At 42.2% G+C, this 72,089-nt stretch overlaps 1 protein-coding gene across 2 annotated transcripts; it reads left to right on the top strand.

Moving 5' to 3' along the window:
• Positions 1-40,936: 40,936 nt before the first annotated feature.
• On the top strand, positions 40,937-45,263 carry LOC121996963. 2 transcript variants are annotated; one of them, XM_042551149.1, is made up of 6 exons: positions 40,937-41,174; positions 41,332-41,622; positions 41,706-41,782; positions 41,873-43,594; positions 44,068-44,194; positions 44,318-45,263. In XM_042551149.1, the coding sequence occupies exons 2-6, from the start codon at positions 41,481-41,483 to the stop codon at positions 45,010-45,012; spliced, it is 2,763 nt and encodes a 920-aa protein (XP_042407083.1). In that variant the 5' UTR covers positions 40,937-41,174; positions 41,332-41,480; the 3' UTR covers positions 45,013-45,263. The 2 variants fall into 2 exon arrangements, with proteins under 2 accessions (XP_042407083.1, XP_042407082.1); XM_042551148.1 differs by lacking the exon at positions 40,937-41,174 and having other exon boundaries at positions 41,183-41,622.
• Positions 45,264-72,089: the final 26,826 nt, after the last annotated feature.

The raw sequence follows: 72,089 nt of genomic DNA, 5'->3' as shown, positions 1-72,089 counted from the left end.
GTGACTCAGGTTGACGGCTTCGGGTCCGATGAAGGATGGCATTGAGGACAAGCCGCGGGCTTGAATGCATCTGAGGGATCGTGGACAAGGCAGCAAGGACAAGGGCCGAGGGAAGCGACTTCGAGGCATACGCGAAGGATGGCATTGGAGACAAGCCGCAGACTTGGATGCATCCGAGGGACGAGAGCCAAAGGAAGTAGGCTTGAAGGCAAGAGGTCAAGGCTGCAAAGAAGAGTCAAGAGAGTCGTGAGGGTCCGAGTGCGAGTGAAATGTACTCGGGATGGGAAACCCTAAGTTTAGGGTTGTACCAGTCGACTGGTACTGGGACCAGTCGACTGATAGATAGCCGTTGGAGTGCCGTTGGGCTGGCACCAGTCGACTGGTGCATGGACCAGTCGACTGGTAACGAGCAAATCAGCAAGGCTGATTTCCCCAAGCTCTATAAGAAGGAGCTTGGTATGGCCGGCCAAGGCGACGAAATTAGACTTGGTTAAGGTCTAATTAGTAGTCTACAAGTGCTCAAGTGTTTGTGGAATCCAAGAGGTCTTGGTGTGTTGTGGTGAGGTTTCTCCACCCACAAGGAGCGACTTGAGATAGCCGGAGTTTCCGGGGGCTAATCCACCTAAGGATCGGGATCGTCCACCTTACGGACAGCCGTGGAGTAGGAGCATCATCTCCGAACCACGTTAAACGAACGTGTATTGGTTTGCTAGTTCTTTTCTTTGTCTTTAGCTTTCGTATTCGTAATTAGTATTTGTATTTCCGCTTGCGCACTAACGAATACGTAGGAAGCGAGTTATTGGGGGTGCCGTCCATTCAACCCCCCTTCAAGCCGGCCACCGATCCCCTAACACCATCTACCTAGTTTCAGTCACTAGGACTTTCCATCTGCCTGCCTCCACTCACTAGGATCTTCACCTAGCTTCACTCACCAGGATTTTTCCACTGTCTGACTTCACTCACCGGGACTTTCAACTACCCGGCTTCACTCACCAGGACTTTTACCTAGTTTCACTCACTAGGATTTTCACACCACCCGGCTTCACTCACCGGGGCTTTCACCTGCTTGGCTTCATTTACCAGGACTTTTATCTAGCTTCACTTACTAGGATTTTCACACTGTCCGGCTTCACTCATAGGACTTTTACCTACTTGGCTTCACTCACCAGGTCTTTCACCTAGCTTCGCTTACTAGGATTTTCACACTGCCAGGCTTCACTCATCGAGTTTTTTATCTGCCTGGCTTCACTCACCAAGACTTTCACCTAGTTTCACTCACTAGGATTTTCACCTGGCTTCACTCACCAGGATTTTCCTTTCTGCCAACATTCCTATTGGACTTGCCTTTGCCTAACCTCCAGTTAGGACTTTCCCAATCAAGTAACTAGTCAACCTTGACTTACTTGACACTTATTCACATCAAACTGGTCAAACCTTGACCAAAGGGGAATTGCACCACCAATCTCTCCAATCGGACGATTGCACCTGCAATCTCCATATATTATCAAACATCAAAATCCAAATATCAAGACTCAAACTTGAGCCAACTCAAGCTTAGTCAACTTGGTTAACCTTGACCTAGGGGATATTGCATCAACAATCTCTCCCTTTTTGATGTTTGATAATACATTTAAGTTAGGCTAATCCCATAGCCTGAACTTCTTCTTCATGCCAAATCATGAATGAAGGTTTTCTTCATTCTCTCCCTTTCTTAGTGGGCAAACTCCCTCTTTGGATAATAAAGGCCTAACTTAAACCCTACATTCTTCCCCTTTGGCACACATAAAAAACTCTCCCCTTGAAGAGTTACTCGTATGTTATTCACAACCTCACATATTGTTCACAACACTACAATGAAGGTCTCTTACCCTTCATTGTATCCAATGCTCACCCTTGAGCATTAAACCACTTCACAATACTCATCCTAGAGCATTCACCCAAACGAACGTTTTTCCACCTTCCATGGTGTTTGAAAATAATTCTCATGTCTTTAAAAAGTGACACCCCTTAAAGGCATGCTCCAAACTTTTGTCATTGCACCAACAATGACTTGAAATTCCTAAACCTTTAGGAAACTCAAAACTTGAAGTTTTAAGGTTTAAGTATCAATATTTAAATGCAAACCTCAACCTAAACTTCAATTTAGTCTACTTTTAACCAAACCATTCTTGTTTCAACAAGAATATCACCCTTAAATGTATATAAATATATTTCAAAGGGTTAGGAATGGTTAACAAGACTAACAATAGCTTAAAGTGTTGAAATTAGACTTCTATAGCCAAAATCAACCTTTTCAATCGATTGGGGTTGGGACTCAATCGATTGGAGATGTTTCAATCAATCCACGGATCGATTCCGTGAGCTTCTATTCATGAAGAAACTGCTTGAATCAATCGATTGATTGATTCAGCAATGTTGAATTGATTGACTGATCGATTTCGTGAGCTTTTGTTCATGAGAAACCCCATCTCAATTGATCGGCTAATCGATTGAGACGCTCCGATCGATCGACTGATCGATTGAAGCTCTGATTTCCTGAAAATGAATTTCAGCCAAAATTTAGAAATGCCCAAAAAATTCTATAAAATTCTAAAAATTATAAAAATTTTTATAGACATTATTTAGGGTATATACTATCATGGAAAAATAGTTTTATAAGAAAATACACCTTATTTTCAAAGATTGACACAAACTTGAAAACTTCAATGTTTTCTTCTAGTTTGTATCTAACTTTTCAATGATGATTACTATCAAAAGATAGCCTTCACCAAGGTTTTCCAAAGTATATTTAAAATAATTTTCAAAATCAATTTCTAACCATGTTCTTTAGGCTCAATACACATGACTTGTGCATTAACTTTCCCAATGATTGGAGTACAGATAAATATGTGTTTTGATGAAATCAAAACTTAAATAGATGCACTAAATTAATATCTTGAGTTTTGTTCACATCCTAACATCTCACTTATATCTAATATGCACTAAAATACATACAAGTCACCTTATAGTTTTTGTGAGATGTATATTTTTATTTTGTCGTAAACTAGGGATCATGCATATCTATCTAGGTATTTTAATTTATGAACATCTACCTATGATGTCACTTGTTAGTAAATGTTATTTTCCTTAATTATAAGGAATTTAAAACTAATGCATGCTAATTTTATGGCATACATCAAAATAAGTAATTTTCAAAAAAAAAAAAAAATGCTATAGCAACATGATGTATATATGACATGACATGGTATTTTTATTTGTTTTTCATAATAAGCATGAATGCAAAATGTGATGTCATGACATATAATAGGCAAACAATCATGACACATTAGCATAAATAAAATGTACCTAGATAATCTATCTAATTATCCTTAATCCATAGTTAAACTAAATAAAATCATCCTAAGTTGCCTCTATTTCTATAAGAAAATGCTAAACTCCCAACTTGACATTTCTTTTGGTTTTCCTCATTTGTGGCAATTTAAATTAAATCCAATTCCTCAAATTTAGCACATTTTACTCTGCCAAAGAGTGAACAATTTATCCTCTACATTTTAAAAGTTAACAAAAACTAGAAAATGCCTCCAAGTGTTAACTTTATCAAGGTTGAGTTAACCACCCTACCCATTTAGAGTTGACACTCTCTAACCCATCTAGGGCATAGAGAATATGCTCCTAGGAATCCAAAGCCTATTGGTACTTCTTGGATGCTCTAGGTACTCACTAGGGATAGCTTCCCTAGATACCTTCATAATGATCTTTCTATGCTTCTTAGAAGCCTTGGTCACTTTCTCTAAGTCAACTCTAGGGACAACTTCCCTTGTGACCTTCTTGGTGACTTTCTTAAACTTCTTAGAGGCCTTAGTCATGTTGGTCTTGGCAAAAATACTTCTAGGGATAACTTCCCTTGTATCTTTGACTTGATCCCTAGACGTAGGGTTGGTTCCATAGCTATATGGAACCCTATGGTAAGAAGTCACATCCTTCTTGGTTTTAGGTTTGTATCCCAAACCTCTATGACCATTGGATGCCCCTTGTTATCCTAAACCTAGGTTATGATTCTTGGATTCTTGTGTTTCATTTGTGATTTTTCTAAGGGGCCTCTCTAATTTATCAAGTCTTGACATCAAGACTTGAGTTTCTTTCCATAACTCCTCAACCTTAGATTTTTCACTAAAGCCTTGATTTTTTTCCTTTTCTTAGGCATATACTTAAAACCCTTAGAATTATTGTCTAATTTGTTATCTACCTTTCTAACCTTAGGTTGAGTGGTTTTAGCATGATAAACTATATACTTTTCCTTAATTCTATTATACTTCCTATTTTCATGATAAATAGCATTAAAATAATATAAATTATTTTTAGTATGTTTTTTATCATGAATTAAAGGAATATGCTCAATAAATGATATCTTGGGTTTGCTCTTAAGAGCTCCCCCTTGACTTAAGCTTCTTCCTTTGAGTTTGGTCGATTTCTTCCCCTTAGGATATTGACTCCAGTAATGCCCTTTTTTATTGCAAGAGAAGCACACTATGTGCTCCTTGCTCTTCTTTGTCACAGGGGGGGTCTCCTTGGGCTTCTCCTTGCCTTTAGGTGTCACTTAGTCCTTCTTCTTAGCCAATTTAGGACACTTATTCTTGCAAGAAGCATATAATGTGATTTTTATTATTGGCCAATTGTAGTACTCTTTTTTCCTACACTCAAAACATATAATGTGATTTTTATTATTTAAAATTGAAATAGCTATACCTTCTTTACTTGTAGGGGTGGCACATGATCATCCATTTGATTTTGCTTGACTTGTGGAGGTGGCACCATCTTCTTCTTCATTTGACTCGAAGGTAGAAGCTTCTTCATGCTCCAATGTCAAGGAATAACACTCCCCCTCAATCCTAAAGGTGGAGGCCTCTTCATCTTCATCCTCTTGCACATGAAACAAAGAGTATGCTCTCTCTTTGCCCTTTTTGTTGTACTTCGTTGAGGATGAACCTTCTTGAACTTCCTCTTCTTGAGTTGAGCATCTCTCAACTTCGGAGTCCTCTTTCTCTTAGTCTTACTCCAATGAGTCGCCCTCTTTAGATTTCTCTTGGTTTGGTGTAGTGGAGGGTTCTTCATAAAGCTTGGCCAATTTGCTCCATAGTTCATTTGTATCCTTGTATTTTCTAATTTTGCAAATGATTGTGCTTGGCAATAGACTAACTAGTAATTTGGTTACCTTGTCATTCACCTCGCATCTTTGAATTTGCTCCTTTCTCCATTTGCTTTTTTTGAGAATTTTACCTTTTGAATCTCTTGGAGCTTCAAAGCCTTTCATTAGAGAAAACCATTGTCCGATCTCCATCATGAGGAAATTTTCGATTCTTGATTTATAAGAATCAAAGCTTGTCATTGTGAATAATGGAGGTACCCTTGTGTCGTATCCAAATCCATCTTGGAATTTCATTTAAAGTTGAGCTCTTTCGAAGTCTTTGACTTTGTTGAACTTGCTTCAATTTCTTCTCCCTCTAGCTTGTTGCCATTTCTAGCGATAATTTCGGTGAAGAGCGACCTCGCTCTGATACCACTTGTTAAGGTTGATTTGTAGCTAGAGGGGAGGGGGTGAATAGCTCATTGTGCTTCGTTTGCTTGCTTCGTGCACTTACAACGCTAACACAAGAATTTACTTTGTATCCACCTCAAGAAGAGGTGACTAATCCAAGGATCCACACACGACATGCTCTCCACTATGAAAAATACTCCTTCTCGATAACTACCAGAGGTGGAGAAATCTCGTACAACACTCACAAAACAAGATACAACACATGCAAAAAGAAAATACAAGAGTACATAGTAAAAACCTCTTCTTGCTTGACCTTATTGATGTAGATTGCCTCTTGAACCTTGAAAGTGTAACAACATTTGCCCCCAAAAGCTTCCAAGAACTGGAGGTGAGTAGTGAGGAGAATTGCGTGTGCTGGAAGAAATCTAGAACGAAGAACTACTGAGAAGAAAGCTCGCCATAGCTTTATACTCTACTCCTCTAGGACTCCCAATCGATTGGGCTTGCTTCCAATCGATTTCCATGTGAGATTTACGCCATCCCAACCATACAAAGCTTGCTACCTGCGCAACGGTCATATCCTAATCGATTGGTCAATCGATTGGGGAGGCTTGAATCGATTGGTTGATCGATTCAGAGCGCCTCTGTATTCTCGCTGGAAAAGGCTTGAATCGATCGTCCGATGGATTCAACCTTCCTCATGTCGCGTGAGAATTCTAGCCCCAATTGATTAACTGATCGATTAGTGGTGCCAATCGATTGACTGATCGATTGGCGGTACCAATTGATTGATTGATCGATTGGCGGTGCCAATCGATCGGCTAATCGATTGGGGATGCTTCCATGCTCGTGATTCAGGCACCCATTGATCGGCTGATCGATTGGGATGTTGTTTATCGCAACACTCTCTCAATCAATTACCTGATTGATTGGGCTTCAGTTCAATCGATCGGTTGATCGATTGGCCACCCTTAACATGCTTAACTCAAGCTCAAGGGTTCCCAAATCCAACATCCAGTCAATTATGACATGTTGGAACTCCTCATGCTTAGCATCTAGTCTACCTTAACCTGCTGAAACTTCTTCACCAAGTGTCCGATCAATCCTTTGACCCACTTGGACTTTTCTCCTCGTGCCAAGTGACTGGTCAACCTTGACCCACTTGGACTTATCATCTTATGCCAAGTATCTAGTTCTCCATGACCCACTTGGACTTCCTTCTACCAGATATTCTGTCATCCTTGACCCATCTAGATTTCCCTATGCCAAGTATCCAGTCACTACTTTGACCTACTTGGACTTCCAAACACCAAGTGTCTGGTTAACCTTGCCCCACCTGGATTTCCACGTGTCTGGCTTCACTCACCAAGTTTTTCCATCTGCCTAGCTTCACTCACTAGGACTTTCCATCTGCCTACCTTCATTCACCAGGACCTTCACCTAGCTTCACTTATCGGGACTTTTACCTACCTGGCTTCACTTACCAAGACTTTCACCTAGCTTCACTAGGATTTTCACACTGTCCAGCTTCACTCACTGAGACTTTCACCTGCCTGGCTTCACTCACCAGGACTTTCACCTAGTTTCACTCACTAGGATTTTCACACTGTCCGGCTTCACTCACGAGACTTTTACCTGCTTGGCTTCACTCACCAGGTTTTTCACTTAGCTTCACTCACTAGGATTTTCACACTATTCGGCTTCACTTACCGACACTTTTACCTACCTCGCTTCACTCACCAGGACTTTCACCTAGCTTCACTCACTAGGATTTTCACTTGGCTTCACTCACCAGATTTTTCCTTTCTACCAACATCCTATTGGACTTGCCTTTGTCTAACCTCCAGCTAGGACTTTCCCAGTCAAGTAATCGATCAACCTTAACCTACTTAACTCTTCTTCACATCATACTGGTCAAACCTTAACTAAAGGGCAATTACACCACCAATCTCTCTAATTGAACAATTGCACCTGCAATCTTCATATATTGTCAAACATCGAAACTCAAACATCAAGATTTAAGCTTGAATAAACTCAAGCTTAGTCAATCTGGTCAACTTTGACCTAGGGGATATTGCATCAACATAATAGACTTCTCTTGAATGATAAAGCATTCCTCCCATGGCCATGGATTTTGAGTCACTAATATCTCTATCAAGTAGCGAGGATGTTAACTCGTAATTCAAGAGAGCGATGAATCCTTTATTGATTCAACACTATTCTCTCTATGCTTTACCATACACCTAACAACTGTATTAATCACAATTCGATTAGAGATTGCTTTTAACGATGTTAAAGCACATAACTCTACACATAGAATAAATGAAGGTCTCAAGTCAAAAGATTAGCTATACTTGTTCATAAGATGAATGACCAATGATACTTAAAATATGGTCTCTTCTTAAGCAAGTTGTGTCCAGTGTACCTCTAAACTCAAGGCACCCCTAAGTATAATTTGGATATCCATCCCTTGGTCTATCTCAACCAAGTCATACTCAGAGTTGATCTAGATATCCATATCCCCTCTAGATATCTATCCGATCAAGAACTATTTTCATATTAATATACTCATTAATCTATGAAACTTTATTATTAATCATATATGTACAGAAAAGTAAATAATTAATGATAAATACTCGCCTTTATGAAATAATTATCCACAAATTTATAAGAGTATTTTGGCACATAAGTGCATGCACTAACAGCACCGACTTGAAAAGATTCCAATAACTCAATCTTTATAGCCCTCATTTTGTTAACAAAAACTTGCAATTCATGTACTTGAGGCAACAATGGTTTATCATCAAGAAATTTAAAATAAATGTGTAAGATATAATAATTAAATAATAAGTATTAATGAAGAAATAGCCTTATTGAATTTTTTTAGGAATTTTTAAAAAAGAATTCAGGATTTAAATGGAGTTCGTATAACTCGTTTAAGGGGATGAATCGAATGGGCTTAGTGAAAGCCTATTTAGATATTCCAATTAAGTGGGAGTTGATTGGTTTAATTAAATCTAATAAACCTAAGTATATAATATGAAAACCTAAGTTTTCATTCAGCCGAATTCTCCTCTGCTTTCCCCAATCCTTTCTTTTACTCCTCTCATTGCACCATCGCCAACCACCACAGCCCATCGTCGGATCGCCATCCCACTGCTGACCTTTCTCCCGGTCATAAGTGAGAGCTTCGACACCCTTCGACTGTGCCGAGCTCTATTTCCTGATTCCACCGCCGGTTGTTCGCTTCCCTTGCGTTGTTGTCGACCCTTAATCGCCGCTAGCACCATTGCCTCACCATCTCCACTGTTGGCTGTTACTCCATCGGATAAGAGTCGCCACTGACCACCGGGCCTCGATGCTGACAGCTGTGAGTCTCGATCCACTGCCATCTCCCGATCACAATCGTCGCTCTCTCCCGTGCCTTAGCTCCATCATCGAGCCTTTTCTGCCTGGCTCCCTACTGCCGACGTCAATTGGAACCAATTTCATCTACGTCAAAATGCTTCCCTCCCCCCTTTGATTAACGCCGCCACACACCCCACCTTTTGAATCATTGGTCACCTCCTCTCAGACCACCAGCTATTGTTGGGTGGAGCACGAAGGAGTCCTTCCTTTCTATTCTTCACTGTATAGAGGATCTATGGCGGTGGACCATCGTCAAAGACCTGAGACATGGCCGGAGGGCCGATCTGTCTTCGTCTCATGTCGACGGACCTTGGATAGCTGCTACTGTTGCTGCCACAATGTTGTTTTCAATGCCACTACCTGATTTTGCCGAGGAAGAAGGACTCTGATTAAAAACGAGCATCTCGACATGGGAGTTAGTTGATACGAGTTATATAAAGGCAGACATTTCCTCCTGAACTCTTTAGTAGATATTGACCTTGGTGCATGATATGTTTTCTTTGAAGTAGTAGCTCTATTTACCTTAACTCTATTCACATGTTACCTGATGCTTGATACTTGTTTACATGTACTTTGATTTAATCAGTTTATATCCAAGCAATCTCCTTTGTTTCCATATGATTGTAGATGTATACATGTGTGTGGCGTGTATGATTGGTATGTAGTTTTTCATATGATTTGTAGATGCATACACGTGTGTGACGTGTATGATTGGTATGTAGTTTTCATATGATTTATAGATGTATACACGTGTGTGTTAGGACCGATGGTCGCGGCTAGAGAGGGGGGGTGTGAATAGCCGACCCCAAATCCTCGCGTTTCTTTCTACAAATCAAGGTTAGCGCAGCGGAAATAAAAACAACGAAACAAAGACAAGAAATCAAACCTCAATACGCGTCGACGTAACGAGGTTCGGAGATGAAACTCCTACTCCTCGGCGTGTTCGTAAGGTGGACGAAGCCTATCAATCCGTCGGTGGATGAGTCCCCGGAAACCCGGCTAATAATCACTCCTTCTGGGTGGAGAAACCTCGCCACAATGTCTTGCAACAGCAAGATGAACAGGAGTACAAGAATACAGCAAGAAACTAAGTACAATACACAAATGTAATAACCCTAGCTTGCCTTCTTGTCGACTGGTTGAAGCAGCAACTTCACGAGACGCCTACAACAGCAGGAACCCAGTCGAAGAAGCTCACACGAAGCTTCGGAACTCAGCAAAGCTCAAGAGCACACCAGCAGCTCAATAGAAAGAAGAGGAAGAAGAGGAAGAACAGTAGCTCCTCAATCCCTTTTATAACCTGCGAAGAAGACACAAAAGAAACTAGCCGTTGCTACGCAACGGCTAGGATGTGGACCGATCAGGCTTCATCCTGATCGGTCCACAAGGGTCCTGATCGGTCACAAGACCGATCAGGCCCTTCCCTGATCGGTCATGGAGACCGATCAGGTCCTTTCCCTCCCGAAGGTGATCTCCTTCTGATCGTCTACTGATCGATCACTGATCGGTCTGCTGATCGATCAGATAAGCAATAGAATACTTCTGTTTGGTTACTGATCGGTCACCAGACCGATCAAATAACCCAGCGTATCACTGGATCGGTCACCAGATCGATCCAGGTTTAGAGCTTCCAGCCCTAAACCCTACTTGGTCCTGAGAACGAGCTACCGAGCCCTCTATGACTTCGTCCGGTCCAGAGAACGAGCTACCGAGCCCTCTCTGACCACAGTCCGGAGAACGAGCTACCGAGCCCTCTCCGACTTCGTCCGGTCCAGAGAACGAGCTACCGAGACCTCTCTGACCACAGTCCGGAGAACGAGCTACCGAGCCCTCTCCGACTTTCCATGCCAAGTCTCCATACTTGGACTTTTCCCGTGCCAAGCTCCCTGCTTGGACTTTTCACCAGATGTCTGGTCAACCTTGGCCCATTTGGATTTCCCTTGCCTGGCTTCACTCACCAGGACTTCCAAACTGCCTAGCTTCACTCACTAGGTCTTTCCCCTGCCTGGCTTCACTCACCAGGTCTTTCCCAACTGCCTAGCTTCACTCACCAGGACTTTCTCCAACTGCCTGGCTTCACTCACCAGGACTTTCACTTTCACCTAGCTTCACTCACTAGGATTTTCACCTGGCTTCACTCACCAGGATTTCCCATCTGCCTGGCTTCACTCACCAGGACTTTCTCCAACTGTCTGGCTTCACTCACCAGGACTTTCACTTTCACCTAGCTTCACTCACTAGGATTTTCACCTGGCTTCACTCACCAGGATTTCCCGAACTGCCTAACATCCCAGTTAGGACTTCCCAGTCAAGTATCCGGTCAACCTTGACCTACTTGACTTTTCTTCATCCAACCTGATCAGACCCTGATCAGTATCTCTCCGCATGGACAACTGCACCTGCATTGTCCATGTCTACATGTCTTTCTGTATTGTCAAACATCGAAACCATGACCAAGGTTCGCTTGGTCAACTAGGTCAACTTTGACCTAGTGGAAATTGCACCAACAATCTCCCCCTTTTTGATGTTTGACAATACCTTTAAGTTAGGCTAATCCAATAGCCTCAACTTTCCTCATGCCACTAGGTAATGAAACATAAGTTACAACCTTACATTTTCCTTCTAAGAAGGCAACCTCCTTCTTAGATAATGAAGGCCTAACTTAAAACCCTTCATTCTCCCCCTATTGGCACACATCAACAAACTCTCCCACTAACTCCAATGTTCTTCCTTGAACATTCTCTAGACATTCTTCCCCTTTTTGACACACGTCAAAAGGAGTGAATCAAGGTCAAGAGTTTCTTCCTAATGAAAGTCCCATACCTTTCATTGAAACCCTTAATTTCCCCCTTGATACTAAATTCAACAATCAACTTAGTGATAATCCCATATCACTCATCCTCAAAAATTTCGACGAGTAAAAACTCCCCCTAAAAGTCAACTCCTCCTTGACTAATAGGTAAAACTCCCCCTAAAGGTCAACTCCCCCTTGACCATTGCACCAACAATGTCTTGGAGAGTTTCAAACCTTTAGAACTCTAAAGCACCACTCCCATAGCTGCAATTTCAGACAAACAGTCGAAATTCAGCAGGTTGGCACGCCCTGATCGGTCACCAGACCGATCAGGCTCCCTCTGGATCGGTCCAGTGACTGATCCAGGCTCCCCTGGACTGATCAGAATCCCCTCTGATCGGTCCACAACTCTGATTTCTGATTTCTGATTTCTTCTCCCGAAATTCAGAAACCTCTAGAAAATCACAGAAAATTTCAAAAATTGTAAAATTTTGAGGATACATTCCTCATAACATATACTATCATGGAAAAATAGTTTTCTATGAAAATAGCTTCCATTTTTCAATCTTGATACAAAGTTCACAAGTCTTTGAAATAGATCAAAGTTAACTCATTTTGTATCACTTTGCTCAATGATGAATGCTATCACTAGAAAAGCTTCATCAAGGTTTTTAAAATCAATTTTGAAATGATTTTAAACCATTTAATTTAGGACCACAATTTTAGGGCTAAATGTACATGACTTGTACATAAGCTTTCCCTATGATCCCCAATTTTGAATTAGGCTCATCTAGGTACAAGAACTATGCACCTTGTTCCTAACTCATCATCCTAATATCTCACACACATCTAAGGTGTATCAAACACATCCAAGTCAATTTTGATGTGAGATATGGGTTTAGGTTATCTTAGGCTAAGGTCTCATGCATTTTCTAAGCATCAATTTGATCTCCATATCAAATTGTGTTTTTAACCTTAAATCAATTTCATTGATTATAAATGCAAGAAATGATGACATGGCATAAAATGATATCATACATAATAACATGTGACAATGTCATGATGTCATGGCATAAAGTATGAAACTTAAATAAAGCATGACATATAAATAACCTAAGCATTATCATGACATTTTAAATGATCATAAAATAAATATGATGTCATGACATGGCATATGACAAACAATATATGGCAGATAGCACATAAAGGTATAGAAAATACATAATTCTAGCCTTAGTTGCCATTTTTGATAATTTTGATCATTTTGCCATAAATTCTATATTCCTAAGTGTAATAGACCTAAAATCATATCCTCAAGACTTTTAGATCACTATGTGCCAACTAGATTGACTCTAGAGAACTCCTCAAATGTGATTGGCACATCCTAATCACCTTAGGAATAGCTTTCCATTTCATTTTCAAGGCTTGATTACACCTTGAAAATTCCTAAAGTGCCACCTTTTGCCATGATTAGGTTAACTACCTATTCAAGTAAGGTTGGCACACCCTAACTCATCTAGTGTGATGAAATCACGCTACTAGGAACCCAATACCTATTGGAGCTCATTGGGTTCACTAAGTATTCACTAGGGATGACTTCCCTAGCAACCCTTCTAATGACCCTCCTAGGCTTTGAAGCCTTGGTCATTTGGGACTCATCAAGATCAACTCTAGGGGTGACCCCCCTTGTGACCTTGGTGATGGTCTTTCTAGCCCTAGGTCTTGTTCCATAATTGAATGGAACATTGTGATAAGTGGGCTTGACCACTTGAGACTTAGGTTTGTGACCCAAACCTTTCATGTCCTTGGACTTGGGTTTTTGACCCTTAGACCCTAGAGTTGACTTCTCTAAATTTTTAAGGGTCTTTTCTAAAGTGTCAAGTCTTGACCTCAAGACTTGATTCTCCTTTTCTAATACCTCAAGTTTTAATTTGTCATTGTTCTTTGAGGTACTCCTAGGCATATGTCTAGTAGTTTTGGGATTCCTATCTAGGTTTCCCTTAACCTTAGACGAGTTGATCCTAGGGTTTGCTTTCCTAGTGTTATCCTTATCTAGGCTCACATGTTTGGCACCTAAGCATGTGTATCGATTTCTATAATTATCATGCTTATCATTATTGTCAATTGCAATCAAACTACTAGCATGCATCTTACTAGTATTGCAATAATGTGCCTTAGAGATTACCTTAGGGTTTGCCTTAGCTCCCCCTATCGATGTGCTCGGTCTCTTGTCCTTGTGAGATTGCCTCCCCCTCGGACATTGGCTCCTATAGTGTCCCCTTCGCTTGCATTGGAAGCACACCACGTGCTCCTTGCCCTTGCGTGTTGGGACTCCGGCTTCCTTGACCTTTGGCGCCGGTGGAGTCTTTCTAGCCCTCTTTGGACATTTACTCTTGTAATGTCCAAATTCCCTACACTCAAAGCACATTATGTGTAATTTGCTAGAAACTAAATGGCTTGAGTTACCTAGGGTTGAGGATGGATGTGAGCTCTCTTCTTCATCCCTTCCGGAGATAGAAGCTTCTTCTCCTTGCTCCGATCTTGAAGAGGAACTCTCCTCCTCTTCTTCTTTAGATGTTGAGTAGCCCTCAACTTCTAAATCCATCCCTCCATGATGTGAACTCCTTGGCTCACTTGACTCCTCTTCATGGCTTGAAGTGGAGTTCCCCTCATGGAACTTAGCCAAGTTGTTCCACAACTCCTTGGCATTGTTGTATCCACCTATCTTACATAGAATGTCATTAGGTAATGAGAATTCAAAAATTTTCATTACCTCGTCGTTGATTCCGGATCGGTGGATTTGATCCTTCGTCCACTTTTTCTTCTCGATAGGTTTTCCTTCTTCATCCATTGGAGGAGCGAAACCTACTTGGACACAACTCCAATTCTCAAGATTAGTCATAAGAAAATATTTCATTCTTACCTTCCAAAACGCGAAGTCGTCGCGATCGTAGAAGGGTGGAATCGTGATGTCTTCTCCAAGTAGATCCATTCTCTAGCTTGTGCTCCCTTGGGTGTTAATCCGTCAAAGAGCAACCTTGTTCTGATACCACTTGTTAGGACCGATGGTCGCGGCTAGAGAGGGGGGGTGTGAATAGCCGACCCCAAATCCTCGCGTTTCTTTCTACAAATCAAGGTTAGCGCAGCGGAAATAAAAACAACGAAACAAAGACAAGAAATCAAACCTCAATACGCGTCGATGTAACGAGGTTCGGAGATGAAACTCCTACTCCTCGGCGTGTCCGTAAGGTGGACGAAGCCTATCAATCCGTCGGTGGATGAGTCCCCGGAAACCCGGCTAATAATCACTCCTTCTGGGTGGAGAAACCTCGTCACAATGTCTTGCAACAGCAAGATGAACAGGAGTACAAGAATACAGCAAGAAACTAAGTACAATACACAAATGTAATAACCCTAGCTTGCCTTCTTGTCGACTGGTTGAAGCAGCAACTTCACGAGACGCCTACAACAGCAGGAACCCAGTCGAAGAAGCTCACACGAAGCTTCGGAACTCAGCAAAGCTCAAGAGCACACCAGCAGCTCAGTAGAAAGAAGAGGAAGAAGAGGAAGAACAGTAGCTCCTCAATCCCTTTTATAACCTGCGAAGAAGACACAGAAGAAACTAGCCGTTGCTACACAACGGCTAGGATGTGGACCGATCAGGCTTCATCCTGATCGGTCCACAAGGGTCCTGATCGGTCACAAGACCGATCAGGCCCTTCCCTGATCGGTCCCATGACCGATCAGGTCCTTTCCCTCCCGAAGGTGATCTCCTTCTGATCGTCTACTGATCGATCACTGATCGATCTACTGATCGATCACTGATCGGTCTGCTGACCGATCAGATAAGCAATAGAATACTTCTGTTTGGTTACTGATCGGTCATCAGACCGATCAGATAACCCAGCGTATCACTGGATCGGTCACTGGATCGGTCACCAGATCGATCCAGGTTTAGAGCTTCCAGCCCTAAACCCTACTTGGTCCTGAGAACGAGCTACCGAGCCCTCTATGACTTCGTTCGATCCAGAGAACGAGCTACCGAGCCCTCTCTGACCACAGTCCGGAGAACGAGCTACCGAGCCCTCTCCGACTTCGTCCGGTCCAGAGAACGAGCTACCGAGCCCTCTCTGACCACAGTCCGGAGAACGAGCTACCGAGCCCTCTCCGACTTTCCATGCCAAGTCTCCATACTTGGACTTTTCCCGTGCCAAGCTCCCTGCTTGGACTTTTCACCAGATGTCTGGTCAACCTTGGCCCATTTGGATTTCCCTTGCCTGGCTTCACTCACCAGGACTTCCAAACTGCCTAGCTTCACTCACTAGGTCTTTTACCTGGCTTCACTCACCAGGGTTTCCCATCTGCCTGGCTCCACTCACCAGGACTTTCTCCAACTGCCTGGCTTCACTCACCAGGACTTTCACTTTCACCTAGCTTCACTCACTAGGATTTTCACCTGGCTTCACTCACCAGGATTTCCCATCTGCCTGGCTTCACTCACCAAGACTTTCTCCAACTGCCTGGCTTCACTCACCAGGACTTTCACTTTCACCTAGCTTCACTCACTAGGATTTTCACCTGGCTTCACTCACCAGGATTTCCCGAACTGCCTAACATCCCAGTTAGGACTTCCCAGTCAAGTATCCGGTCAACCTTGACCTACTTGACTTTTCTTCATCCAACCTGATCAGACCCTGATCAGTATCTCTCCGCATGGACAACTGCACCTGCATTGTCCATGTCTACATGTCTTTCTGTATTGTCAAACATCGAAACCATGACCAAGGTTCGCTTGGTCAACTAGGTCAACCTTGACCTAGTGGAAATTGCATCAACAGTGTGTGGCGTGCTCCCTAGGAGATTCAACGTGGTTGTGTATACATGGTTTGTAGATGTGGACTCGTGTGTGACATGTTCTTTGGGTGATCTATCATGATTAGTCATATAGTACATTTTTTATTTGTAGTTGTAGACATGTGTGTGACGTGTACTACAATTGATATGTTTGGTTGGTTGTGATTGTGTACATTGTATATGTATACATATACGGTGATAGTATTATTTATATCCTACTCCTCAAGGTGATGCATGCATGTTATCGGCTACTTCTCCCTTCGAGTGTGAGAGTGTCGTAGTCATGTTATTTCTTATTACAGGCATGCTATCGACTACTGCTCTCTTCAGGTGTGAGAGCGTTGTAGTGATGCTATTGTTTGCTTATTGCTTGACTATATACATGTGGTCTGTGGATGAGTCATTCCTCTCCTAGATATGTGTTATTATACTATGGACTGCCCACGAGTTATTCGTGGTAGAGTATTCTCCCGCAGCCCGTAGCTAGATACTACATCCTGTCTGCCCACGAGTTATTTATGGTAGAATATTCTTCCGCAGACAGGGACCCTAACATTTTAGACTGCCTACGAGTTATTCATGGTAGAGCGTTCTTCCGTCATCCATAACCTGATCAGCTAGGTGTCTTGGTCATCTTTATATCTTGTGATGGAGCATTGCTCCTACATATGTTGATGTTCTACTATTACTTGCACTGGTACATGCCTATGAGATGTTGTACCCATGTTGATTATTACTTGTCATTACGCATGGTATTATGTGCAGCTGAGTAGGTTTGTTACGTAGTAGATGCACACATATGTTATTATCTGATGGTGAATTCCTACTTTTTCTTTGAAATTATATATCTTGTTGAACTCTTTACACTATATTGAGCATGCACCTTCTTTTTATATTCGCTGAGTATTCTTTTGTGCTCAGCACCCCTTGCTTTCTATTTATTTCCAGGTTAGTAGGTAGATGTTGAGTGAGTCGCTTGGAGGATCTTGTCCGCGCCATCCCATTCACATCAAGGGTTTTTTTCCGCTTTGGGTTTCACATTGTTATATTGCATATTTGGTTTCTACACTTATATTCTAATAAGTGAATTCTTGCGTGGATTTGGATTTCCATTTGGTATTTGTTTTGGTGGTTCGTTGTGTTATTAAGTCGTGCCGGCACACACATTATGCTTTATGCATTTGGATTATTTTTGTTATGTTTGGATTTTCATTTTTGTTGATATACTTACATGGTTGTGTTTTATATCAGCTATGTGGTAATGTATTAGGTTGTATCTTTGATTGTTACAAGGGAGGTTCTATCCAATTTTTCGTTGGATAGATAGACTTATGGGGTGTAATAATTTATTAGTATCATAGCCACAGGTTGCGAAGCCTAATTTTATGTATTGGATTTTTGTGATTTATTTTCTCGATGTGACTTTATGAGTTTTGGGACAAGACAGCTGCAAGACATCTCCAAGCTATAGGAAAATGGTATGTGTTTAGTCCTTTCTATACCTCCTAATATGATTAGGTACTCATTTGATTTTAGCATGCATGATTACATTTAGTGAGTTGCCCTATTCATAGTCATGGTTGGGTTCGACCACAAAAGTGATCAGTTGACACTTTATAATCCAAATCAGATGTAAAGGGTGTAGATTATTTTGTACCACCAACTGATATCGAGTTGGGAATCAGGGGTCCGATCTATCAACAACCTATTGAAGATCATGGATTATAATCTAGAGTGATAACCACTACACCATAGAACCAATTGTTATGGACACTCTTGATTGACAGGTTCATCTTCCCTAGTCTAAGACCAAAATGAGTAACTTTCCATGTTTAAAGTGTTCCCCAGAGGCTGAATCCAATGAAAAATTGACTCCAAGCACTAGTGTAAAGAGGTAGCCTTCTTTCATTTTCCTTCCTTGTTAACATTGTCTTTAGTTATTTTTTATATTCTTTGAAACTTTAATCTTTATGCAATTCCACTATATGCACCCTAGGAGATTCAACGTAGTTGTGTATACATGATTTGTAGATGTGGACTCGTGTGTGATATGTTCTTTAGGTGATCTATCATGATTAGTCATATAGTACATTTTTTATTTGTAGTTGTAGACACGTGTATGACGTGTACTACAATTGATCTATCTAGTTGGTTGTGATTGTGTACATTGTATATGTATGCATATACAGTGATAGGATTATTTGTATCCTACTCCTTAAGGTGATGCATGCATGTTATCGACTACTTCTCCCTTCGGGTGTGAGATCGTCGTAGTCATGTTATTTCTTGTTACATGCATGCTATCGACTACTTCTCCCTTCGGGTGTGAGAGCATCGTAGTGATGCTATTGTTTGCTCCTTGCTTGACTGTATACATGTGGTTTGTGGATGAGTCCTTCCTCCCCCAGATATGTGTTGTTATACCCTAGATTGCCCATGAGTTATTCGTGGTAAAGTGTTCTCCCGCAACCCATAGCTAGATGGATACATCTTGTCTACCCACGAGTTATTTGTGGTAAAGCATTCTCCCACAGACAGGGACCCTGATATTTTGGATTGCCTATGAGTTATTCCTGGTAGAGCGTTCTTCTGCCGTCCATAACCTAATCAACAGGTGTCTTAGTCATCTTTATATCTTGTGATGGAGCATTACTCCCACATATGTTGATGTTCTATTATTACTTGCACTGGTACATGCCTATGAGATGTTGTACTCATATTGATTATTACCTGTCATTACTCATGGTATTATTTGTAGCTGAGTAGGTTTGTTACGTAGTATATGCACAAATATGTTATCGTCTGATGGTGAGTTCCTACTTTTCCTTTGAAATTGTATATCTTGTTGAACTCTTTACACTATATTGATCATGCACCTTCTTTCTATATCCGCTGAGTATTCTTTTGTGCTCATTATCCCTTGCTTTCTATTTTATTTCCAGATTAGAAAGTAGATGTTGAGTGAGTCGCTTGGAGGATCTTGTCCGCTCCATCCCATTCACATCGAGGTTTTTTTTTCGCTTTGGGGTTCACTTTGTTATATTACATATTTTGGTTTCTACACTTATATTGTAATATGTGAATTCTTGCATGGATTTGGATTTCCATTTGGTATTTGTTTTGTTGGCTCGTTGCATTATTAAGCCATGCTGGCATGCACATTATGCTTTATGCATTTGGATTACTTTTTTTTATGTTTGGATTTTCATTTTTGTTGATATACTTGCATGGTTGTGTTTAATATCAGCTATGTGGTAATATATCAGGTTGTATCTTTGATTGTTACAAGGGAGGTTCTGTCCAATTTTTCGTTGGATAGATACACTTCTGGGCGTAACACAAAGTATTTGGAAATTAAACACTTCTTGGTACCTTCTTCCGCTTTATACTTATTTTCCAATGCTTGCCATATTTCCTTAACGGAGGCAGTGTTTGTGTAGAGATTCTAGAGACGATCGAACAAGGCATTTAAAATATGATCGCGACACATCAATTTATCTTCTTTCCTTTTCTCTCTTTTGGCCCTTAGATTTTCATCTTCTTCATCAATTAGTTCTGGAATGTCTTCCAAATTTGGATTAAGAATGTACAAGATCTCCATTGTAGTTAGAAGAAATTTCAGTTTGTCTTGCCATCACATAAAGTTCATACCATCAAACCTATCTAGTTTGACCATGTCTTGATTCATAAACTTTAGTGTCGCCATGGTTGTTTCACGCTCCATTATTTCTTCAGAGATCCAACAAAATATAGTTTTTAGATTGTTAGAAAAATGATACGAGGTAATCTTCCAAAATTAGCAAACAAATGGTTGAAGACTTAAAACATGTACGAGATATGTTTTTCTAAAAACTATATTTGCCCCCCTCTCAGTGTTATTTAAGGGAGCAATGACAAATAGTTTTTGATATGACAAGCCTTTGCAATATTTTCTATAAGCAATAATAGAAAATATTTTGGAACTTGGAGAATATATAAAAATTAGATATTATAGAGATGAAAGAAAAAAAACTTATTGTTCTTTGTCTTCATAATCTCTTCTCTATTTATAGATTTGAATATTCTCTTCCAAAAGTCACAATGAATGGATACATCTCTTGCCAAAAGACACAACTTATTTTTAGTTTTGAATATTAAAACTAAAAAAACTACCAAGGTTCAAATTGAAATGAACAACCATAATTTTTTCAATGTATCACAATTATTCATTCACACCCATTCCATTTCAACGACCATGCTTTTCTTGAATTTTTCAAATTTACTCTGACCCATTTTACTTCAAATATTCATTCATTTAGATTTATTATTTTATTAATTAATTTGAACAAATAAATTCTAACATATTATAGAGATTATGTAGATGCAATAGTGTTGCTTAAAGGGAGCAATTATGTGGATGCTAATAATCATGGGCAAAAGTTAATAGGACATTTTTTTTCAAATAGTCAAAATGACATCCTACTTTGATGTTTTATCAAAAACAACTTTATTCTTGTATAAGATGATACAATTATTATTCAGTACAATTCGTGTCTCGCATAAATCCTAAACTAATCAGGCATATTATAATAGTTATGAATCATAGCTGCTACAATTGATCGTAGCAACTTCATGATTGTAGCAACTATGATTTTATATCTATTACAATTGAACTATCATACAGTTGTAGTAGCTACGATTTCGTAGCTGCTAAATGTGAATATTAAATCTTAAATTTTGATAGGACATAATTTTTAATTTAGGTTGAACCATGGAACACATAATATATCAAATCAGAATTGTTTAAAGATCTACAACTAATTATAAGGTAGAACACGTAAGTTTAATTTCTAGCACAAAAAATATTATTTAAAATCCTTTCAGAAACTCAGAATAACTTTAGTCTAAAAAATTTTCATGTTAGAATAGCTATGTTTTCTTAGTTATTATAATACACTCAACCAGTTCAAGATATAGGTAGGATATAAATAGTATTGGATGACAATTATATTATTTTACTAGAGTTTTTTTATAAACAATTAAAATGGTTAAAAGATACATTTTTTATTTTTTTTCTAAATAATCTATGGATATATTATGAATTATGGATTTTCTTTATATTTATTATGATCTTGGGTAATCATACCATGACCATCTCCATAATCCAAGGGCACACATTAAGAATACAAGTTTAAGAAGTTTGGTTATGTCAGCTCCTAATTAGTCATTAAGAATACAAGTTTAAGAAGTTTGGTCATGCCGGTTCCTAATTAGTCATTATGATGTAGATCCTTAAATAGGCTATAGTTTTATTGTAGCAAAATATTATTATGCTCAGCTTAGACGTCTTTCATAATCTATCCTTAAATTATGTGAAGGAAGATAATTACAAGGTCAACTTATAGCCGACTAACATATAATGAAATTTGATAAGGTGATTATAGATCCCAAAATCCATTAATACACCCTTGAAAGTTCTAAAGGAGATGTTTGGGCGCCTTTGAGATTACGGTAAGATGGTAAAAAATAAGATGGATTCCTAGACAACGAAGATTCAAATCAAATTTAGGACATATTATATTCGAGGAGTTTGAAAATTTTATGATGTTGGATTGTCCGTCACAACTCATCTACGCTTTTTGATTTATCCTAATGGATGGTTAGAAATTTCTTTAGAATTAACCAATCACTTTCAAAATTCATTTGCTAATAAAAAAATGTTTGACCTCCTTGATTTCAACTAGGGGTGGCAATTTAAATTAAGTTCGGATTGGCAGATTGACGGGTTGGAATAGCAAAATCTAAATCCGACTTGATTAATATTTCAAGTCAAATTGTTTGACCTGAACATGACCTGTTTATCTGTATTTAACCTAAACTCGATCCGAAATGACCCATTTATAAAATCATATTCATTTTAACTCAAACTCAAGTCGAACCTGATCTGAAAAGACCCATTTTATATGTTTATTTTAACCCGCACTCAACTAAAATTCAATTCGAACCCAACCTAAAAATATTTATAAACCGGTTCGTGGGTTGTAATTAGATCATTTCAAGTTGACCTGAATCCGATCCGTTTATTAATCATGTTAATCAGGTCGACCCAAATTTGACTCGAACCTAATAATACCTGATCCTAACCTGATTTTTTCGTGTTCGATTCGGATCATATTTTCATATCGGGTCAAAAATTACCACCCTTAATTTCAACTAGGAACATCTAATAGGAAAGTATATTACAACCATTTGAATCAATTAAATTCTTAGCGATTTTCCTTGGAATTAGATACATCTATGCTTTTAAATAATAAAAATGAGCCGTAATTCAATTAAGTTCATTGTTGGTGAGACTCATATCACCAAAAAAAAAAAAAAAAGAAAAAAAAGAAAGGGTGCATTCATATGATTCACTCAAGTGCATAAAGTTTTTATAATCCAATTTTAAAAATTGGTAGCAAAATTGATAGGACATTTAGCCATTTTTACAAATTTTTTTAAATGACATTTAAAACTAGAGTCCATCTCAAATATATCACCACTTTTAATATATATTTTAAGATAAATTTTAGTGTTCAGAATTGACCAATTAAAAAATAAATTTATCTAGCTAAAAAATTAATTAAACTAAGTTAAAAAATTAATTAAATATTATTAATAAAAATTAAATATAAAAATAGATGAAAACAATATAATTAACTCTATTATTTAGATGTCTTTAATAATTGATCCGGTGATAAGGACGGGGGATCCTCATTGGCGGAAGGTCAACGGCACGTGGAGGTCAAAGGTCAAGAGATTCAACCCTGAGATCGGCCGATCGGATGAAGCGGGCTGACCAACCGGGTGATGCAGACCGACCGGCCATGAATCTCCCGAACCGAAGGAAGACAACCCGACTGGGGGTCGGGTTTCCGATGCTCAAGGTAAAAAGGTTCAAGTCTCGAGCGGGATGTCCGTTCGGCCGGTACACAAGGCAACACAAGCGGGAGCAGTCTCATCCGAGCATACGACCGAGGCAGAAGTTATATGCCTGCCGAGCGGCCGACCCGCTCGACCCTGGAACAGACAGGGAAAGCAAGAGGACAAAAGAGACGGGGGATAATATCATCCTCGAGACGCCTGCCGCTGACAAGCAGCAGAGTTGGCGGCTGAGCCGTACACAGGATCATACGGCAGAAGCTTCCATTGTCACATCTGGGATATGCTCGGACGGTTGCGGAATGGCGCCAGAGGTACTTTTCTGACAGAGGCTTGTTAAGGCATGTTTGGGGAAGCGTGCACGCATAGAGAAGCATGCCCGCGCCTCCCCGGGGTCCTATATAAGGACCCCTAGACGTCGACGAAGGTATGCGCACATCTCTACTGTAGCCTCATTACGCTGCCTCTCTCGTTGCCTGACTTGAGCGTCGGAGGGCCGTCGTCGGGAAACCCCTCCCGGCTCGGCTTCTTTGCAGGTTCGTCGGAGAGCTACACCACCAGTCGGAGACAGCGGAGCGTGCCACGTCCCCAGCGTCCGTCGACTCAGCGCTCGGACAGGATCAAATTGGCGCCGTCTGTGGGAACACACCTGAATCCAAGTCGAGAAGATGGAAGAAGCTGGACGTCAACTTCTGGTAACGCTCTCTCCCGAAGAGCTCTAGGCACTCGTCCAAGCGCGTGCAGCAAAAATCATGGAGCAGCAGCAGAAAGCTCAGGCCGAGCGGGCAGCACAACAAGCAACATCAGCCTCGGGGGGCCGAGCCCCACCCGAAGACAGGCAGGAGCAACTCTCGATATGGGGGCAAAATAAGGGGCTTGCCGGCACTCAGATGGGGGCGCCGCCCGCCCCGATACCTTTTCATCGGGCTCTGTTCCAGACGCCCTCGGAGGTAGCACAAGCTAACCAAGACAAGGGATCTTCATCAGACGAAGCACCCATCTGGGACGTCAGAAAAGGAAAGGCGCCCCGATCGGACGCGTCTCTCGAGCGGACCAACCGGCAGTTCTCAGATGTCATTCTTCGTGATCCACTGCCGAGGCATTATGTGCCTCCTGCGATCGGGGAGTACAACGGGACAACCGACCCAGACGACCACCTGGGTAAGTTCGACAGTACCGCCACTCTGCATCAGTACACAGATGGTGTAAAATGTCGAGTGTTCCTCACCACGCTTTCAGGATCGATGCGTCGGTGGTTTCGAAGACTGCCGGACGGCTCCATCACCAGTTTCAAGGAATTCTGAACCGCATTCCTCCATCATTTTGCAAGCAGCCGGCGCCACCAGAAGACAAGCGTCAGCCTGTTTGCCATCAAGAAAGGCGCGAGGGAGCTGCTCCGAGCGTACATTCAGCGCTTCAACCAGGTGGCCATGGACATTCCAACGGTCACCTCGGAAACAATGGTGAACGCGTTCACGCAAGGGCTCGTGGACGGTGACTTCTTCTGCTCGCTCATCCGGAAGCCGCCTCGGGACTATGACCACATGCTGCATAAAGCCAACGAATATATCAATGTGGAGGAAGCCCAGGCGGCGAGAAGAAAAGAAGCCCAGAGCGACCAGCCAGCTCCCGCCGAGCGGAAGCAACCCATCAGTCACCAGCCACCCAGAGGACCGCGAGCCGAAGTCGCCCGTCCTCACCAATACACTCGGTCGCACGCCGTCCAGCAAGTCGCGGCTGATCGGCCCAAGCCCAAGGGGAAGGTATGGATCCCAATGTTTTGTTCACTCCATCGGTCGGCCACTCACAATACCCGAGACTGTTAGAGTCTACCCCCCATCGCTCATCCCGCACCGAGGAGTTACCGCCTCCGATCGCCTTCACCAGATCGGCAACATCGACAACGGAGCCCTGTGCAAAGGAAAGAAAGGCAATCCCCTGAGCGGCATCACCGTCAGCAACACGGAGCCCACCACCGAGCGTCAAATGATCAACCTCGACCTTCCGCTCGGGAGGAGGAAAATAGGGGCAACACATCTCGGGGAGAGATCAACATCATCGTCGGGGGCCCGACCGGCAGAGATTCCAACAGAGCCAGAAAGGCACACGCAAGGCAGTTGACGATCCATGCGGTCGACTGCAGCAGGGAAAGGGCGAGCGGACCCGAGATTAGCTTCGGGCCCAGGGACCTCCAAGGAGTTGAAGTCCCTCACGATGACGCCCTGATCATTCGAGCGGTAATAGACAATTATACTATTCACCGCATTTTCATTGACACAGGTAGCTCGGTCAAGATAATATTCAAGAAGGCCTTCGAACAACTACAAATTGACCGAGCTGAACTACTGCCAATGACGACCCCCCTCTACGGATTCACGGGGAACGAAGTCTTGCCGGTCGGCCAAGTCCGGCTGGCTATATCGCTGGGAGAGGAGCCGCTCAGAAGGACAAGGACCACCACCTTCATCGTGGTCAATGCTCCTTCAGTGTACAACGTGATTTTGGGACGACCGACTCTCAATGAGTTCCGGGCGGTCGTCTCTACCTTCTGCCAGAAGATCAAATTCTCGGTGGAGGATCAAGTAGGGGAGGTGCGGGGAGACCAGTTGGCCGCTCGAAGATGCTACGTGGAGATGGTCCGAGTCGAAGCCAAGTTCGCTCGGAAAGTGTCGCGGGTCGAGGTACATGCTATTACTGAAAAGCCGCCTTCTTTAGTTTATGAAGAAAAGGAGGAGGTGTAGATTGACCCTTCCCGACCGGAGGCCACCACCTTCATAGCATCCGATCTGGAGGAGAAGCAGAAGGAGAAGTTGATCAAATGCTTGCGGCGAAACTGCAACGTCTTCGCTTGGTCGACCCATGAGCTGCCTGGGGTCTCGCCGAGCGTAGCGCAACATGAACTTCATGTCTGGCCGGACGCTCGTCCAGTGAAGCAAAGGAAGAGGGACTTCAGCGCGGAGCAAAATGTAATCATCCGGGCGGAGGTCGAAAAGCTCTTAGAGGCCGACCACATAAGGGAAGTGCAATTCCCGAGTTGGCTGGCCAATGTGGTTCTGGTCTCCAAGCCAGGCAACAAGTGGAGAGTCTGCATCGACTTCCGGGACTTGAACAAGGCATGCCCGAAGGACTTCTACCCCCTGCCTTGGATCGATCAACTGATGGACTCCACGACCGGGTGCGAGCTGATATGCATGCTGGATGCATACCAAGGCTACCACCAAGTGTCGCTCGCCCGAGAAGACCAAGAGAAGGTTAGCTTTGTCACGACGGACGGCACCTACTGCTACAATGTAATGTCGTTCGGATTGAAGAACGCGGGAGCCACCTACCAGCGTCTGATGAACAAGGTCTCCAGGGAGCAGATCGGACGCAACTTGGAAGTGTACGTGGACGACATACTTGTCAAGTCCTTCCGGGCGGCCGATCTCTACGCGGACATGGAGGAGACCTTCCAAACATTGAGAAGGTATGGCGTCAAACTCAACCCTCAGAAGTGCCTGTTCGGAGCAAGAGGAGGGCACTTCTTGGGTTACATTGTGACCGAGCGAGGCATAGAGGCAAACCCCAGTAAAATAAAGGCATTGCAGGACATACCGCCTCCTAGAAATCTCCGAGAGGTACAGCGTCTCACCGGTCGGATAACGGTGCTGTCAAGGTTTATCTCTAAGACCGCCGACCGGAGCTTGCCATTTTTCAAGATTCTCCGCAAAGCCGCCAAGTTTCAATGGGACGAGGAGTGCGATCAGGCATTCGAGGAATTGAAGACTTATCTGAATTCCTTACCCGTGTTGGCGAAACCAGTTGTAGGTGAGCCGCTCCGCATTTATTTATCTTCAACTGAGCATGTTGTGGGCTCAGCACTAGTAAGGCCGAGCGGAGAGGAACAGCCAGTGTACTTTTTGAGCCATATCTTAAAGGATGCTAAGTCTCGCTACACCGGTCTTGAGAAGTTGGCTTTCACCCTGGTCCTTGCCGCTCGGAGGTTGCGCCCTTACTTTTTGGTGCACACCATTATCGTGATGACGAATAGCCTGCTAGCAAGAGTACTCCTGAACCCTGAAGCATCCGGACGGCTCATCAAGTGGACGACGGAGTTAAGCGAATTTGACATCTAATATCAACCCCGCTCGGCAATCAAAGCGCAGTCCTTGGCAGATTTTGTGACCGAGGTACAAAAGCCCGAGCCCGAAGCTACATGGAAAATATATGTGGACGGATTGTCCACTCGGCTCGGAAGCGGAATTGGGATCCTGCTACTTTCGCCTCAAGAAGAGCGGATGCATCTGTCCGTCCAGCTGGACTATCGGGCAACAAATAATGAGGCAGAGTACGAAGCCCTCATAGCCGGATTGCAGGCCGCACGACATGTTGGAGCCAGCCGGGTGGTGATTCACTCAGATTCCCAACTAGTCGCTCAACAACTCATGGGTGCCTTCGAGATAAACAATGCAAGACTCAAGTTGTACGTGGACGCCTTTGAAAAACTCAAGACCAGCTTCACCGAGGTAGTGGTCTAGAAGATACCCCGAGCAGAGAACCAGGCGGCAGATGAGTTAGCCAAACTCGCAAGCTCAATATCACCGGTCGTCATCCAACAACCAATCGAACAAGTATGTTTGGTAGCGCACGTGGACCGGATGGATGGCCTCACATTCCTGAGCGATTGGAGAACAACCATCACGGAGTTTCTGTGCTCGGGTGCCACACCTTCCGATCGGAGGAAGCCCAGTTGCTGAGGAGGAGAGCTGGCCGGTTCACTCTCATCGGGGATCAGCTTTACAAAAAGGCTTTCTCCAGACCTTTGCTGAAGTGTGTCAGTTCGGAAGACGCCGAGTACATTCTCCAGAAGGTGCACCAAGGATCTTGCGGAGGTCATCCGAGTGGTCGGTCCTTAGCTAGGAAGATCCTGCTGGCCGGATACTTCTGGCCAACGCTACACGAGGACGCCCCTCGGACCGTCGCAACGTGTCTTCCCTGTCAGAAGTACTACAGTTTCTCACATAAGCCGATGGAAGAAATGAAAACGTCCACAGTGTCCTGCCCGTTCGACCAGTGGGGCATGGACATCGTAGGCCCCTTTCCTATGGCGACCGGAAAACGGAAGTTTCTATTGGTGGCGGTAGATTACTTCTCCAAGTGGGTGGAGGCTGAGCCGTTGGCCAAAATAACCGAGCACATGGTCAAAAAATACATATGGCAAAACATCATCTGTCGGTTCAGCATTCCGCGTCGGCTCGTGTCGGATAACGGATGACAGTTCGTCGGAAATCAGCTCAAGGAATGGTGCAAGGGATATGACATTGAGCAACATTTCACGTCGGTGGTGTATCCCCAAAGCAATGGTCAAGCCGAAGTGGCCAACCGCGAGATACTCCAAGTTCTTCGGGTTCGGCTCGACCACATGGGAGAGAGCTGGGTAGACGAGTTGCCGGGAGTTTTATGGGCCCTCCGTACGACCCCCAAGGAGGGAACGGGAGTAACACCGTTCCACCTGGTGTATGGGGGCGAGGCGGTCGTCCCAGGCGAAGTCGGCGTAGAGGCCGTCCGGATCCAGAACTACGATGAGGCGAATTCCGAGCGGAGGCAACTGGAATTGGATTTGATCGACGAGGAGCGAGCCAAGGCGTCCGTTCGGCTGATGGCATATAGGCAAAGAATGAAGCAGAACTACAACCGCCACGTGATTCCTCGAGCATTCCAAGTGGGCGATTTAGTCTGAAAGAAAGTGAAGCCGGTCGGGGAAATAGGCAAGCTGGAGGCGCCCTGGGCAGGACCCTTCAAAGTCGTCGAGAAGCTTCGATCGGGCGCCTACTACTTGGAAGATGAGGACGGACGACGGCTAGAGAGACCCTGGAGTGCAAACCACCTCCAGCCCTTTTGGGCCGGATGAAAGGTGCGCCGATGTAATGTATTTCATGAATATTTCGTGCGAATGTATCATTTGGTTGCAGGAATCAAAGCTATAAAAACAAAACAAAGGCATGAGCATTGCGCACCGAACGGGTAGCTGCAAGATTGCGTGGCAAAGACCCCGTGCCGTTCGACCGGGAGTATATTATCCGAGCCAAATGCTCAATGGTGAAGACCCCGTGCCGTTCGGCCGGGAGTATATTATACAAGCCAAATGCTCGATGGTGAAGACCCCATGCCGTTCGGCCGGGAGTATATTATACAAGCCAAATGCTCAATGGTGAAGACCCCGTGCCGTTCGGCCGGGAGTATATTATACAAGCCAAATGCTCAATGGTGAAGACCCCGTGCCGTTCGGCCGAGAGTATATTATACAAGCCAAATGCTCGATGGTGAAAATCCCGTGCCGTTCGGTCAGGAGTATATTATCCGAGCCAAATGCTCGATGACGAAGACCACGTGCCATTCGGCCGGGAGCATGTTATCCGAGCTACAAGCTCATCATTGAAGACCGTCGAGTGGCGACGTTAAACTCTAGAGTCGGGCCGACGACTATAAACCCCCAGGCTTGAAGACCGTCGAGCGGCGACGTTAAACTCTAGAGTCGGACCAGCGACTATAAACCCCCAGGCTTGAAGACCGTCGAGCGGCGACGTTAAACTCTAGAGTCGGACCGGCGACTATAAACCCCCCGGCTTGAAGACCGTCGAGCGGCGACGTTATACTCTAGAGTCGGACCGACGACTATAAACCCCCCGGCTTGAAGACCGTCGAGCGGCGACGTTAAACTCTAGAGTCGGACCGACGACTATAAACCCCCCGGCTTGAAGACTGTCGAGCGGCGACGTTAAACTCTAGAGTCGGACCGGCGACTATAAACCCCCCGTCTTGAAGACCGTCGAGCGGCGACATTAAACTCTAGAGTCGAATCGGTGACTATGAACCCCTGGCTTGAAGACCGTCGAGCGGCGACGTTAAGCTCTAGAGTCGGACCGGCGACTATAAACCCCCCGGCTTGAAGACCGTCGAGCGGCGACGTTAAACTATAGAGTCGGACCGGTGACTATAAACCCCCCGACTTGAATACCATCGAGCGGCGACGTTAAACTCTAGAGTCGGACCGGCCACTATAAACCCCCCCGGCTTGAAGACTATCGAGCGGCAACGTTAAACTCTAGAGTCGGACTGACGACTATAAACCCCCCGGCTTGAAGACCGTCGAGCGGCGACGTTAAACTCTAGAGTCGAACCGGCGACTATAAACCCCCCAGCTTGAAGATCGTCGAGTGGCGACGTTAAACCCTAGAGTCGGACCGGCGACTATAAACCCCCGGCCAGAAGAAGATAATAAAAAGGTTGACCCGTGAGTCGAGCGGCCGATCGGCCAAGTTACCAAAGGTACTTCGCGAACATCTAACGGGAATTCCATTTAAAGAAGTGGGTGTGTTCAGACGACAACCCGATTGCCAAAGATACTTCGCGAGGGAATCCTTTGGAGAATAGGGTGAGATGTGATTAACTAGAAGGAAACGTAGGGGACGTGAACAGTGGTAGTTCGTGATCCGATCGGAAGACATAGTGTAGGACCGTTAGAGTCGATAGAGGGGGGGTGAATATCGATTCGAAAAAGACGAGTATAAACGCAGCGGAAAAATAAAATAGACACAGATGTTTTTACTTCGTTCGGAGCCTGTGACGACTCCTACTCGAAGGCCCGTGGTCCTTGACCACTTTCATTGGGCAATCACTAACAAGTCGAAATATGATTACAGAATGAGTACAGGAAATGCAAGTGAAAATAAAGCAATACCGACAAGGAAATTAAATAAAAACCGAAGTAGTACTTTGTCGGAACTTTGTTGGCGTCACACTGAACGTCGAGCAGCAAGACCAGCAGTAGAAGAGTTCTCAGCTAAAATTGAATTCATCTGAAGCTCCTGTCTGGGGCTTCTTTTATATGCTGTTCCAGGCGCCTGGATCCCTTCCGAGCGCCTGGAATGTGACGTAGCTGCACAAACCATGATGCTCCGGACCACCTTGTTTCAGAAAACTCCCTTTTCCTGCAAAACAAAGTTAGTCCGAGGCAAATATGTATCCTGTAAAACAGATTGTTAGCACAGTTAAAGTTCAACAGATGGATAAAAAAGAGTATGACTTAGATTCCGTCTTTCCGAGACCGGAATCTAGTCACGATCTCGACTTAGACATCCGAAATGGATCTAAGCCGGATCGATGCCTAATGTCCCCTTTCCGGGAACGCGTCCTCACAGTCACTCCCCTCCAGTGACTTACCTCACTTACCTGCCAGACGTCCGGTCAACCCGTCGACCCGTCTGGACTTCTCGCCAAGCGTCCGGTCAGCCCGTCGACCCGCTTGGACTTCTTGCCAACTATCCGGTCAGCCCGTCAACCTAGCTGGACTTCTCGCCAAGCGTCCGGTCAGCCCGTCGACCTGTCTGGACTTCTCCTGCACACTCGATCAAAGTGTCAGACAACAACAAAACTAACTTAACCTATTTGTCATTCATCAAAACCTGGATTAAATCGTTAGTGCTAACTGCACCAACAATCTCCCCCTTTTTGATGGAATGACAACCTGGTTAAGTTAGTGTTAACATATGCAAGAAACAACATGCATTTATGCGGTTTTTAAAGTTAGTTTGTATTTTCAAATTGGTTTAGCTAACTTAACCACCTAACCCTCCCCCTTTATCATTCATCAAAAAAAATAAGCAAGGGTAAATAATCAAAGTGTTGAGTTTCTGCAAAAAGTAACTAGATTTTGCAATATATTTAAGTTTGGTTTAATTTTTTAACACAAAAAAAAAATAGTCAAAATAAAGTTAATAAAGTTAATCAAGTTGTGGGAGACAAGTTGAATTTTTGAAAAATATAAAGTTAATCAAGTTTCACTTTTTAAGTGTGAAAGATTTCCAAGCATATTTTACAAGAACTGAATAAGTTTAAATATGCTATATTCAACTTTTAAACTCAGGTTTAAAAAAAATTAGATGAGATTTAAACTTTCAAGTTTTGCTATTAATTTCTCCCCCTGAACTTGATATCTTAAAATTAAACAGTTGTCTAACCAATTAGGTACTAACTAACTATCAGAAGATAGTAGCTTTCACTTGGTTAGTCATATTAAGGTCAGTGTATGACTTGACTGATTATCTTTAATCTGATTACTGTCTGATTTGTATTTAACGTCCAGACTTATGCTGATGCACTGAAATAAGCATCTTAAGTCCAGACAGTTGGCCTATGCGTCTCACCCCTTTCTATGTTTGTCAAACACAAGCAAGGTAAGCCTAAGGTGTTGGTGAGATGCTCAAAAACTAGTCCTATGGGTACATGCTTTCTAAGGATTCAAAACTAGTCTAAGGCCAAAACTGTTTTTGAAAATCTAAAAATGGCAAGTTTTGAAAACAAATAAATTTGACTTATACTTTGATAAAACCATTTTTGAAAGTTTTTTTTTGAGAAAATCCTAGTCTATCAAGTTGGAACATAACCAATGTGAGTCTGAACTATCACTAGATAGATCCAAAGTATTTTACAAGTAGTGTAGATACAGAAGTGAGTCATAACTAGATCTACTGAGATGATAAAGGGGGTGGTCCTGATCCCAAGGATCGGAGAAGCGTCATCAGCTCAGTGTGTCGGGTATCCCCGGCAGCTCGTAACTCGGCTACCTCTTGTCGAATGTCTCGATGAAAATCAGAGTTCTCCTGCTGGAGACTCGCCATAGCTCTCTCTAGTCTGGTCATACGGTCGGATAGAGAGCGGGGAGCGTGATGTGGTGCTCGAGCTGGGGGAGGTGGTGGAGCCGGTGCGACTTCCTCCGGAAATAGTGCGAGCATGAACTCGTCCACCTGTGCGTCTGGATCGGGCTGGTGCTGTGCCCCCCTCCGCCAAGACATAGTCCCGTCATCTCTATCTATCTGGATACCGGCTAGGGAGAAGTTCCGTGCTGCTATAACATCGAACTCGGTCATATGGGCAATGTCTCCTCTGGTGACATCAATACGCAACGAGGACATATAGGATGTCAGAATGTGACCGAATGGCATGTGGACTCGTCTATCAGTCACGAATCCAGCCGAGTAGATAATGGTGGAGAAAATGTGTAGGCTGATGTCAATATCTAACCTATGAATTAGGGCATAAAGTAAGAATGAATGGAATGGGCGCATCACAGCGATGTCCCGAGTAGTCAGTGGTTGATTTGTTTGTTTGTGGGTTGATTTAGTTTGTTTGCCTTGTTGACAAGCATTACATATGGTTGAATCTAAGTTAGGTAACTTTGGTAAGCCTTTTACAAGTCCATTTAATTTACTTATATTTCTAAAGTTGGTGTGAGACATCCTCCTATGTCATAACCAAGTTTCTTCTTTTTGTGTTAAATAACACTTAATGGAAGAAATGGTTAAGTTGATGACATAGATGTTGTCTTTTCTAAAACCTTTTAGGCTTATGGTAGGATTATCTAGATGTTTGATTGAACATTCTGTAGATAGAAATTTGACCTTATACCTAGTATCACATAATTGACTTATACTTAGAAGATTATATTTAAAGTTTTCAACAAGTAAGACATTTGTAATTATAAAGTCTAATTTTAACTCAATATTACCTATACCAATTACCTTGAGTTTGCCGTTGTTTCCGAAGGCAACTGTTCCTAGGCTTTTGTAAATGAGTTGAGTGAACTTGGTGTGATCTCCAGTCATATGTTTGGAGCAACCACTGTCCAAAATCCACTTGGTTTCCTACAGTAAGTAGGATTAAAGTTAGTCTTTTGAGCATGCATTGTTTAAGTTTAAAATTGGTTTAAGTTTAAGTTAAAATTAAAATTTTGAAATTAATTTTTAAGTTTAAAAAATTTGAAATTAATTTTTAAGTTAAAATTAAAATTTTAAAATTAATTTTTAAGTTTGAAGTTAAAATTTTGAAATTAATTTTTAAGTTTAAAATTAAAATTTTAAAATTAATTTTTTAAGTTAAAATTAAAATTTTGAAATTAATTTTTAAGTTTAAAATTTTGAAATTAATTTTTAAGTTTGAAATTAAAATTTTGAAATTAATTTTTAAGTTTAAAATTAAAATTTTAAAATTAATTTTTAAGTTAAAATTAAAATTTTGAAATTAATTTTTAAGTTTAAAATTTTGAAATTAATTTTTAAGTTTGAAAATTTTTAAGTTTAAAATTAAAATTTTAAAATTAATTTTTAAGTTTAAAATTAAAATTTTGAAATTAATTTTTAAGTTAAAATTAAAAATTTTAACTTTAAAATTTAAGCCTTATTCATCTCACCCGATCTATATTATCAATCAGGGAATCCTATGATTTTGTGAGATGAAATTGGTTTGATTACAGAGTTTTGGTTTAACTTGTGTTAGATTCAGACTTAGCTTTGGTTTCCACAAATAGGCATTCTTCGGATAAACTTCTAAGCTTGGTGAGTCACATGGACATCATTAGAAGTAACCAACCTTTCGAGGTTTTCCGAATAGTCCTATCCACGGAACTTAGTACTAAATCTTGGTCTAACTGGTTAGGATTCGTTTAAGGGTAGCTTCGGTCAGTTCCACTTGGCCAAATGCACCAGATCGAAGCCATATCTTTCTAGACATGCGATGCCCAAGCTTCCCTAACGTACTATCATCCAAAAACTTCACCAGTACCATGAGTCAAGTTAAACTTGGTCTCTTTTTAACTAATCCTAATTACCCTGCCGGGATAGTTTGTTTTGGGTTACCCTGTCGGGTAGGTTAGTTTTGGAGGTGCCAGCTATTCTGGAGCCTCCCCCTGAATTATTGGCCATTAATTTAGATTTTGGTTTTAGGTTTGTGTCGATTCTTTTTATAGTTATGGTTAACTTGGTGATAATTTTGTTGATTTTTAAAATGTTTAGATTTTGAATTTGATTTAGGTTTGTATTTTGGATTTTGGTTTGGTTTATTCGATTTTATATAATGTATTTTTTCTTTAGGTATATAATATTGATTAAGTCCTACTTGCGTGGTCAGACACGCTTTCGGAACCCAAGCTAGATTGGTTGATTTATATTGGGTTATTAATGATTTGAAGGTTTTATTTGAATTCGACTTATATCCTAGTCCGGTTTTATTATAACATGCTTTTTGATTATTTAGGATTAAGTCTAGATTTTTTGATCTTGTTGTGAATTTTTCTAACATTTCTTTTAAATTGTTAATCTCATTTTTTAGTAATAAATTTTCTTCCTCAAGTGTTAGATCTTGAGTTGGATTTGAATTTATGATTTGTTCCTTGAGGTTTTGATTTTCCTCAAGAAGTGATTTGTTTTCATTTTCTAATTTAGTTAATTTACTATTTAAGCAGGAAATGATTCTAAAAAATTTTTTGTTTAAATTAAAGTATACCTCATTCGGGCCTTCGGAAACGAGTACGGACTCGTGGCTTGTTTCGGGTTCAGACCCGTCTTCATCTTCCGATTCGTTTTCTGTTTCAGCTTCGTGGGCCATCAGTGCGAGGTGGCTCTGATGTTTCTGCTCTTCTTCCTCCGATTCGTCCGAGGAGTCGCCCCACGTTGCTTTGAGTGGCTTCTTTTTGGTTGGCTTTGATTTGTCGAACTTCAGTTTTGGGCATTCATTCTTGTAGTGTCCCTTTTTATTGCAGCCATAGCAAGTGACGTTCTTTTGTTCTGAGGGAGAGCTGATCTTTTGAAGGTCCTTTTTGCTGAAGCTCCTCTTTCTCCTGGTGAACATTTTTCTTACTAAGTTCACCAGGTGTTCTTCATCTTCGGAGTCTTGGTCGGCGTTTTCTTCAAATTCAGGCTTGCTTTTCTTGGAGGAACCTGCAAATAAAGCTACACCTTTCTCGGCTCCAGCATTAGTTTGTTCGTGTAATTCTAATTCACAGAAAAGCTCATCCAATTTTAATTTAGAAAGATTCTTAGAAATTTTGTAGGCATCCACTATTGATGCCCACAAACTATTACATGGAAAGGCGTTTAATGCGTACCTTATCAAGTCTCTGTTCTCCATCTGGTGGCCTATCGCATGGAGCCCGTTGAGGATGTCCTTGATCCTCGCGTGGAGTTGATTCGCTGTTTCTCCTTCCTGCATTTTTATATTAAAAATTTTATTTAAAAGCAGGTCTCGTTTTGTTACCTTAGCGTCACTTGTTCCTTCGTGCAGCTCGATCAGTTTGTCCCACAGTTCTTTAGCGTTTTTATGTGGACCGACTCTGTTTAGCTCTTCTCTTGTTAGTCCGCACTGTAGAGTGTTGATCGCTTTGTTTTCTGTTGACGCCTTCTTCTTCAAGTCAGCTGTCCATTCTTCAGGATCCAGTATATTCCCGGAGGTGTCTGCCGGAATTTTGTAAGGTCTCGTAATGCTCATCCACTGGTCAAAGTCAGTTTTGAGGTAGACCTCCATGCGCTTCTTCCAGTAAGGGAAGTCGTCCCCGTTGAAGAGTGGAGGTCGCCCTGTGCTGAATCCTTCTTGTTGGGACATTCTGTGCATAGGTAAATAACCAAAAAATATCCTAAGACTTGGTCTTGGATTAGTAGTGCGGGAAGAGAGAGAGAAAAAAAACTAGATTCGTGTTGCACTAATTTAAATTGATTAGAGAAATATTAAGTTAACGAAACACCAGTTTTAAAATTAATTAAAAATATATAAAAGAAAATTCACCCTGTCTAATTGGTGGTTACACCAAATCAGACTGCTCTGATACCACTGTAGGACCGTTAGAGTCGATAGGGGGTGAATATCGATTCGAAAAAGACGAGTATAAACGCAATGGAAAAATAAAATAGACACAGATGTTTTACTTCGTTCGGAGCGACGACTCCTACTCGAAGGCCGTGGTCCTTGACCACTTTCGTTGAGCAATCACTAACAAGTCGAAATATGATTACAGAATGAGTACAGGAAATGCAAGTGAAAATAAAGCAATACACAAGGAAATTAAATATAAACCGAAGTAGCACTTTGTCGGAACTTTGTTGGCGTCAGACCGAACGTCGGCGAAGACCGAGAAGAGTTCTCGCTAAAATTGAATTCATCCAAGCTCCTGCGGGCTTCTTTTATATCTCGAGCGCTGGATCCCTTCCGGCGCACGGAATGTGACGAGCACAAACCATGATGCTCCACGTGGCGGCGACTCGGCTGGATAAATTCGCCTTCCGGGCGCCGGGCGCCCGGACCACCTTGTTTAGAAAACTCCCTTTTCCGCAAAACAAAGTTAGTCCGAGGCAATATGTATCTGTAAAACAGATTGTTAGCACAGTTAAAGTTCAACAGATGGATAAAAAGAGTATGACTTAGATTCCGTCTTTCCGAGACCGGAATCTAGTCACGATCTCGACTTAGACATCCGAAATGGATCTAAGCCGGATCGACGCCTAATGTCCCCTTTCCGGGAACGCGTCCTCACAGTCACTCCCCTCCAGTGACTTACCTCACTTACCTGCCAGACGTCCGGTCAGCCCATCGACCCGTCTGGACTTCTCGCCAAGCGTCCGGTCAGCCCGTCGACCCGCTTGGACTTCTCGCCAACTATCCGGTCAGCCCGTTGACCTAGCTGGACTTCTCGCCAAGCGTCCGGTCAGCCCGTCGACCCGCTTGGACTTCGTGCCAGACATCCGGTCAGCCCGTCGACCTGTCTGGACTTCTCCTGCACACTCGATCAAAGTGTCAGACAACAACAAAACTAACTTAACCTATTTGTCATTCATCAAAACCTGGGTTAAATCGTTAGTGCTAACTGCACCAACACATAGGTATGAGCAATGTAACCGAAAAGGAAAAAAGAATAAGCTAACGAAAGGACGGCATATGCTCATTAAAATTTAGGCCATTAAAAGCCGGCCGGAAGGATTACAAAAAACACTACTCAAGAAAATCATAAACAGTCTTCGGGATGGAAGAAAGAAGCGCCACATAGTCTTCGGCCGGGATGGTTGTGGAGTCGGGAAGCTGACCCTTGGACTTCAGATAGTTTGTTGTGGCAGAAATGGCCAGCTCGAAGGCAGTATACATCCGCTCGCAGACCTTCTCAGAAAATTCGTTCGAGCAAATGTGTTGCTGCTTCAGGGCGACGACCCGGCCTGGCTCAGGCTCTTGATATTCCTTGAAGGCAGCTTGGGAAGCTTCAAGGGACTCCTGCAAGGATTTCAGTTCGTCCTTATGTTTGAGCGCATCCCCCGAGCGGCTCGCCTTCTCGCCGTCCAGCTGCTCCATCAACTCCTTGACTCGTTGCTCCAGGCCCCACGCCTCAACGTTCTTCTTCTCCAGATCGGCGATGGCCGTTTTCTTCCAATCGGTGGCTAGGCTTATTTTTCGGTCAAGTGTCTTGACCTGTCGTTCGAGTTCGGCCAAAGTATGAGCCTGGTCGGCTATCTTCTTTTGCTCAGCCTTCAACAAATCTTGGGTCTTCTTGAGCTCTTTCTGCAGCTCAGTATATGAGGGGCCCTGGGAGGACGGACCACCCGAGCTCTTCAGCTTCATCAACTCTTCGTCCACCATGGCCAGCCGATTGACAACCGCAATCTCCTCCACCCATCGCTGACATAAACAAGAATATTGATAGTCGATCGGAAAGAGGGCGTAAAGGACTTAGGAAGAAAACGCACTTACCCTAGTGGCCTGCTGCATATGACTGTTGGCCAGATTGCAAAGCGGAATCATTGCGACACGGGCCCGAGCATCGGCCCACATCTCGGCGAGGGGCCTCCTTCAACTAGACTTGAAGGGGAGGCATGTGATCCAATGATAAGGACGGGGGATCCTCATTGGCGGAAGGTCAACGACACGTGGAGGTCAAAGGTCAAGAGATTCAACCCTGAGATCGGTCGACCGCCCGACCGGATGAAGCGGGCTGACCGACCGGGCGATGCAGACCGACCGGCCATGAATCTCCCGAACCGAAGGAAGACAACCTGACTGGGGGTCGGGTTTCCAATGCTCAAGGTAAAAAGGTTCAAGTCCCGAGCGGGATGTCCGTTCAGCCGGTACACAAGGCAACACGGGCGGGAGAAGTCTCATTCGAGCATACGACCGAGGCAAAAAGGTTCAACCCTGTCGAGCGGCCGACCCGCTCGGCCCTGGAACAGACAGGGAAAGCAAGAGGACAAAAGAGACGGGGGATAATATCATCCTCGAGACGCCTGCCGCCGACAAGCAGCAGAGTTGGCGGCCGAGCCGTACACAGGATCATACGGCAGAATCTTCCACCGTCACATCCGGGATATGCTCGGACGGTTGCGGAATGATGCCAGAGGTACTTTTCTGACAGAGGCTTGTTAAGGTATGTTTGGGGAAGCGTGCACGCATAGAGAAGCGTGCACGCATAGAGAAGCGTGCCCGCGCCTCCCCGGGGTCCTATATAAGGACTCCCAGACGTCGACGAAGGTATGCGCACATCTCTACTGTAGCCTCATTACGCTGCCTCTCTCGTTGCCTGACTTGAGTGTCGGAGGGCCGTCGTCGGGAAACCCCTCTCAGCTCGGCTTCTTTGCAGGTTCACCGGAGAGCTACACCACCAGTCGAAGACAGCGGAGCGTGCCACGTTCCTAGCGTCCGTCGACTCAACGCTTAGACAAGATCAATAATCATCCTAAAAATTATAAAACAATCCTCAGATTTTAACTTTTGTCCTCTATTTTTTAAAATATAATATTGCCTGTAACATGTTTTAATTAAATTAAAAAATAATTATAATTTTTTAAACGCGAGTATCTAAGAGTACACAGTGTCTATTCATGGGAAATCGTGGGCTGAGGGATTTTCTCCTGTTGGATTCAGAGAATCCCCACGTAACTAACATGCGGATAGGATTAATCTTGGCCTTTATCCAACGATAAAAAATCCCTTTTAGCGTGAAATTTGCACTGGACAATGCATCTTAAACGTACAATATAAGCCGCCGTGGCTAGATTTCCAATGGACAACTCGAAACAATCAAAATCAATGGGGACAAAAAAAAAACCAGATTTGAGAGATTTTAAAGAGGTACGTAAGATAAAAAAGTTGAAGAAAAAATTTAAACTATTAAGAATGTAAAATTTGAGATTTATAATTTAAGATTAAATTTATTTTTTCATCCTAAAATTAATAATATGAATAAAATAAGTAATTAATGAGTTCATTAAAAAATTATAAAGAGATTTTTTTATTATAGAGAATGATAGATTTTTATATTTTTGATGTCATATTAAAATCACATTGAAGATTATAAAAAAATAGGAACCCTAACACACTTCTAATCGCGACTCCATCGACTTCTCACACAGTATCTCAAACATTATCAATGAAACAGGATTAGTTTGTTCAAATGAAAGCGTCTGTTCTCTCACAATAAGACAAAACCAGCGAAAGCAGAGAGCGAGATGGGGACTATACACTAGAGTCTACTACAGAAGAATCCACTGCCATTTGGAGTTACTACTGTTGACTGTTCCCTGCTGTGTCCTCCATTTTAAACCATCTTGATCAGTCTTTGGTTTCGAAATAATCAATAAGTATTTTTGGTATGTTTAAACTGTCTTGATAAAATAATGGAGGAAAGGCAAAAGGAAGAAGACATCAGGCAGCTGTTCCTGCCATCTTCCAGTTCCACTTCTGCTGCATCTTCCTGCTTCCTCTAATTACAAAGAGGAATAAGAAAAAAACAGAGCCAGAAAAAAGATGGAATATAAGCATTAGCAACATGGCTTTCAACGCAAGCAAGAGATGGGGGGACGGAAGAATCCCCTCCGACACCGCACCCTCCTTTCCATGGTTCCCTTGTTTCCATAAGCTTTAATAACTAATTGTTTACTAATTAATCCTGCTATGGTTTCCCTTAATTCGGCTCTCTCTCTCTCTCTCCCTCTTCTTTGTTCTGCGTGCTCTGCGAGTGAGACTGAGTAATATGGAAGCATTTGTTGCTTGCCAGCTGCACTGCCAAAAGGATGATGAGAAAAAGGAGGAAGACGCTCCCTTGACTGCGGAGTAGAGTAATAAGCTATCGTTGTCTAGCTACCTGCTGCCTTTTGGCTTTTGCTTCCTCCATCTTTCTTGAGGGTGGTTCGAGGAGGCTTGGAGATGAGTCTCGCCATCGCGGAGAGGAAGCAGCAGCAGCGGCGGCAGCCAGGTGGGTTCGTCGGCGTCTTCTTCCATCTTTTGGATTGGAACCGCCGGCTCGCAAGGAAGAATCTTTTTCCCCGCAGGAAGCTCCTCCCTCCAGGTTTTTTCGCAGTTTGTTAATTTGTACTGTCAGTATAATGTGCATTGCATTTGGAACGTTCACACGTTTGGTGTGTTGCACAGTTCGTGCTGCGAAAGCGTCGGTGACAGCGAAGACGTTCGCCGCTGATGAGAAGATGCCATTGGCGAAGTTACTTCTGGTAAAAAAAAATGATTTTGTTCCTCCTTTTCGCTCTCTGTGTCATTGATTCTTGCTAAAAAATCGATCTTTGGGGGCGACTATATGTTAGATTGATGATGAAAACCAGGGCGGTTTTCCGAGCATGAAAAAGCTAGACGATCTCGGACGTGGGATGCAGGCTCCTGGACTGGTGGCCAGGTTGATGGGTCTCGAGTCCATGCCTGTTGTCGCGCATGAAAGGCCGCGGAAGGCTACAGATTCCAGCTGCCTTTGCAACAGGGAAGAAAGCGGCGGGGTGTTTTACCGAATCGATCAGGATTTGTGTGTGGTGGAATCAGGTGGGATCAGGAAACAGGAGTGTAGACCGCAGAAGTTGCGGAAGACTGGAGGAGGGTTCTTGGAGAGGCAACCCATTGATGGAGGCCACGGCAAAGCTAGTCTCTCGGGAAAGAAGAAGACGGTGCTCTCTTCCTCCTCAAAGAATAAGCTTCACAAGCCTCCTTCACCTGGGAAAAGCTCACGGCTACCATCGGGCAGGCTGATGAAGGCTGCAACTAGAATTCTGGAGCCTGGTTTGCAGGATAGAGGTCCGGCTAAAGTCGCAATAGCTTACAAAGATTCTTTAATCTTTGGTGCAGAAGGCGGTGAAGTTGTCGCTACCTTGAAGAACTCCAATGAGCCATTGGGTGATTCTGTTTCTGAGTCGAGCATGACCGATGGGAGATCTGATGGAAAGCTCAGATTACAACTAGGTGCTGGAGAAAATCTGCGACCAAGGATTGGCTCATCTTCTTTTGATATCAGTAATGCCTCTTGCTCTCATACTGACTTTAAAGAAAGTAGTTTTATTTCGCTTGCCATGCACGCTGAACAGCCCACGGACAATGAGATTTTTAAACCTTTTCAATCTAAGACGGTGGTGCAAAACATTGAGGAGGAACTCAGCGAAAAGAATGAGCAAAGTGCACGCAAGACTAAGTTTGATAGGTCATCAAATATGTTTCGAAGGAATCAACTTAGGCAGAATCATGCCACTACTGTGAGGGAGAAAGTGGCATTTGGGACCAGCGTCTGTTCAAGTAGCCAAGGTGGAAGAGATGCAAATAAGATCAGAAGTGGAAAGGGTTCTGCTTTTGTGGTCAGGAACGCAAGTAATGGCAACCGCTCAAAGTTGGCCTATGAACAAAATGGCTATCGCAGGTCGTTTGGTACTAGCCCTACAAAGAACATGACGCAAAAGAGACCAACTAGTACTGTTTGTGGAGAACCTGCTGAAATCTTCCGCTCGACCTCTACTAAGCAAAATGTTGGAATCAATTTTAGTGACCGAAAGGGGTTAGAACAAAACAGTTTCAGGTCTGTCAGCAAAAGATGCATCAAAAGCAATTCAAACTGCAAAAGTGGCAATGAATTTGATTTCAAGAGCAGTGACATTGTTTGTTTCACATTCAATTCACCAGTTAAGCACATACGTATATCACCTTCAAACGAGGTACAGAAGATGAATATCAGGTCTACAAATGGGTACTTTAATAACATTGGTTGTGATGCAACATTGGAGTTGGATGCGCACAATAGCATAGTATCTAACAGAATAGCTACATTGAGAGGAGATGAATCAAGAAATCTGCTTGAAGAAAATATTAAGGAATTAACTTTCATGGATCATGAGTTGCTAGTTGGGGCTGCGATGTCTTTTCCTTGTCTCCAAGATCTGGGAGCTGCTTTTATATCTGGACAGAATGAACATAAACAGATTAGCGCCTGCTCCAAGAAAAATGCTATGTCTACCTCCTTAGGCTCATCTAGTTTTCCTACTTCACAAAAACAGGTGAAATGCAATGTCCTTGTGGCATCCACCACCATTTATTTTAATTATGAAGTGCTTGTAGTTTGAATGCTCCTTGACTAGAGCATATCTAGCTCTAAACCAATAGGATTATATCTAGCACACCCCTTTTTGTCTCCCATTTTAGACTCTTTAATCTAAAATCTAGATACATATCATCGGCAATATTGTTTCCCCTAGCAAGTATATAAAATGTTTAGCATGTTACATGGTCAGTGCTATGACTGAGTTACTATATGAAGGAAGCACAAAATAGTTGAGCCTCATGGCTTGGTGTTGATGATGATAAGCATTATTTGAGAAGGAAAGAAGTTTGGAAAATTTTATATATTTTACATGTTAGATTTTACAGTAACTGACTTTTATTATTGCTAAAAATAAATTGCTCGGAGTTCCTCATGCTATGTTGGTTGCTTGGTTTGATTCCTCTGACATTTGATTTCATTTTCCATCAGGACAACGTTAAAACTCGTCCTTCTTCAATTCTTGAAATGGATAGTAGTCAGCTTAGCCCAATATCCATTCTGGAGGCTTCATTTTCAAATGACAGTTGCTCAATTGGGAGCCTCAATGCCAGTTCAGGTGCGACAAAATTTATTATTTTTTCTCACTTTAAACTCCTTTGTATATATATGTTTACTACTCCCATGAACATTGAGATTGAGAGCTAAGACCATATTTCGTCTACAATGTGCTTGCTTTCAGTCGGAAAGCTGCAGGTTGGTTTGGTGGGAAATTGCAACACACCACAATCAACTGATACAGACGTTGATCTTTTGGATTCAGCAACTTCAGTTAATCTCAGAAGGTCTATTTTAGACAAAATCCAGCATCTGAGTCGCATAACTTCAAGTGCCGATGACATTCCTTATGAAGTTGGATTCTCAAACTTTGAATTTTTTGAAGCTAGGCGTTTCATTTCAAATGCAGTGCTGTTGTTTGAAAATTTCACCTCGTCAGATACCGGTTCTTTTGGCATTTCTCTAGAATCAACTCTTTTAGACTTGCTACAAGGTGTTTGTGATGCTCTTCTTGTACCAACAGTTGATCCCCGTTATAGAGGGGTAAAAGAAACAGATCGACTAAGAGAGTTGCTATTCGATTGCATGATCGAATGCCTGGATTCAAAGTATAGCTTTTCTTGCAAGTCTGGTTACATGACGTACTTTAAGAAGCCTTTCCTTTTAAACCGAGAGAAATTGATGGAAGAACTTCACAAGCAAATAACAGATTGGATGGATTTGGCAGGCAAGTTTTTGGATGATTTGGTCAAGAACGAAATGAAATCAACAACTGAAAATTGGACAGTCTGCAAGATAGAAGCATGTGAGGCTGGCATGGAATTAGAGAGCAACATTCTTCAAGCTTTGGTGGAAGAAATTCTGATTGATTTCTACTAGTGGATGCTTAGTGACTAAAGGAGTTTGACAAGATAACTGGTCTTATAGACAAGCTCTGATATATTTTGTGTTTCTTGCTTTCTTCACTGTAATTATATATGACACTAAGAAGCTAGAAATCAAGTTTTGTTCAAACTGCAAGAAGAAGATTTGTGAGTTCTTGACTTATTCTTGCTTAAACTCTGGGATGGTGCGTTGGGTTTATTTGGATACAGACTCGCTTTGTTGCTTCAATCTATATATTATTTTACTGCCAAGATTTCATTTTACTCAATGTGCTTACTTTGTGTTGCAAGTTCTTCATGTTTTGCAAATTATGAATAATAATGTTATCAAAATTTTATCATAGTTGTTATTAAATTATAAGTTAGATATTATTAAACTAAAAAATAACATTAAATTTATACACAAATCTAAACTCTAATTTTATACCCACTAACTCACCAACCAAAATTTGGAAACCATGGGCATGCTACAGAATTGCTGCACGCATGGCTTGCTCACTCCAATTGGATGAGCGCATGGAGCCCACCCACTTCTCCTCCAGTAAGTTTTTAATCCAAACCGCTTCTTCTGGCATACATAATCAACGCCACTTCATATATACATGTCTTTTGTTTAATCAAGTATTCGGATCATGCTCTTGATGCACGTCTTCTCTTCCACTTTGGCAACCCTTTGATTCTTTGAATTCTCTCATCACATTGACTCAGTACACAAAAGATATATACACACCAATGCGGATGACCACTGATACGAATACAGTCCTATCGTCAGAAATCAAGAAGACGTATCAATCAACAGTCAACAGTTAGGGAAAGAAGAGGTAGGACCGTCTGGTGTCATCAGTCGCATGATACCCGATCGAGTGCTTACAGATCAGGATCCCATATTTGAATCAGAATGTGCAATCAGGAGGATGCCTGACCTGCTCCAACTGGTGGGGTTTTCACAGCTCAGTTATATCCAAGCCTGGTTCTCTCAGTAGGTCAACTCCCGGTCAACTCTTGAGTGATCTCACCACAGCTCTCCCTGCCCCTCAAGACTTAGGCTAGGTGTTATACCTGACAGATCATCCCGAGCTGCCCCTAGTCATACCCAGGTGAGACAGAAGGCGCTACGTGACAACAAGGTCAGGGAATCGTAATCGCCTGTCAGAGAATAACTGTTGTATGTCAGAGAATATTCCAATGGTCTGCGGTCATCTGCGAATGAAACCTTCTTCTAGTCCACAAGAGGGTGTCATGCGTCCTCCATCCCCAGACAGGTCCTGACACCTAACATTCCCTGACATCAGTCAGGCTCCAGAGGTACGCACTGTCATATAAAAAGGGAGGTCCTCTCCCTTGAGTAGGTACGCTCTCTCGCACATTCGCACTTGTCTTCTACTTTTCTTTCTCCTTCGTACACTATTTTTTTTAGGAAAAAATATCTGACTTGAGCGTCGGAAAGCCTGCTCCGGGGATTTTTTCCTTGGTTTCTAGCCTCTAACGTTTCGTGAGCTTGTCTGAGTGTGCAGAGCTCAAGTACCGCTGGCTTAGTTACCGCCGTTTGTCAGTGCCATGTGGGGGTCCGTTCTCTGGGACACATACGATAAGGGTGTCATAGTCGCCTCTCCGTCAACACTAGCGACAGCTCATCCGTCTTTCGTCTGACTCAGATTCCGGACAGGATCGATTTGGTGTCGTCTGTGGGAACTTCCTTTACTTGTTCTGGAGCGTGCAGATGGAGGAGACCGGAAGGATCAACGTGACCATGATGGCAGGGGAGTACGAACTGTTTAAGGAGGCCAAGAGGCGGGCGACTTCCGAAAAACAGATCACTGCTTCACGATCATACAAGATGCTTGCAACTTTCAAGGACTCTACTCATGTCTCGGATAGAGGATCTAAGAGAAAACAACCCAAGGAGTTCCCTCCAACTTTTTATCGGGAGTCTGGCCCGGACTATTACCACAAGGGCTCGACTGCTATAATAAGAAAGAGCAACTGCAGGCCTCCATGGCGGAAAGCTCCCCACCTAGGGACTCAAAGAAAGGGAAAGTCATAGTCCTCAGGGAGGAGCCCCGAGGGGAGTCTGAGGAGCAAGTGTCCTTCTCTCTAAGGGTACTTGAGGAGAAGCTACCGAAGGGGTACAAGCCCCCAGCTATTGGAGAATATGACGGTAGCAAGGATCCGTAGGATCATCTTTAGAAGTTCCAGAATGCTGCGCTATTGCACCAATATAGCGACGCCATCAAGTGTCGAGTGTTGTTAAACACTCTATCCGGCTCGGCACAAAAATGGATCGATGGATTGCTGAATGGGTCCATCACTTGCTTCCATGACTTCAAGACTGTTTTCCTGCGCCATTTCGCCAACAGCAGGAAGTACCAGAAGACAGACCACTGTCTCTTTGCCCTCAAGCAAGGGTCTGTCGAGCCCTTGAGAAACTATATCAAACGCTTCAATCAGGTAGCCCAGGATGTCCCGTCCGCTACCTTTGAAATATTGATGAGCGCCTTCTCCCATGGTTTGGTAGAAGGGGAGTTCTTCCGAGCTCTCATTCGAGAGCTTGTGAAGAACTTCGATAAGATGCTACGGAAGGCCGCTAGGGGCGTTACTAAGAAAGCGTGCAAACACTACGTCAGAAAGAAGAAATAAGTGACACATGTTAGGAATCCATAAATGGACATTTATGATAGTCATAACAGATTAAATCATGCTCGGATTATCGTTGCGGTATCATGCGCCTCCAACATTCTCTTTCCGTTGAAGAACCAATCAATAGCGAGAAAGGTGTTCGATTTCCTAGGTGCAATAAACAAAAGAATGAGGAGAAAATATAAAATGATAATAATAAACTATAGCGGGGTCTAATTGAAAGTATTCTGGCCAGACACAATCCCGACTGGTTTTGTAGACAAAAAATCTAATTAAAGTTTAGACTCGCTCGAGCCCGTACATAAGTTCTTTTGTTCAATTACTCCTAGAGTAGTTGATCACCTGATTTTATACACCCTCCTCAAACATAAATATAAAATTCTAAAATCACTATCAGTAATTTCACAATCATAACCCTTGAGCTTCCATAAACAAATACAATGAGTTTGATAGAACAACAACCTAAACAAAGTGTGAAGCAACAAGTCGAATCATTATCGCGTTCTGTGGGATGAAAATAAATTTCACCCGGTATTATTACCGATAAGAAAATTTGTTATCCAATAGAATCTAATAGAAACCTCCCGATTGCTCTTCTCATCCTAAGTGGGGCGGGTAATAGAGTGACAGCTCGGACAAAAGGAAGAGGCTTGTCCTGTCCTCTGGTGCTTGTATGGTTCCCCCTCACAAACATGTGACTGAAAGATCATCTCTGACCTATTTGAGCCAACTCGTCTTGCAGAATATCTACCTTAGCCTTCTGCTGATCCAAGGCTTGTTGTTGTTGAGATATTAGTAAACCATCTACATAAACTTTTCTGGTTAGAATGACTATCTCTGAGGTATGCTGGGTTCTTAGATTACCCAGCTCCTCAGTTTTTTTGCTTCAACTCTGAATAGGTTTTATTCTTTAAAGTCACTTCTGACTGGACTTGTGATTGAGCTGCCAATAGACGTACCTCTAGATCTTTTTGGGGTGAACAATGAAGATCCAAAGCTCGTGTGGCTTTACTTAAAGATTTTTTTCTTCTCACGTAGCAATTGATCCCATGGGGAAGGATCTGAAGCCATGACTTCCAATACAATCTTTAGGGAGGAAATAGAACAAGAAGGAGCAAAGCTGGATGTTGTATAAGATAGGATCACACACTTATTTAAAATTGTTGGAAGTATCACAAGATCATTGTAGTAGGTATCACGAGATCATTGTAGCAGGTATCACGGGATCATTGTAGTAGGGGTCACGAGATCACTGTCATAAATATGAAGGGTTCAGGAAAAATTAATATTCAGCAAAGAGACAAAAGTGAACTTAGGTCTAGTCAGTCAGACACACCTCCTTCGACTAGACTTGAGGGGAGGCTAGTGATACGGGTTATAAGGGGCGGACCCCGTACAATAATATGAAAGGGGGTATGAGTAGAAGAGAGAAGAAGTAGAGAAGCCGGGGTGAGGTGAATGCTCTCGGCAAGCAAATCTCGGTCGAGAATAGAGGACTGACCGGTTTAGAACTAACTAAGGACGCGACATAGATAGATATGATTGGCAGGCAAATCTCGTACGTGCACGGAATGTTGAGTGAACCAAAATGGGTGGAATATTAGCACACGCACCTACGCCCGATAGGAAAGTCTCGGTTAAGAAAAAACTCTCAACCGAGAATACCAGGTTGATCGAGAATGCAAGCTCAACTGAATTAAGAGACAGACGAGGAGGTAGTACATTCAAACACGTTTGACAGTTAAGGCGAATAGAAGGCACTCGACTGGGAAATAGTCGGTCGAGCATAAACATAACCCACTCGGTAATATAATCTCGGGCGAGCAAGCAGACGTACGAACCAAGATTGTCAGAAGGGACTCGGCTTGGAAATATCCGGTCAAACATGGTATAACACGTTTAGTAGTAGAAGCCCAGTCGAGTATACACATAACTCATTTGGTAATGTAATCTCAAGCGAGTGAGCAGACATACAAACTAAGGTGGATAGAAGGCGCTTAGCTGTGAAATATCCGGACAAGCATGCAGATAACCCGTTCGGTAATGTAATCTCGGGTGAATCGAGCAAACATACGAACCAAGGTCGTTAGAAGGGACTCGGCTTGGGAATATACGATCAGACATAGGTATAACACAGTCGGTAGTAGAATCCCGGTCGAGCATACACATAACTCGTTTGGTAATGTAATCTCGGGTGAGCAAGCAGACATATGAACCAAGGTCGTCAGAAGGGACTTGGCTTGGAAGCATCCGGTCAGACATAGGTACAATACACTTGATAATATAATCTCGAGCAAGTAAACAGATATACATGCACTTTTATAATGCTATTATTATAAGATCGACCCGGCAAAATCTGACCGGGCGTGAAGACATTCGCACTTACTAAATCTCATAAACATAGCCAGTAAGGGGTATTATAACTAAATATATGTGATGTATGAGAATAGTATATGATCATATGATAATTTGGTTAATTTAGCCGAAAATAGCTTCTAGAAACTTCTGTAAGTGCGCTAGACGACAAAGAAGGTACATCTTGGGTTAAAAAAAGATTTCTTAAACTATTATTGCAGGTACCTACGTCATCTCATAACAAACTCTAATAAACCGGGGTTCACCTCATGACCGCGGAGGTTATATGAGGTGGTATAAAAAGGGGAATCCTCTCCGTTGGCAAGGTACGTGCAACTCCATCACCGAAAACCCTAGTTCCACTTCAGTTTTACTGTATTTCTTTTTCTTCTTCCTGCTTGGAACGGAGGAGACTGACTTGAGCATTAGAGGGCTTAGCCAGGGATTCTCACCCTAGTTTTAGGTCACTAACGCTTTGTCGGTTGGCTTCATAGTACACAGGAGGTGATAGCATCTACCAAAACATTGATCTGTGGTCTTCTTTGTCACGGTGCCCTGATTCACCGGAGTCTCTTCTAGATTTTCTTTGGGTTTCTCAGATCTAGCCTCAACCTGCTGTTCTCGTCGCTAGGAGGTATTATTAACTGGATTTCTTCAGGATCTGCTTTGGTTTTCTCAGATCCATTATTATTCACTTCCCCTGGAATCGTCACCTATCTTTTCTCCGGAGTCGTCGCTTGCCATCCCCTGCTCTTCATCCCATTACGCTTTCAGACAGGATCAAGTTGTATCTCTCTACCATGTGGCGGGCGCTGGTGGTAAGAATATCTGAAGCACAGGTTATAGTTAGGGTTTAATGTGATATACGGTCATTCAAATTTGATGGCTCTAATCCTTCCTCTCTCTCTTTCTCCCTATGATCAAATGGCTCTAGTGTATTACTAGGGTTTTTAAAGTGTCGAATGTTACCTTTGATAGTTATCTATTATTCATCCTCATCCATGGCTTCTTCTTCAACACTTCTCGTTATCATCTGCGATTGATTAGGGTTTCCTTCTTCCATTGTAAGTTCATTTCTCCCATCTCCTCTATTTCTTTCATCCGCTTTTCATGGTTGTTGCTTCCTTTTCTTTCATCCCTAGGCTCCGGTATACTTCGACCACCTCTGACTTTAACGACGGGGAGGTGGACCATATTCACATCACTTATCACCTACCTAACGACCACCACATCATAATACCATCTTGTTACCATCGTGCCAACCTTCCTCCAGCCGGCTACATTATCCTCTTCAAAGATCAATTTCTGGCTGACTTTCACTTTTCATTTTACCTATTTTTCTCTGAAATATCTTATTATTTTCACATTCTCCTCCAACAGCTGACCCCTAACTCCATTAGATTGTTATGTGGGGTCATGATTCTCTTCTGCTTGTACCGCATCTCCTTGATTCCTTGCATCTTTCACTATTTTTATTATCCAAAGAAATCTGACTTGGGCATATTTATTTTCCAAACCCGCCCTGGTTCTATCCTCTTTTTTTTTTTGATAAAATGTCCTCCGCCAAAAAGGTAAAAATCTTATTACTTCTATCTCTAACCCATCTCAACTGTATCCTTCTTAATCGATTGGCAGATAGAATTGCCTCCCGCACCAGAGTTGGGTGAATTTCGAGTGCCAGAGTTAAGAATAAACTCTCGACCGAGAATACCAGGCCGATCGAGAATGCAAGTTCAACTGAATTAAGAGACGGATGAGGAGGTAGTACATTCAAACACGTTCGACAGTTAGGGAGAATAGAAGGCGCTCGGTTGGGAAATAGTCGGTCGAGCATAAACACAACCCACTCGGTAATATAATCTCGGGCGAGCGAGCAGACGTACGTACCAAGGTTGTCAGAAGGGACTCGACTTAGAAATATCCGATCAGACATGGGTATAACACACTCAGTAGTAGAAGCCCGGTCGAGCATACACATAACTCGTTTGGTAATGTAATCTCGTGCGAGTGAGTAGGCATACAAACTAAGGTGGATAGAAGGTGCTTGGCTGAGAAATATCCGGTCAAGCATAAAGATAACTCGTTCGGTAATGTAAGGCGAATCAAGCAAACATATGAACCAAGGTCGTCAGAAGGGACTCGGCTTGGAAATATCCGGTCAGACATAGGTATAACACGCTCGGTAGTAGAATCCCGATCGAGCATACACATAACTCGTTCAGTAATGTAATCTCGAGCGAGCAGACATACGAACCAAGGTCGTTAGAAGGGACTCAGCTTGGAAGCATCCGGTTAGACATAGGCACAATACACTCGATAATATAATCTCGAGCAAGTAAATAAATATACATGCACTTTTATGAGGCTATTATTGTAAGATCGACCTGGCAAAATCTGACTGGGTGTGAAGACATTGGCACTTACTAAATCTCATAAACATAGCCAGTAAGGGGTATTATAACTAAATATATGTGATGTATGAGAATAGTATATGATCATATGACAATTTGGTTAATTTAGCCAAAATAGCTTCTAGAAACTTTTGTAAGTGTGCTAGACGACAAAGAAGGTACATCTGGGGTTAAAAAAAGATTTCTTAAACTATTATTGCAGGTACCTACATCATTTCATAACAAACTCTAACAAACCGGGGTCCACCTCATGACCACGGAGGTTATATGAGGTGGTATAAAAAGGGGAATCCTCTCTGTTGGCAAGGTACGTGCAACTCCATCACTGAAAACCCTAGTTCCACTTCAGTTTTACTGTATTTTTTTTCTTCTTCCCGCTTGGAACAGAGGAGACTGACTTGAGCATCAGAGGGCCTAGCCAGGGATTCCCACCCTGATTTTAGGTCACTAATGCTTTATCGGTTGGCTTCATAGTGCACAGGAGGTGATAGCATCTACCGAAACATTGATCCGTGGTCTTCTTTGTCACGATGCCCTGATTCGCCGGGGTCTCTTATAGATCTGCTTTGGGTTTCTCAGATCTAGCCTCAACCTGCTCTTCTCGTCGCTAGGAGGTATTACTGACTGGATTTCTTTAGGATCTGCTTTGGTTTTCTTAGATCCATTGTTATTCACTTCCCCCGGAATCGTTGCCTATCTTTTCTCTGGAGTCGTCACTTGTCGTCCCCTGCTCTTCATCTCGTTACGCTTTGAGATAGGATCAGGTTGTATCTCTCCACGATGTGGCGAGCGCTGGTGGTAAGAATATCTGAAGCACAGGTTACAGTTGAGGTTTAATGTGATAGACAGTCATTCAAATTTAATGGCTCTAATTCTTCCTCTCTCTCTCTTTCCCCCTATGATCAAATGGCTCTGGTGTATTACTAGGGTTTTTAAAGTGTCAAATGTTACCTTTGACACTTATCTATTATTCATCCTCATCCATGACTTCTTCTTCAACACTTCTCGTTATCATCTGCGATTGATTAGGGTTTCCTTCTTCCATTGTAAGTTCATTTCTCCCACCTCCTCTATTTCTTTCATCCGCTTTTCATGGTTGTTGCTTCCTTTTCTTTCATCCCTAGGCTCCGGTATACTTCGACCACCTCTGACTTTAACGACGGGGAGGTGGACCATATTCACATCACCTATCACCTACCTAACGACCACCACATCATAATACCATCTTGTTACCATCATGCCAACCTTCCTCCAGTCGGCTACATTATCCTCTTCAAAGATCAATTTCTGGCTGACTTTCACTTTTCATTTTACCTATTTTTCTCTGAAATATCTTGTTATTTTCACATTCCCCTCCAACAGCTGACCCCTAACTCCATTAGATTGTTATGTGGGGGTCATGATTCTCTTCCGCTTGTACCGCATCTCCTTGATTCCTTGCGTCTTTCACTATTTTTATTATCCAAAGAAATCTGACTTGGGCATATTTATTTTCTAAACCCGCCCTGGTTCTATCCTTTTTTTTTTTGATAAAATGTCCTCCGCCAAAAAGGTGAAAATCTTGTTACTTCTATCTCTAACCCGTCTCAATTGTATCCTTCTTAATCGGCTGGCAGATAGAATTGCCTCCCGCACCAGAGTTGAGTGAATTTTGAGTGCCCGAGCATACCATCACTTTGGAGAGTCTATTCTGTTGGACCCCATGGTATTTTGATGTGATCAACCAAGTTTGTTAGGTCCTGCTTTGTGTTTGATCCCTTTGTCTGAGTGTGCAGGAGCTTAGGAGCGCAGGAAGTCGAGCGGAAGACGCAGCTAGCGAAAAGGACGGCATGGAAAGCTAGCCGACGGGCTCGGTCCGTCCGATGGACGAGAGAGCTGCGGAAGAAGAACGTTCGCAGCGTTCGAGGGACGTTAAGCCAGGGAGGAAGACTGCTCGAGGAGAAAGCCAGAAATTGGGTTCGGATGAGCCCTATTTCGGTTGGCCGCAATCACCCAAACAAACGGAGCCTCAGAAGTCAAAGTAAAAAAGAAACGGAGCTGAGAAGACTGCTCGAGGCGCCTTCAACCAATGTTAAAAGCGCCTCAAGCTGAGGCACCTTGAGCCTCAGTCTGAGGCACCTCAAGCACTGAGGCGCCTCAGACTTGCTTTGAGGCGCCTTCATCTTGGTCAAAATTGACCGTTCGCAGCGGATAGAGTTCTATCCGCTACACCGAGTTGGAGGCGCCTTGGACCCTCGGGATAGACTTTCCAAGAGCTATATAAAGGCCCCTGGAGCTAGAAAATAACTAACAACTCAAGCAATCTACTGTGTAGTCTTTCCTAGCAATAGTTCTAAGCTTCCAAAGTGTAAAAGACTTCTCCGCTTTCAGAGAAGGAGATTCTTCAGTGCGCTTTTTCTTACTGCCTTGGATTAACAACCTTCTTGGTTGTAACCAAGTAAATAGCTGAGTCTATTTTCGTTTTTGTTAATTTATTTGTTATTATTTACTATTGCTTTTATTTTGAGTTGAGAACTCCGAGGAGGGTATACTTTATTTTTTTTGAAGCAATTAACCTCCCTCTTGCCGACCTCTGCTGCACCAACACTTGGTATCAGAGCCAGACCGCCTCAGAAGGACTAACCGCCGACTGAAGCACAACGATCAAGATGATGGCCGGAGGGAATATTCATCCCCCAAAGTTCGACGGAGACTTCGCAACGTGGAAACGTCGGATGGAGGTATTTTTAAAGACAGAATTTGATATTTGCTTAATTATGAAATATGGCTACGCAGTTCCAAAAGATAAAGAAGAAAACACGTGGAGCAAGAAGGAGCAAGCCGATTTTGTCGTCAACGAAAATGCAGAGTTCCACCTGCTTAGCGTGCTGCCACCATAAGAGGTAAGTCGAATCGGAAGCTACGACTCTGCGAAAGACCTCTGGGAAAAATTCTTGGAGCTTCACGAAGGTACCTCAGAAGCTAAGCTAGCGAGGCGCGACATCCTTTGGACCCAGTTAACGAACCTTTGGATGAACAACGGCGAGAAGGTAGCGCAACTCCAATCAAGGATTAAGGAGTTAATAACTCAACTAAGCAACCTTGGAGAAGAAGTAACGAACCGGGACTCAATCCAGTACGCACTCACGCCTTCCCCAGAACTCCAGAGTGGGCCTCCTTAGTAGATGCATACTACATCTCTAAGGACTTCGAGGTAAGTACTTTAGAAAATTTGTTTTCTACATTTGAACTTCATGAATCTCGGATTGCAGAGCCCAATAAAGTGGAGAAAGCAAGTCATAATATTGCCTTGAAGGCAAGAACAAACGATTCTGACTCCGAAACCTCGATCGACGAAACCAAAGCTACATTAATGGTAAGATGATTTAATAAGTTTTTTAAATCTAACAAATTTAGATCGCAGAGGCATGAGCGAAAAAGAAGAACGGTTCGTTGCTACAACTGCAACGAAGAAGGGCACATCAAGGATGACTGCCCGAAATTAAAGAGCAAGTAGAAAGAAAAGGAAAAGGTAAAGTACAAGAAGCTAGAATTCTCCAAGCACAAGAACCTGAAGGTCACTTGGTCAGATTCGTCGTCTTCCGAATCAAACGTTGAAGCCTTCTCGGGGTTAGCGCTAATGGCTAACCATCAGATGGAAGAAGAGTCAAGCTCAAAGATGAGCATAGATGAAGGGGGATGAACATCAGAAGATGAAAGCTACAGTGAAGGGGGAGCCTCACCAAGTCAGGTAAGTAAGGTACGTAATCTAACCCCGACTCAGTCTTTTCGATTTATTAAAGCCCCTTCTAAAGAGTTAGATAAATTAGAAAAGGAAAATGAACATTTGAAATTGAACCTAGCAAAAGCATGTCCACTAGATATGTATGATAATCTAAAATTAGAAAATGAAAAATTAAAAGTTGAAATTGAGAAATTGAAGAATAATGATGCATGCTTAAATAAATTTCCAAAATCAAAATTAAGAATTTATAGAAAATTGAATTGGTATATTAGAAAACATTAGGAACAACTTAGGAAAGTCCCCAGAAATTATATACCCCCTAAATTTTTGAATAACCCAGTAGGAAGGAACCTCTATTGGGTTCCAAAATCTGTGCTAAATTAATTTTCTTTTAATTAAGGCTTTCAGAAGAAAAATTAAACGTTAAATTTCTTTATGAAGCTTTGTCTAAGGAAGTGGTTGTTGCTCCAATAACCAAGAAGGTCTTGTGCCTCGCCACGACCTGGAAACTGAAATATTGAAATAAAATGTTTAATTAACTTTCTAAAAAAGCATTAAACTAGAATTAAATAATGATTTGAAAGTTTTTCAAACATTTTTAGAAAATTTTAAAAAAAAATTGACTTGGAAATTATTTTAAAAAATTCAGTTTACTTAGAATTTTTTTTTTGAAAAATTCTAAAAGTTAATTATTTTGAAAAATTCTAAAAATTCAGTTTAATTAGAAATTTTTTTGGAAAATTCTAAAAGTTAATTATTTTGAAAAATTCTAAAAATTCAGTTTACTTAGAATTTTTTTTGGAAAATTCTAAAAATTAATTTTGACTTAGAAATTATTTTGAAAAATTATAAAAATTCAGTTTACTTAGAATTTTTTTTAGAAAATTATAAAAATTCATTTTGACTTAGAAATTATTTTGAAAAATTCTAAAAATTCAGTTTACTTAGAATTTTTTTTTGGAAAATTCTAAAAATTCATTTTTTTGATATTTTTTGAAAAATTCATCTTGCTCAGAAATTTTTCTAACTTAAAATTTGCTAAATATTTTTAAAATCATTTTCTCTTGTTATTATCCCAATTTTGCTGTGATCAAAGTGGTAGAGAGAAGTACAAGTTTAGGGGGAGAGATTTTTTTAAAAATATTTTTGAAAAATTCTGGTTAACTCTTAATTAAGTAGTTGTAATTTTATTTATTGTAAACTTATGCTTAACATCTTAGTTTAGTAATTTTATTTAAAAATTACTACTTGTCTATTTTAACCCTAACTTGAACTTGGGTTGATGCACATAAAAAAGGGGGAGATTGTTGAACCCCATGGTGTTTTGATGTGATCAACCAAGTTGGTTAGGTCCTGCTTTGTGTTTAATCCCTATGTCTGAGTGTGCAGGAGCTTAGGAGCGTAGGAAGTCGAGCGGAAGACGCAGCTAGCGAAAAGGACGGCATGGGAAGGGAGCTGACGGGCTCGGTCCGTCCGAAGAACGAGAGAGCTGCGGAAGAGTACACCGGTGGGCGAGAAGAACGTGCGCGGCGTTCGAGGGACGTTAAGACGGGGAGGAAGACTGCTCGAGGAGAAGGTCGGAAATTAGGTTCGGGTGAGTCTTATTTCGGTTGGTCGCAATCGCCCAAACAAATGGAGCATCGGAAGTCAAAGCAAAGAAGAAATGGAGCTGAGAAGACTGCTCGAGGTGCCTTCAACCAATGTTGAAGGCGCCTCAAGATGAGGCACCTCGAGCCTCAGTCTGAGGCGCCTCAAGCACTGAGGCGCCTCAGACTTGCTTTGAGGCACCTTCAGCCTGGTCAAAATTGATTGTTCACAGCGGATAGAGTTCTATCCGCTACACCGAGTTGGAGGCGCCTTGAACCTTGTTGGAGGCGTCTTGGACCCTCGGGATAGACTTTCCAGGAGCTATATAAAGGCCCCTGGAGCTAGGAAATAACCAACAACTCAAGCAATCAACTGTGTAGTCTTTCCTAGCAATAGTTCTAAGCTTCCAAAGTGTAAAAGGCTTCTCCGCCTTCAGAGAAGGAGATTCTTCAGTGCGCTTTTTCTTACTGCCTTGGATTAACAACCTTCTTGGTTGTAACCAGGTAAATAACTGAGTCTCTTTTTGTTTCTGTTAATTTATTTGTTATTATGTACTATTGCTTTTATTTTGAGTTGAAAACTCCGATGAGGGTATACTTTATTTTTTTTAAGCAATTCACCCCCCTCTTGCCGGCCTCCGCTGCACCAACATATTCGACTTAAAATTCAATTTCCACAAGCTACTCCTAGAGGACATCTTATACATCTTCGGGCTCAGTCCCATCCAAGCCAGACTATCCGACAACTTTGATAAGAATTTTAGCCCACTTTTGATGTTTTATCTAATTGATTTCCTTTTCTTATTTTGTAACCGAAGTTATGTGGAAAGATTGTGTGTCTGAGTCCACCAAGATGGACGATGAAGAAATGAACCAGTGCGGAGAAGTTGAGTTGGTTTACTGCGACATCTTGTCGATCATCTCAACCAAGTAGCTAATCGGTAAAGAGGATGTCAGCAAGGCCTCGGGTAGTGATGTGGCGGCTAATTCTAAAGAATTGCCACCTCCATGGCCCTCCGTGGTGGCAAACCAAGCCCCTTTCGAGTCCACTTCTGGCGTGCCTCTGTGTGTTTGTCACAAGAGGCATCGATAGACCACCCCTATGTTGGTGTAATCGACCTCTAATGTTTTAAAGTCCAAAAAATTTGTTTAATGGAACTTGATCAAGGGAAGTCCTAGTAGTGGCTAGGTAAGGGTGAGAAGTTAACCGAGTGACTATTTCTAACTGCGGTTAGCCAAGAGAAGTCCTAGTTATGGCTAGGCAAGAGAAATCTCAATAGATCGTGGAAGCAAGGTAGAAGGATTCAATAGGTCAGGAGGACTTAATATCGAATCCCTAGTGGGTCGATCCAATACTAAGTCTTGGTGAGTGAAGCCAAGTGGAGAAAATCTTAGGGGGAGGTAACTCTAGGTTCTGGTGAATGAATCCAGATTAAAAAATCCTACGGAGAGGTAATCTTAGGTAACGGAAAATCTTGGAGGAGTGCACTCTAAGCAAGGTTGATCGGATGATTTTTGGTCGACCGCTCGCAGTCGATAGGACCAACGGATCTTGGTAAATTTAAGTTTAGTTTTACCATACTATTGTGCATTACTATTATTGTTGTTGCTAATTGAGTATTATAGGAAAAGTCTGGGTGGATCAGGCGATCATATGCTGCACAAAGAAAGTCCAAACAAGTCTGGAGGATCAAATGCTTGGCAGGTATGTTAAGGTAATGAACTAGAGTGAAGCGATGGGGAAGTCGTGTTCCGGGAAGGGACAAACCCTTTGTCACTGATCCAACTGAAGAAATTGGGAGATTTCCAAGTTGAGATCAAGATAGATATTACTGTCTATTACTCATGCATCATATCTATGTGCTAACTTTATGTTGCAGGGATATCTATTATATATTGTGCATCTAACTCTGTTTTAAAGAATCTAGGTGGATCGGTCGACTGAACCCAGGATCGATCGATCAAACCAGATATGACAAGCACGATGTCAGATTCGATCTCGGCAGAAGTTGAAAACTATAGGGATCGATTGACCAATCATGGTGATCAGTCGATCGATCAATTAAATGCTCTTAATGGCACGAAGATCGGATCTTGGTGAAGAATGAAAGCATAGTGTTCAGTAGACCGATATAGGGTTCGGTAGACCGAATAGATCAGTCGACCAAAGGGTTTTTCAGTCGATCAATCAACACTTATAAAAGAAAGCCTCGAGCACCAAGCTGAAGTAACTTTTGCGATGCAAATTCTTTGATCTACTCTGCTCATGCTTCTATCATTCAGCGCCTCAACTTCACGTGCAAGCTACTACGCCAAGAAGTATTGACGAGTTTCAACATCTATTTCTATTGTCGATATATTTTAGTTACGCTTGCATTGTTTCCTTTCTAAAAGATAATAGTGTGTTACTATCTTTTCATTTATATGAATTACTTCTTTCCGAAGATTTTGATAAGAAGAATTATAGTGAATTTTCCAACTGTGTGATCAAGAATCGCAGGTCTTCGAGTAGGAATCGACATAGGCTCCGAACCAAATAACCACCTGAATCTTATTTTATTTTTCACTACTTTACTTTGATCTATTTATTTTGACAAAAAGAAAAAGTTTTAAGAAGCGATATTCACCCCCCTCTCTAACGCTTCCTTTCGATCCTTCACCCTGGACACTCACCCTGCGAGAGAGAGGGGTGTCTAAGTATGTAGGAACTTAGGAGCACGAGAGGTCGAGTGAAAGACACAGCTAGTGAGAAGGACGACACGGGAGAGAACGGACAGACTCAGTGTGTTCGAGGGATGAGGCACTACGGAAGAGTATGCTAGCGGACGAGAAGGAGGCGCACGATGTTTCTGAGGGACGAGAAGTCGAAGCAAAAGACTGCTAGAGAATGCCAGAAAATGGGTTCGGGTGAGCCCTATTTCGGATGACCGAAATCACCCAAGCGAGCGGAACTGGAGCAGAAGACTCGGACAGAAAGTCAACCAAGAGTTGACTCTAGTCCGGGTGTCCGAATCACCCAGGTCAGCTAGGGTACCTCGGGTGTGAGCCCGTGGTTGCAAGTTGGTTCAGCCCGGTCAGGGTGCCCGGACCTGGTCCAAGCGCTCGGACTAGAAAACTTATCAAAACACCATCTGTTGTGATTCGGTACAATAAGGATAAAGTTCTATCCACCTCCAGACGTTTGGAACCCTTCCAGACGCCCCGATCAAACTATAAATATAGCTCTGATCCCAGTAGCTTAGAACAACACTTGAAAATGATTCTCTTTTCTATTCTAGTATTTGTTGTGACTTGCCAATATTGTAAGAGGCTACTCCGCCCCAAGGAGTATTTTTTGGTGAGCTTTAACTATCTTGGATTAGCAATCATCTGATTGCAAACCAAGTAACTCTTTTTGTGCTTCTGTCTTTAGTTAATTTACTTTTTATTTCTTTTTTACAAGTGTTTGGTTTAATTAAGTTATAAGTTGAGAAAGGTTTACTTTTATATTTTTAAGGGCTACTCACCCCCACCTCTCTAGCCAATCTTTTGGGGACCAACAAGTGGTATCAAAGCAAGGACACTTCAGAAGAACTAACCATCGACCGAAGCAAAATCAATGGCCAGACCAAGCCTCATCCCACTAAAGTTCGAGGGGGAGTTCGCACACTGGAAACGCCGAATGAAAGTATTTCTAAGAATCGACTTTGAAATTCTTTTAATAATTAAGTACGATTTTGTAATTCCCAAAGATCAGCAAGGCATAGAGAAAGAAGAATACCTTTGGACGAAGAAAGAGCAAAGCGATCATGTAGCCAATAGTATAGCGGAATATCATCTATTAAGTGTATTACTGCCTCAAGAAGTAAATCGCATTGAAAGCTACACATCGGCAAAAGACCTCTGGGAGAAGTTCCTAGAACTCCATGAAGGAACATCTGAAGCGAAGCTTCCATAATGGGGCATTCTTCGAAACAAGATAATAAACATTCGTCTTGAGAAAGGTGAGAAGGTAGTCGAACTACACGCTAAGATTAAGGAGCTAATCACCAGACTGGTCAACCTCGGTGAAACGGTAATCAATCGGGACTCGGTACGCTACGCACTCAATGATCGGTCATATCAGAAAAATCATGCTTAATAGAAGATCTAGATAAGTTAAAAATTAAAAATGCTAATTTGAAAGAACAAAAAAAAAATTTAAAATTTTCAAAATTTTCTATTATAAATTTTAGGAACTATAAAGGATTAAATTGGTATTATAGATTTCATAAGGTCATATCAGAAAAATAACAAAAACATACGTCCTTAGAAAATACTTGATTAACCTAATAGGAAGGAACCTATATTGGATTCCAAAATAATGCATAGTTTAAATTGTGTATATTTCTAAGTTTAATTTATTTTAATTGTCTAATATGCTTCTTGTATAATTCCTTTTTGAAATTAATTTTCCTATCTGCAGAATTTATAAAAAAAATATTTTGGTCATTGTATTATTTTTTATGATCTTTTTTAATATTATCATAGAGTTATTTTTGCAAATTTATTTTTCTATAAAAATTTATCACGTTCTCTATCCAAAAAAAATTTTTGAAAATTTTTTACTGTTATTGAATTTTTTGTGAATTTACTATTAAAATAATAATTTTTAATATTAAAAATTCTCGAATACTCAATTTTCAAAAATTTATTATTTTTTGTAAAAATATTTACACTATTATATTCTCAAAAAAATTTCAAGATTTTTTGAACCTAAAAACTATTTATTAAGCATCTTTAGGAAAAAATCATCTTTCTGTAGCAAATAATTTACTGCTTAAATTTATTTTATTTTCTCGTAAAAATTTTTATTTCAGAATTTTTCAAAAAATAAAATAATTTTTAGAATTATTTTTGTTTAAATTACTTTTTAATCACAAAAAATCAGAATTTTAAGTACAAATTTTTAAAAATTTTCCTAAGTATAGGTCACTGTTTTTAATGTCGAATATAAATGCCTTAGACTTTAATTTCAACTTAATTTAGTAAAAATCCCTATTTTTAATGTGATCAAAGGCGGAGAGTTATAAGTTAAATTTAAAGGGGAGCTATATTTTTTTCAAAATATTAGATATTTAGTATTTCAAACTTGCATAATCATTTAATGTCTTTAATTTAATATCTTTTTTATCCTAACTTAACACGGGTTGATCCATATCAAAAAGAGGGAGATTATAAGTACCTCGTGATGGTTTTGATGTTATCAACCAAATCAAGTTAAGTCATATTATTATTTTAATGTCTTGTGTCTAAGTGTACAGGAACTTAGGAGCATGGGAGGTTGAGCGAAAGACGTAGCTAGCGAGAAGAAGGACACGGGAGAGAGTCGACGGGCTCGGTGCGTCTAAGGGATGAGGCATTGTGGAAAAGTACGTTGGCGTACGAGAAGGAGTCGCGCAGCGTTTCCGAGGGACTAAAAGCAAGAGCGGAAGACTACTCGAGAAGGACAGAAAATGGATTCGGGTGAGCCCTTTTTTGGATGGCCGAAATCACCCAAGCGAGCGGAACCGGGGCGGAAGACTCGGACAGAAAGTCAATCGAGAGTTGACTCTAGTCCGGGCGCTCGGAGCTATTCCGGGCTCCCGGATCACCTGGGGCAGCCAGGGTGAGGGTGCCCCGAGTGCGAGCCTGCGGGCTGGTTCAGCCTGGTTCGGGCACCCGAACCTGGTCCAGGCGCCCGGACCAAAAAATTTATCGAAACTCCATTTGTTGTGATCCGGTACAACGAAGATAAAGTTTTATCGATGTCCAGGTGCCCCGATCTGGGGTATAAATATAACCCTGATCATAGTAACTTAGAACAATACTTGAAAAATATTCTCTTTTCTGTTCTACTACTTGTTTGTGAGCTACAATGTTGTAAGAGACTACTCCACCCCAAGGTCGCAAACCAAATAATTCTTTCTGTACCTCTATCTTTAGTTAATTTACTTCTTACTTCTTTTTTACAAGTGTTTGGTTTAATTAAACTATAAGTCGAGAAGGTTTACTTTTATATTTTTCAAGGTTATTCACCCCACTCTAGCCGACCGCCAAGGGACCAACAGGTCCTTCTAGGTTGATTGATCCCATCGTAGCGCTGCCACTCTTTTCTCGACCCCCTCTCGAGGAGGGACCCACATCTAAAATTACTTCTAAGTCCACACCTAGAACCAAGTCAACCTTGCACGAGCATGTAGGATCAGCACCACACTTAGGTTGCCCTCTCAGAGCTGGCTGAGTACCAATCATTCAAAGCCCCTCTCTCCTCAATACATGATAAAGATGAAGGGTTAGTTAGCTCAGGTCTGGATTGACTACGTGGAAGACATAGCTGAGTGCTCCCCGGTAGAAGTGGTTGACCGCTTCTCTCAAGACATCATAAGGGTGAGCTTTCTCTATCACCTAGATATCACATAGATTTTTCATCCTTTGCACTTTGTTTCAACTTCTCTCTTTTGTTAGTTTTGGATGACTGGCTTATCCATGTGCTAAAAGATGGCAGAGGTAAGCCATGCTTACTAGACCTTGAAGGATTCCAAGGGAGGAGCAAGAACTTTCCAAACTCCCAATAAGTAGTGAGAGGCATAGAAAGTCCTTATTGAAGAAAAGGAGAGAAAACTCGCTCAGGCAGCCTCCATGGAAAAACTTCAAAAACAACTCTAGACCACCGAGTCTCGCCTCCATTCTGAGAAATTCAAAAAGTATGGGCTATCTTGGACCTAGATCATAAGAATGCTGAGGCTAGAACCCTTTCTTTAAAGTTAAAAGAGGTAGAGACGACCCATGTCTGACCGTGAAGGACCTACAGCTTGAGGAAAAGTAGCAATCATTGGATAATAAGAATGCCGAGCTGTAGGAACTAAAGGTTGGGTTGGCTAGCTACAAGGTCAGAGAAGTCGAACGATTGGAGGAACTAAAGGTTGAGTTGGCTAGCTACAAGGTCAGAGAAGCCAAACGACTTGAGGCCCACAAGATGAATTATCTATGCTCTCGGGAATTTAATACTCTCCTCGATCGACGAACTTCAAAAATGTTTGGTTATGGGGCGGAGAGGGAAATGAAGCAACTCAGATCAGCCAGTCATCTAGCCGTGGACCTCCCCCTGAATTTCATTAGAGGCTAGAAGATCCTAGAGGATATTTTGGATGACGCCTTCTCAGACTTTACGTAGTACTCTTAGGAGACACTTTTTCTTCAAGATTTCATCTGCCCAACTTTGTAAAAGCTCAAAAACTCATGCTATTTTGTTGTATATATATCCTTCTACCGATTTTTAGCCTTTACATTTTTCCCTTAGCATTGTGTCAATTTATATGCACAAACTTGTACGAGTGGTGTTTAAATAGACGCAAAACGCCTAAGCTTATTTTGCTAATAAACTGAATGAGCAACTGAATGATGTTGAGTGAGTGGCTGAATGGTGGAATGGTGTCGAACGAGCGGCTAAATAATGTTGAGCGAGCGACAGAATGGTGTCGAGCGAGCAGTTGAGCGAGTCACGGAATGGTGCTGAGTGAGCGGATGAATGATGCCGAGCGAGCGACTGAATGGTACTGAGCGGGCCGCTACATGGTGCAAAGTGGGTGGTTCAATGGTGCCGAGCGAGCGACGGAATTGTACTAAGTGAGTGACTGAATGGTGCCAAGCGAGCGACTTAATGATGTTGACTGAGCAACTAAATGCTGTCGAGTGAGACAGAATGGTGCTGAGCGAGCGACTGCATGGTGTTGAGCGAGCAATGGAATGGTATCAAGCGAGCGACTGAAAATTACTGAGCGAGTGATAGAATGGTGCTAAGTGAACGATGGAATAGTACCAAGTGAGCCACTTAATAATACTGAGTGAGCAGCAGAAAGGTGCCGAGCGAGCGACGGAATGGTTCCGAGTGAGCAACAACATAATTTCTCGGTAAGCACACAAGGAACCCCTCCCCCTAATGACTTGGCTTTAGAACACACACATTAGGGGCGTGAGCAAGTACACTTATAACTCGGGCAAGCGACATGAGTACCTGGAACCTTAAGCGCATGATCAAGCATGCTTATAACTAGGCACTAAGGCTCGAGACTCTGGAACTTGGTCGCATGACCAAACACACTTATAATTCGATCGAGCGACACGAGAGTCTAAAACTTAGGCACGTGAGCAAGCACACTTATAAATCTACACTAAGGCTCGAGACTCTAGAACTTGGGCACGTGATCAAGCATGCTTATAACTAGCCCGAGCGACATAAGAGTCTGGAACTTGGGCTTGTGATGATGTGAGCAAGCACACTTATAACTCGGTCAAGTGACACAAGAGTCTAGAATTGGGGCACGTGAGCAAGCACACTTATAACTTGATGCTAAAGCTAGAGAGTCTAGAATATTGGGCATGTGAGAAAGCACGCATATAACTCAGTGTTAAGGCTCGAGAGTCTGAAATTAAACCTCTGACCAACTGGCTGGTCGGAGGATATAGGGAAACCCACTTATAACTCAGTACTAAGGCATGAGAATCTAGAATTGAACCTCTGACCGATTGGCCGATTGGAGGGCATGGAAAATCCTCTTATAACTCAGTGCTAAGGCACGAGCGTTTGAATTGAACCTTCGACCGATTAGCTAATCGAAGGGCACAAGGAAACCTGCTTATAAATCAACGATAAGGTACAAGAGTCTAGAATTGAACCTCTTACTGATTGGCTGGTCAGAGGGCATGGGGAAACCCGCTTATAACTCGGCTCTAAGGTACAAGAGTTTAGAATTGAACCTCTGACCCGATGGCTAGTCGGAGGGCACAGGAAAACCTCCTTATAACTTGGTGCTAAGGCACGAGAGTTTGGAATTGAACCTCCGACCGACTGGCTAGTCAGAGAGCATGGGAAAACTCACTTATAACTTGACATTAAGGCATGAGACTCTAGAATTGCACCTTCAACTGGATGGCAAGTCGGAGGGCACAGGGAAACCCGCTTATAACTCTACGCTAAGACACGAGAGTCTAAAATTGAACCTCCAATCGGCTGGCTGGTCGGAGGGCATGGGGAAACTTGCTTATAACTCAACACTAAGAAACGAGAGTCTAGAATTGAACCTTCAACCTGCTGGTTAGTCGGAGGGAATGGAGAAACCTTCTTATAAGGCACGAGAGTTTGGAATTGAACCTCTGACCAACTAGCTGATCGAAGGGTGCGGGGAAATCTGCTTATAACTCAACACTAAGGCACAAGAGTCTAAAATTGAACCTTTGACTGACTGGCTGGTCAGAGGGAATGGGAAAATCTGCTTATAACTTAGCACTAAGGCACGAAAGTCTGAAATTGAACCTCCAACCAACTCGCTGGTCGAAGGGCATGGGGGAAACTCTCTTATAACTTGACACTAAAGCATGAGAGTTATGAATTGAACCTCCGATCGGCTGGTTGGTCGGAGGGTATGAGGAACTTGCTTATAACTCGGTGATAAGGCATGAGAGTTTGGAAGCATGATTCCTGAGTTGAGTTTGTCTGCATTCTCATTAAGCATAAATATTCAACAAGATACATAAACACATTACAAGCATACTCTCATGTCCGATAAAGTTGCAGGTAGTTGCACTTCCTGGCCAATCCAAGTTTCTCCCTTCAAATTCTTGAAGATAATAGGATCTCGAGGTGAGTATATGCACCACCTTGCATGGTCTATCGCATTGTGGCTCTAACTTGTTGACATCTTCTGCCGGTTTGATCCACTTCCAAACAAAGTCACTCACTTAAAAGAACTTTGGAATGCCCCTCCGATTATAATTTTGCTTCATTCATTGACAATATGATACTAGCCGAGCGACAACCTTATCTCTAGTTTAATCTATCAGGTTGAGCTCCATAAGACACTGACTGACGTTACCTTCATCATACAATTATCTCCGATCAGACTCTAAATTGACTTCCACTAAGATGACTGCTTCTCCACCATAAATAAGATGAAAAGAAGATATACCTATGGCTTCTCAAGGTGTGATGTGATAAGCCCACAACACACTGGACATTTCATCCATTCAACTTCTTTCAACATGATCTAACTTAGTTTTGAGTCCTTTAATGATTTCCTTGTTGGTGATTTTCGCTTAACCATTACTTTAACGAGAGGTCATGGAAGTAAATGCTTGTAAGATACCATAACTCGAGCACTACTCCCTAATTTTATGACCTTAGAATTTCCTTCCATTATCTAAGATGAGCTTGTGAGAAATTTCGTATCTACATATGATATTCTACCATAAGAACTTGATGATCATTCGCTCAGTTATCTTAGCCAGGGTCTTGGCTTTCACCCACTTGAAAAAATAATAAAAAGTCACCAAAAGGAATCATTTATGAGTGGGTGCCATCGAGAAGGGCCCTACAATATTCATCCCCTATTGGTTAAACGGACATGAAATAATTGAGATTTTCAATAATTTTATGGGGTGGTATAGGATGTTTTGGTGCCTTTGATATGATAAACAAGCGGCTACTAGTCGAGCCAAGTCGGCTTGTAGAGTGAGCCAAAAATATCCAACTAACAAAATCTTTCGAGCAAGCGATCATCCGCTTGAGTGGCTTCTATAGGTGCCCTAATGAACCTCTTACAAAATATACTGTACATCATCCAACCCGATACATTTGAGCAAAGGGAAAGAGAAATCCCTCTTGTACAAGTGATCTTCCACCAAGGTGAATTGATTGACCATTTTCTTGATCATGTGTGCTTGATCGGCTGGTAAACTTCCTTACTAGAGGAACGATATTAACAGCGCTCTCTAGTTGCTCTGTAATTCTAGCTCTGCTTGCCATTCAATGTGAGCTATCAACAGTATTTACTCCACAAGTTTGTCCAGAGTCCAAGGGATCAAGAAGTCGGGCAACTTGGTTAACTTATCGACCTTTTGATTTTTCGCTAGGGGGATTTTATACAAGGTTACTTCTTGAAATCCGACCTTCAATTTCTCAAAGGCCTCTACATATAACCTGAGTCATTCATTGTTGATCCCAAAGTTACCTGACAATTGATGAGCAATCAACCGAGAATCCGAGTATACTAGGACTCAGACATCTCCCACATGCTTCGCAGCTTCCAAGCTGGTTATTATTGTTTCATACTCTACTTCATTGTTAGTAGCTCAATAATTCAGCTGAATGGGCAACTATAGTCTATCATTGCGGGGTGATATTATAAGAATCCCAACCCAGCTGCCCTACCGAGTGGATGACCCATCCATGTAGATTTTCCAGGTTTCTTCGAGCTCCAGGCTTTGTATCTCAGTCATAAAATCAGTTATGACCTAAGCTTTGATGGTTGTTTGGGTTTGATATTGTATTCTCTAAGTTCAGTAGTCCACTTGATCAATCACTCTAAAGCTTCTGAGTTGATGAGCACTCGACCCAAGGTGATATTGGTTAATACTATGATTGGATGAGAAAGAAAATATGGACGTAATTTCTTAGCGACTAAGACTAGCCCATATGCCAACTTCTCAATAGCGGTGTAGTGACATTCAATATCTTTTAATAAATGACTTAAGAAATACACTGACTGCTATTCTTTGCTCTCCTGTCGTACTAATACCGACCCGACAACTCTCTCAGTGGTAGACAAGTACACCACAATGGTCAGCCCACTATTGGTTTAGGTTTACCAAGTACAGGCAAAGCGGATAAGTAATCCTTCAATTCTTCCAGCGCTTTATCACACTCGACATCCCATTGGAACTTAGTCGCTCGACGAAATATTTTGAAGAAGGGTAGGCTTAGATCGGATGCTCTTGAAATGAAATGGGATAGTGGCGTGCTTCGTCTGGTTAGTCAATGTGCTTCCTTCAAGTTCCGCTGGTGAGCAATGTCTTGGAGAGCTTGTACCTTGCTCAGGTTAACTTCGATCCTCCGCTTTGTCACATGTAGCCCAAGAACTGCCCGCTCTTAGCTCCCAATAAGCATTTGTTGGGGTTGAGTTTAAGTTCATACTCTCTCAATATTTGGTAAGTTTCATCAATGTCTACAAATAGATCGCCCACTCTGAGGGACTTGATCAGGATATCATCCACGTACACCTCCATATTTCATCTGATCTGCTTTCAGAACACTTTATTCATAAATCATTGGTAAGTAGCTTGTGCATTCTTTAATCTGACGACATAACATTATAATAGTAGGTTCCTTCGGTGGTTATGAAACTAACCTTCTTCCGATCCTCCTTAACTAGTGGGACTTGATGATAACCCTGATACACTTCCAATGTGCATATTAGCTTACAGTCAAAAGCTGAATCCACCACTTGATCTATACGGGGCAAGGAATAATAATCTTTTAGACATGATTTGTTCATATCACTAAAGTCTACACAAATACGTTATTTGTTCCCAGGCTTAGATACCAGGACTACGTTGGATAACCATCTCGGGAACTGTACCTCCTAAATGTACTTGACCTCAAACAGTTTATTAATCTCCGCTTGGATGATCTTGTTCTGCTCGACCCCAAAATCTCTTTTCATTTGCTTGTCAGGCCAAGTGTTTGGGCGGACATGGAGCACATGTTCCATAACACTTTGCGAGATGCCAATGATCTCCTGAGGCATCTAGGCAAACATGTTATTGTTATGTGTTAGATACGCGACTAGATTAGCCTTGAATTCTAGGCTCAGGTCAGACGCTATCTCGATGGTGGCCTCCGATAAGCTTGGATAGATTTGCACCTCCTCCTCTTCATAAATTAGTAATGAGGGCACTTCATGAATGATGTTGACCTCCACTCGCTAGATCTTTCGAGTGACACAAACTTTGGTCTTGATCATATATATGTAGCACTTGCATGCTACTAGTTGATCCTGTAAGTACTCCATGCTGGTTTTGATGTGATCAATCAAGTTAAGTTAGGCTCTACATATTGATGTCTTGTGTCTGAGTGTGCAGGGACTTAGGAATGCAAGAAGTCTAACGGAAGACGCATCGGATAAGAAGGATGACACAAAAATCTAGTCGATGAGCTTAGTGCATTCAAGGGACGAGAAAATGTAGAAGAGTACACCGGTGGAGTGAGAAAAATGTGTGCGACACTTTCGAGGGATGAGAGACCGAAGCAAAAGACTACTCAAGGGGAAGGCCAGAGTTGTATTTCGGTGAGCTTAATTATGGAAGGTCGGATGAACACCCAAGCGATTGGAGAAGAAGCCAGCGACAAGGCAAGGAGCTGGATGAGTCAGCACTTGGTTGACTGGTCCGGGCACCCGGACCACCAAGGAGTCAAACAGGAACATCGTCGAAGCCTCGTCGCTATGGATCACTTTTGGGTCCATGTTAACAACGATCCGGATGCCTGGATCAGTCTTGGTGTGCCTGGACATAAATAAACCTTTATCCCAATGTCGTTATAAAGCCATTATGGAGAGATAGAATTTGTCATGTTGGAGGCGCCCGAATCACCATGGCCTGAAGTCTGTCATGTCAGCAACAGATAGACTTGACCAAAGTACTATAATAGAGTCATGGTTCACCTAGTTTTGGTACAACACTTTCTCTATACTTGAATCTTCTATTAAATTCTTCATTATTTGAGATGTCAACATTTTGTACGAGGTTTCTCCGCCTCCAATTTGTATCGAAGAAGGAGTTTAGTAAATGTGCTTGACTTGCCATGGATTAGCAATCTTCCCGGTTGTAAACCAAGTAAATCCTTTTTGTCTCGTACTTTGTTTTATGTAGTTTAATTTTCTTTATTAAAGTGTTCTTATAACACAATGTTAAAAGAAAGAGAAAGGTATTTTGGTTTTCACTGTAGAACTATTCACCCCCTCTAGCCGGACACTAAGGGACCAACAGATTCCCCTTCACTTCTCCCATCGAGTTGTCGACCAAAAACTTGATCTTCTAGCAATATGTAGAGACGACCACTTGGAACACATTCAATGTCGGTTGGCATAAAAATCACATTATAGGTTGAGGAATGCCCACCACAATGAAGCTTGATCGGCGGGTCCTCATTAGGGGAGCATCCCCGAGAGAGATTGCCAATCGGATCTATCCGATCGACTGCACTTTATTGCAAGTGAATATGTACAAGGGTGTCATCATTGGCTGAATTTCACTCCTCTTGATTTGTAACTAATCGAATACCTTCTTAAAGATGATATTAACAGAACTTCCTGTATCAATAAAAGTACGGTATATATTATTGTTAGCTATAAGAACCTTGATGATCAAGGCATCATAGTGTGGTACTTTCACCCTTTCTAAGTCCTTAGGACCGAAGCTAATTTTTGACCCATGCACTCGCTCTTGGATGCACTTGACCGTATGGATTTTCAGTCGGCAAGTGTGTGACTTCCTGGCTCGGTTAGAATCTCTGTTGGTTGACTCG

This window comes from Zingiber officinale, chromosome 6A (assembly GCF_018446385.1).
Source record: "Zingiber officinale cultivar Zhangliang chromosome 6A, Zo_v1.1, whole genome shotgun sequence".
NCBI lineage: Eukaryota > Viridiplantae > Streptophyta > Magnoliopsida > Zingiberales > Zingiberaceae > Zingiber > Zingiber officinale.
This window is presented reverse-complemented; position numbering and strand designations above follow the sequence as displayed.

What these genes read in the sequence shown, in the direction of transcription:
- LOC121996963 (XM_042551149.1), top strand. Translation starts at nt 41,481, where the DNA reads ATGAGTCTCGCCATCGCGGAGAGGAAGCAGCAGCAGCGGCGGCAGCCA. An exon ending in TTCCTACTTCACAAAAACAG is followed by an intron (nt 43,595 to 44,067) that starts GTGAAATGCAAT and finishes ATTTTCCATCAG; the next exon opens with GACAACGTTAAAACTCGTCC. An exon ending in GAGCCTCAATGCCAGTTCAG is followed by an intron (nt 44,195 to 44,317) that starts GTGCGACAAAAT and finishes GCTTGCTTTCAG; the next exon opens with TCGGAAAGCTGCAGGTTGGT.